The sequence below is a fragment of the Lactuca saligna genome, chromosome 1 (assembly GCF_052625555.1).
Source record: "Lactuca saligna cultivar CGN05327 chromosome 1, ASM5262555v1, whole genome shotgun sequence".
NCBI classification, from domain to species: domain Eukaryota; kingdom Viridiplantae; phylum Streptophyta; class Magnoliopsida; order Asterales; family Asteraceae; genus Lactuca; species Lactuca saligna.
Window position 1 is genome coordinate 81,388,442 of NC_136417.1, and position 72,089 is coordinate 81,460,530.

General features: G+C 33.9%; 1 protein-coding gene and 1 pseudogene across 1 annotated transcript; both read right to left on the minus strand.

Moving 5' to 3' along the window:
• Positions 1–23,679: 23,679 nt before the first annotated feature.
• On the minus strand, positions 23,680–39,280 carry LOC145009063 (hypothetical protein At1g04090-like). Its single transcript, XM_078967726.1, has 4 exons — positions 39,173–39,280; positions 39,066–39,130; positions 26,009–26,175; positions 23,680–25,307 (listed from the first exon to the last, which is right to left on the minus strand). Exons 1-4 carry the CDS (start codon positions 39,278–39,280, stop codon positions 23,680–23,682), a joined length of 1,968 nt encoding a protein of 655 aa, XP_078823852.1.
• A 22,252-nt stretch (positions 39,281–61,532) lies between these two features.
• On the minus strand, positions 61,533–66,200 carry LOC145040492 (UDP-glycosyltransferase 85C2-like; annotated as a pseudogene).
• Between the last annotated feature and the right edge of the window lie 5,889 nt (positions 66,201–72,089).

The following is a 72,089-nucleotide window of genomic DNA, read 5'->3' on the forward strand; positions in this document are numbered from 1 at the left end:
TAATCATCTAATCATACAACTCCTACTAGTGGGCCGGCATTGTGGCCTTAGACCCACTACTACTGGAAGGTAACTCACCTCAAAAAGTAGCTGCTGAAAGTCTGCTTGCTAAGCGCCTGACTGCTGAATCGGTAATCCTCTGGCTATAAATCATAATCATAGATTAGCCACTCATAGATTCCCTTAGGTCAGATGACTGACCCACCCCTGGTCCAAGGTCAACTCCTTGGTCAAAGTCAACTTCCATTTGACTGGACTCACCGAGTCATGGCACCGACTCGTCGAGTTCTTCTCCCACTAACCCGATCCCTCTCTAAAAGTCCCTTTTCCGACTCACTGAGTCACCCTTAACTCACTACTTGGGACGATAGAACCGGATCGCGATCCGACTCGCCGAGTGCAAGAACAACTCGCCGAGTCCATACGAGCAGATCTCCTACTCGCTTCCAAATCCTCACCAGAGCATCCTTTATGAGGATTTGGGTTTCTAGGATTATTGCTACTCGTAGATTACTAATTTCGCGTGCAGATACGAAGGGTTTGACCTTTAACCCCTAAACCCCTCTTACTTGGTAACTGTTCATCTGACTCGCCGAGTTTGAAGAACAACTCGCCGAGTACCAGGAAATCTTCATAGGAATCATCGAGTTGTTCATCCAACTCGCCGAGTCTAAGGTCATCTTCAAAGAACTCGCCGAGTTCCACTTTGGGACTCGCCGAGTCCCTTGACCCATTTCCCATATAGATAAAATCTGAGACATACAACACTTCAAAACCATAGATCTACGTTCCTAGGGCATGCTTATCACGTAAAGTTGCAAACTTTACATGCATGCATGGCCCTACAAACTCCAAAAGAAAAATCCAAGCTCTTTATGAGGTCATACACCCAATGGGGACCTCAATCACTTCAGCCACAGAAACTTTAGGCTTCTAATACATCCACAAGGGATAGGTCTGAAGTCCTTTCGGATCATTAAGCACAAACACATGGAGTTTGGTGTTTAAGGGCTTGAAAACCACCAATTTGGGACAAAAATGGTATCTAATGACTTAGTGATCAAGGTAGGAACTTTTCTACCTAAATGGAAGCTTCTCACAGTGTAGATTTCGGATCTACTCCCCTCCTTGCACTCTTCAACTTCCTCCTTCTTCTAAGCTGCAAACTTCCTTCACCAAGAAAAATCACTCACAAGAACAATATGGGGGCTTGGGTCTCTCACTACAGCTCTCTGGAAGTGTTAGGGACAAGGTAGGCCGAGTTAGTGTGCTTAAATAGGGTGCCAACACTCGGGTTAGGGTTTTTGCCTAAACAGGGCCTACTTGCCGAGTCGGGGCACCGACTCGTCGAGTCCAAGGCTTAGACCTCGCGTCTCATCCCACTCCTACTCAGTGAGTCGGTCCTCCAACTCGCCGAGTCCAAGGAAAAAATGCATGAATTTTGAATTTTTAATTACAAGAAATACGTACCGGGAACCAGGTGCTACAAATCTCCCCCACTTATTTTACACTTTGTCCTCGAAGTCTGCTGCTCGATCCTGAAACAGCTCGGGGTAGTGCTACATCATCTCTTTCACCGGCTCCTAAGTCCACTCCGATCCTTTCCGGTGCTGCCATTGCACCTTTACAAGTTCCACCCTCTTGTTCCTCAGATCCTTCGACTTCCTATCAAGGATTGCCACAGGCTGCTCGATATAATTTAGGCTGTCATCAACCTGAATATCCTCCAAAGGCACCACTGCCGAGTCGTCCACCAAACACTTACGCAACTGAGAGACATGGAAAGTGTTGTGGATCTGGCTGATTTCGGTTGGCAGATCCAGCCTATACGCCACCTTGGCCACCTGGGCTACAACCCTGAATGGCTCGATGTACCTTGGGCCCAACTTGCCTCGTTTTCTGAATCGAATGTCGCCTTTCCATTGCGACACCTTCAGAAGAACCATATCCCCGACTTGGAATTCCAAGTCTGAACGACGCTTGTCGGCATAACTTTTCTGCCAACTCTGTGGAGTCTGAAGCCTACTCCGAACTTGATGAATCCTCTTGGTCATCTTGAGCACCACTTCGGTGCTCCCCATGACCCTCTGGCCAACCTCAACCCAACATACCGGGGTCCGATACCTCCTTCCGTACAACATTTCGAAGGGAGGTCGATCAATACTCGCGTGGTAGCTGTTGTTATACGAGAACTCAGCTAGAGGAAGATAGGTATCCCAGCTACCACCGAAGTCTAGCACGTATGCTCGCAACATATCCTCTAGATTCTGGATGGTTCGCTCACTCTAACCATCTGTCTGCGGGTGAAAAGCGGTGCTAAATGCAAACGAGTGCCCAACTCGTCATGAAATTTCTTCCAAAACCTGGAAGTAAAATGCACATCCTTATCTGAAATCACGGATACTAACACCCCGTACCACGCCACTATCTCCCTGATATAGATGTCAGCCAACTTTTCGGCCGATATGCTCTCCTAAATTGGAATAAAATTGGCGCTCTTGGTCAATCGATCCACGATGACCTATATCGAATCCACTCCTCGCGCGGTCCTGGGAAGCTTTGTGATAAAATCCATCGTAATATCTTCCCATTTCCATAATGGGATGTCTAATGGCTGCATCTTGTCGTGCGGTATCTGATGCTCGGCCTTGACCTTCCTGCAGGTCAAACACCGCTCAACGTACCAAGCCACATCCCACTTCATGCAGGGCCACAAATAGTCTAGATGAAGATCCCTATACATCTTCGTCACCCCGGATGAATAGAGAATCGGGATTTGTGTGCCTCCTCCATCAGAACCTGGCGTACCCCTCCATGATAAGGGACCCACACCCTACGGTGAAGAGTCTATAACCCTCGACTATCATAGTCGAAGGAGGAAACCTATCCTACAATCCGCTCACTCTTCCGATGTTCCTCCTTCATAGCCTCCTGCTGAGCCTCCCGAATCCGCTCCAACAGCGGAGTCACTACGGTCATTCGTAGGAAGATATCTCGGATCGGTGCTGCCTTATGGCTAAGCGCGTTGGCCACCACATTGGCCTTCCCTGGGTGATAAAGGATCTTGCAATCATAATCCTTTACCAAATCCAACCACCGACGCTGCCTCGTGTTTAGATTCGGCTGATCCCTGAGGTACCTCAAACTCTTATGGTCCGTGTAAATGGTACAGCGAACCCCATAGAGGTAATGGCGCCAAATCTTGAGGGCGAACACAACAGCCCCCAGCTCCAAGTCACGCATCGGGTAATTTGCCTCGTGAGGCTTCAGCTGCCTCGACGCTTAGGCGATGACATGCCTTCTCTGCATCAATACCGTGCCGAAACCTGAGATGGACGCATCGCAGTACACAAAAAAAATCCTCTATGCCCTCTGGCAGGGCTAAGATTGGCGCCTTGGACAATCTCTGTCTCAGTGTCTTGAATGCTGCCTGCTGCTCAAGCCCCCAACGAAAGACCACGACCTTCCTTGTTAGCCTGGTCAATGGTACGACTATCTTGGAGAAATCCTGGATGAATCTCCGATAATAGCCTGCTAAACCCAGGAAACTTCGAATCTCAGATGGAGACTTCGGAACCTCCCATCTCATCACGGACTCTACCTTGGCCGGGTCTACTGAAATCCCATCTTGGTTGACAAGGTGCCCAAGAAACTGCACCTCGCGCAACTAGAACTCACACTTGGAGAACTTAGCATATAAGCTCTCTCTCCTCAGGGTCTCCAACACCTCTTGGAGATGCCCCACATGCTCCTCCGGCATCTTGGAATAAACCAAGATGTCATCAATGAAAACTATCACAGACTGATCCAGCATCGGTCTGCACACGCGGTTCATGAGGTCCATGAACGCGGCAGGAGCATTGGTGAGCCCAAACGGCATCACCATGAACTCATAATGGCCATAGCGCATCCGAAACGCGGTCTTCTGCACATCCCCCCTATGACCCTCATCTGATGATAACCTGAATGCAAATCGATCTTGGAGAACCAAGATGCTCCCTGCAACTGGTCAAAGAGATCATCAATCCTCGGGAGTGGGTAACGGTTCTTCACTGTTACCTTGTTCAGCTCCTGATAGTCTATACACATCCGATGCGACACGTCCTTCTTTTTCACAAACAGAATCGGGGCTCCCCAGGGTGAACTGCTCGACCTGATAAATCCCTTGTCTAGCAGCTCCTCAGCTGCGTAGACAACTCCTGCATCTCGGGAGGAGCCAACCGATAGGGTGCCTTGGCTATTAGAACCGCACCAGGGACTAGGTCGATCGTGAACTCCACCTGGCGCTCCGGAGGTATCCTAGGCAACTCCTCGGGGAATACATCCGCGAACTCTCGTACTACGGGCACCTCGCCCACCGTCGCTCTACCCGCCTCCCGGGTATCCATAACATATGCGACATAACCTCCGCAACCCTGCTGGAGGTAACGCCTAGCTCTCACTGCTAAACGTAGGGCTGGTCCCCGCTGTGGCTTCTCGCCCTGAACAACCAGCTCTCCCCCACTTGGGGTCCTAATCCGCACCAACTGCTGCGCGCAGTCGATCACTGCTCCATTAGGGCTTAAGCAATACATACTGATAATAACCTTGTTCCCCCGCATAGGTATGGGAACCAGATCCACTAGATAACACTCCTCAAACAATCTCAATACACAATCCCGGAAAACCTCTGATGCTCGCACCGAACGATCGTCGGCAATCTCCACCTCTAAAGGGAAATCCAACCTGCCTGAAGACTCAGGAAACTTCTTGCTAAGCACAAGAGAAACAAATGATCGGGTAGCACCTGAATTGAACAACACCTGAACTGGGATACCGCTCACATGGAACGATCCTAAGCAGAGCACATACATATAACATATCAAGATTATAATAGCATAACATAAAAGCATAGGTAAAGAATCATACCAGTCACCACATCGGGTGTGGTGCGTGCCTCCTCGGTAGTCAACTGGAATGCCCGAATCCTCACCACTGGAGCCTCTGCCTTGCCCTGCCGGCCATCAGTGATCCGTAGGGTCACTGGAGCTGGCGCCTTCACTGGCACTAAAGCTGCTGTCAACTGGGGGCAATTGGCCTTATTGTGGCCCATCTGGTTGCAGTGGAAGCACAACAACTTAGACATCGAGAAGACAGGTGCAGGGGCGGTACAATCCTTGCTAAAATGCCCTAACTTGCCACACTTATAGCAGCCTGATGATCCCAACTTGCACGCTTCCTCGTGCGTCTTGCCGCATTTCCTGCAGCGGCCTCGCCCCTGTTGGCCTTTTGGTCCGGCATCTGATCCCTTGGGCTTCTTCCCCGAAGCCACTATAACCTGTCCCTCCTCTGCCTTCCTCTTCCGGATATGCTCCAGATCAATCTCCCTTTCCCTAGCCCCGACAATCATGGAATCTAGGGTAGGGCAAGCTGAGAAACTAACATGCTCTCGGATGTTCGCTCGTAGCATGTCATGATAGCGGGTCCTCCTCATATCCTCATCACCTGCATACTGGTGTACTAACAACGCCCTCTCCCGGAACTTGGCGGTGATATCCGCCACGGTCTCCGTCGTCTGCCTCATATCTAAAAACTCCCTGGCCAGGTGCTGAAGCTCGACAACCGGTGTAAACTCTGCCCTGAACCTGGTCACAAAATCCGACCAGGTCATAGCCTCGATAGAAGAGGCTCCCAACGAGTCACCAACAGACCCCCACCAGTCTCTAGCTCTGTCTCTCAAACACCCTGCTACGTATCTCACTTTCAACCGCTCGGGGTAAAAGCTAGTCAACTGTGCAGACTCAATATTTGCAATCCACCGCCTGACAGCTATGGGATCCTTTGCCCCGTGAAAATCCGGTGCACCACTGCCCCTGAAGTCCTTAAAGGACAGCACGCGATATCTCGACTGGCCAGATGCCATGTCGCTCCTGAATGCCCTGAGGCGGTCCTCCATCAACTCAACTATCCCTTCCTTGATCGACCCAAAGATATTGGGAGTCGACTCAAGGATGACCCTGGTGATCTCTGACGCGATGAACTCGCATAGCCTCTCATCCCGTAGCTCAAAACCTGATCCTGAACCTGATCCCTCTCCTGAACTGCCAACTGCTAGCCTCGATTGTAGTACCACCATTCTGCAATATATAAACAACAACTGTTAGCGATACTGATACCTCTTGAGGAACCACATCCACTACAAGTTCCCCGGTCTTATCTCGGCCTTCCTTGGTTCGGGTACGGATCCTCTGCTTCCAGTAGTACGGGCCCATACTACCTTCCACATCTATCCATACCTTCTTCAAGGACTGCCTTGACTCCACCAGATCCCTTTTTACCACTGCTGATCACTGCTATCTTTATCCTAGGCTTATCTTAGGAAAATCTCTGACTCCACTTAAACCAATCCTCAGGTGCCGAAGGCCTCTTGTAATGCCAATTAGCCATCACCTGAATACCATCACATGTGACAAGGATTGGATAATCCTTTGAGTAAAAGACTCGTCCCTACCACGGTTGGACTCAAACGAGAGCCGCGCAGCCGGGCCAAATCCAACACTCTGAGATTATCCAACCCTGATCCCATGTGATGTGACGTATTCACCTAATGGCTAACTCCCATCACTTGGAGTCCCACAAAGCACAAAGCAATTAGCATTCGGATACAGGAACTATTCAAGAAAATCTATTCTCATAACGAGAAACTGCACTAGCCTTCAATGCTGAACTCATACTATCAGGCATAACCTAAACAGTCTATCTTACTACTGTCTACTCGATTTCTAGCATGCAATTCACATAAGGCTGGAACACAAAAGCAGGTACGTAAGACATCCTCCTAGATACTTAGTCCTATTCTAGCATGTTGTTCTACTGAAACTGATAAACATAGTATAACATTGTATGGGTACTTTGGGGAATACTTACTTGAGCTCAGCCGGTCGCACACAAACTCTTTACTAAATATTTTATAATACTTTTTCTTTTTCGAAATCTTTTAATCCCTCAAACCAGGGCTCTGATACCACCTTGTAACAACCCAATTTTCATGCCCAAAAATTTCATTTAAAAATAAGTGGTTTGTAAAATCTTTATAGTAAAACGTCAACCGATCATATCACCACATAAAACATATTTCGTGTTCGAAACCATAACATAAAAAGAACCATAATTTCAGAGTACAAATCCTAGAATATCTCGTAGTGCGGAAAACAAAGAGCGTGTGTGTGATATGCCGCTACTATGCCAGCTCCTTCCCCTTCGCTGAAGAGGCACCTGAAACCACAACTGAAAACCGTAAGCACGAAGCTTTGTGAGTTCCCCCACCGTACCACATACCAAATAACCACATAACATACATATATTGTCAGGCATATCTGGGTGCCCGACCTACCCCTTCGGTCCTCTCGACCGGATACTGACTAGCATATCTGGGTGCTGGTCTCCCCTTCGGTCATCTCGACTGGATACTGACTAGCATACCTGGGTGCTGGTCTCCCCTTCGGTCCTCTCGACCGGATACTGGGGACTATTTCACCCTCTACCACTACAACATAACATGTATCACATAATCTATCTAGCATGGCTAGGCATATCTGCCCCTTCGGTCCTATCGACCGGTATTCTGGGACTATCTCCCCTACTGTCACTAGCACATAGCATCATATCATAATAGCACATAAACGTATCACAGGTATTAGAAGCCCTAGATGAATATCACAGAGACAATCATCTAATCATACAACTCCTACTAGTGGGCCGACATTGTGGCCTTAGACCCACTACTACTGGAAGGTAACTCACCTCGAAAAGTAGCTGCTGAAAGTCTGCTTGCTAAGCGCCTGACTGCTGAATCGGTAATCCTCTGGCTATAAATCATAAACATAGATTAGCCACTCATAGATACCCTTAGGTCAGATGACTGACCCACCCCTGGTCCAAGGTCAACTCCTTGGTCAAAGTCAACTTCCATTTGACTGGACTCGCCGAGTCATGGCACCGACTCACCGAGTTCTTCTCCCACTAACCCGGTCCCACTCTACAAGTCCCTTTTCCCACTCAGTGAGTCACCCTAAACTCACTACTTGGGACGATAGAACCGGATCGCGATCCGACTCACCGAGTCCAAGAACAACTCGCCGAGTCCATACGAGCAGATCTCCTACTCGCTTCCAAATCCTCACCAGAGCATCCTTTATGAGGATTTGGGTTTCTGGGATTATTGCTACTCGTAGATTACTAATTCCGCGTGAAGATACGAAGGGTTTAACCTTCAACACCTAAACCCCTTTTACTCAGTAATTGTTCAGATGACTCACCGAGTTTGAAGAACAACTCGCCGAGTACCAGGAAATCTTCATATGACGCGCCGAGTTGTTCATCCAACTCGCCGAGTCTAAGACCATCTTCAAAGAACTCGCCGAGTTCCACTTTGGGACTCGCCGAGTCCCTTGACCCATTTCCCATATAGACCAAATTTGAGACATGCAACGCTTCAAAACAATAGATCTATGTTCCCAGGGCATGCTTATCACGTAAAGTTGCAAACTTTACGTGCATGCATGACCCTACAAACTCCAAAAGGCAAATCTAAGCTCTTTATGAGGTCATACACCTAAGGGGGACCTCAATCACTTCAACCATAGAAACTTTAGGCTTCTAATACGTCCACAAGGTCTAGGTTTGAAGTCCTTTCAGATCATTAAGCACAAACACATGGAGTTTGGTGTTTTAGGGCTTGAAAACCACCAATTTGGGACAAAATGGTATCTAATGACCTAGTGATAAGGTAGGAACTTTTCTACTTGAATGGAAGTTTCTCACAGTGTAGATGAAACATCCCAAAAACGACCCAAAAATTTTTGTTTAATAATTACTAAAAACACCATGTTAATATCATAAAGTAAAACTCGTACGTCAATATCTCAAAACAATAGCAAAGTATTACGAGAAAACTATATCGAGACTGTATCAAATCACATCTATGAAAAGCTAAAAACAACTCCCAGGAAAACTGAAGCTGTGGTGTGTGCGATGCCATCAACCCGAGCTCTTCCCTTTACATGCGGAAGTACCTGAAACCAAAACTAAAACTGTAAGCACAAAGCTTAGTGAGCTCCCCCAAACTACCACATACCATACAATAACATATAAACACATACTGGGTCTTGCCCACTGCATCACACCGAAGTTCGGAAACTGCATCGGACCGAAGTCCGGAACTAACCAGGGCCTTGCCCTCTGCATCGGACCGAAGTCCGGAACTGGCTGGGACCTTGTCCCCTGCATTGGACCGAAGTCCGGAACTAACTGCATCGGACCGAAATCCGGAAACTGACTGAGAATAACATAGCATAGCATTAACATATCAACTAGCATGAACACATAAACTGCATACTGCATCGGGCCGTAGCCCGGAACACATAATACATAAACCCTGTCTTAGCCACGAAGGCACCAGACATCCTAACTACTGCATCAGACTGAAGTCCAGAAACTATTGCTAGTTAAACGGGTCGGTATTGTGGCCTTAGACCCGTTCCTACTGGAAGGAAACTCACCTCGTGATGCTGACTGCTGAAATCCTGAATGAGAAATCCCTGACGGCTGCTCTGGTTGCTTCTCAGCTATAATGGGAAATAAATACTAAATCAAAATAGGGATTTCCTCTATGGATAAAATGACCATTTTACCCCTACTATGGTGTGGGACACAACATGGCCCAAAACCTCAATTCCTTCTAAGTCCATCTATGGCCCCACTATAGGCCCACTAATGGCCCAATTTGCTATATTGGGCCTAGAATCCTTTTAATGGGCCTTACTCAAGCCCAATACCAATTCCTTGGTCCTTAGCATCTGAATTCTGATGGGCCATAAAGGCCCAAGGACCCTAAGCCTGAAACCCAGCCCACACCGAGGCCCAACACTCGAAGTCCAAACTGGTAGCGTATGCGGGGCGTACACCAAGGTACGCTAAGCGTACTGGCTGGTGGCTTGTACGCGGCGCGTACTTCCTTGTACGCCCAACGTATAACCTTGTTAAGCTATCATCTCATCAAGTGCTTAATAATCCGATCTAAAAGCTGCAAATCCAGATCCTAAGCTTATTCAATGACTTAAGCCATAAAGTTGCTTACTTGATGGCTTACAAGTCTCATAAAGGCTCAAACTCTCACAAATAACATTCTACTTCCATAAAACCAACTAGATCTCATGCATGGTTCCAAATAAGCCTCAAAGATCGAAACTTTACTCCTATAGGGACACTTGAGCTTCAAGGATAGCAATCCTAAGCTCCAAAAACGAAGTTGTAAGATAAAGGTCCCTCCTTTAGACCTAAAAAGGTCCAAACTTCTAAAACTGTTAGATCTAAACTCACAAGAGGAAAGTTGAAAGCTTTATACCTCTTTTGAATGCCAAATGAAGGAATGATCCCAGATCTATGAGCTCAAGGTACTCAAGTTCTCCTTCTTCCACTTCCCTTATTCTTTTTCTTCACAAAAATAAGCTCAAAGATCAAACATACACAAGCAAGGAGCAAAGGGGAAGAACTAGGGTTTCACTGGGGTGAATGACAAGTGAGGAGGCCAAATGGGAGGCTATAATGGGGTTTAAATACGTCTCAAACCCTAAAATTAGGGTTTTTCCTCTGGCCGTGTACGCTGGGCATACACTATGGTACGCTGCGCGTACGCCTCCCTTCCTCGCGTTTCATTTAACCCTTACGCCCAGCGTACAGCGGGTTACGCCCCGCGTACGGCTTATGGGTAGGCTATAAATTGGCCCAACAAAAAGGTCCACTCTCATAACTAAATCTATTATATCCCAAAATAAAACTTGAGAATTAAATAAACTTATACCTCGGAAAAACGATCGTTACAAATCTCCCCCACTTGAATCAGACTTCGTCCTCGAAGTCCGTTGCTACTGAATCGGAAAATAACTCCGGGTAATGCTCCTGCATCTCCTCCTCTGATTCCCACATCCACTCTGAACCCTTCCGGTGCTGCCACTGCACCTTCACTAGCTGAATTACCTTGTTCCTCAAGGTCTTTGTCTTCCGGTCCAGAATTGGGACCGGCCTCTCAATATAATTCAGCCTGCTATCAACTTGAATGTCTTCTAAGGGAACAACTACTGACTCATCCACCAAACACTTCCTAAAATAGGACACGTGGAAAGTGTTGTGGATCTGGCTAAGGTCTTCAGGAAGATCCAACCGATAAGCAACCCGACCCACCCGGGCCAAAACCCTAAAAGGACCAATGAACCTAGGGCCCAGCTTGCCCCTCTTCCAAAACCTGATGACACCCTTCCAAGGTGATACCTTCAGGAGGACCATGTCGCCTTCCTGAAACTCCAAGTCTGATCGCCTCCTGTCGGCATAACTCTTCTACCGACTCTACACAGTCTGCAGCCTACTGCACACCTGCTGGATCAATTCTGTCGTCTTGATCACCACTTCGGTGCTCCCAATGACACGCTGACCAACCTCGACCCAACAAATCTGGGTCCTACACTTCCTCCCATATAGCATCTCGAAGGGAGGTCGGTCAATACTCGCATGGTAACTGTTGTTATACGAAAATTCAGCTAACGGAAGATACGTATCCCAACTGCCACCGAAATCTAGGACACATGCCCGAAGCATGTCCTCCAGGGTCTGAATCTTCCTCTCTCTCTCTGTCCGTCCGTCTGGGGGTGGAAAGCGGTGTTGAAATAGAGACGAGTACCCATCTAGTCATGAAACCGCTACCAAAATCTGAGGTAAAACGGACATCTCGGTCTGACACCACTGAAACAGGCACCCCATACCGTGCCACCACCTCTCGTACATAAATATCAGCTAGCTTCTTCGATGATATGATTTCCTGGATCGGTATAAAATGAGCACTCTTCGTCAACCGATCCACTATAACCCAAATCGTATCCACTCCTCGAGCGGTCCTGGGAAGCTTAGTGATGAAATCCATGGTGATATCCTCCCATTTCCACACAGGAATGTCTAACGGCTGCATTTTTCCATGAGGTCTCTGGTGCTCCGCCTTAACCTTCCTGCAGGTCAGGTATCTTTCCACATACCATACCACATCCCATTTCATGCAGGGCCACCAATAATCGGGTCTAAGATCTCTGTACATCTTTGTTGCCCCTGGATGGATGGAGAATCGAGACTTATGAGCCTCTTCCATCAGCACTTGCCGTACTCCGCCCCAGTACGATACCCAGACCCTCCCATGAAGGGTCAACAATCCTCGACTATCATAGTCAAAGGAAGCTACTCGGCCTACGATCCTCTCACACTTCTGCCTCTCCTCCTTGAGGCCCACGGCCTGCGCCTCTTTAATTTGCTCCGGTAATGGGTTAATCACTGACATCCTCAAACAAATGTCTCTAATCGGGGGTGCTGCTGCCTTGCGGATCAGGGCGTTGGCCACTACGTTGGCCTTCCCTGGGTGATAAAGGATCTCACAGTCGTAATCCTTCAGCACATATAACCATCCTCTACCTCATGTTCAGGTTCGGCTGGTCCATGAGGTACCTCAAGCTCTTGTGATCCGTGTAAATGGTGCAACGGACCCCATAGAGGTAATGTCTCCAAATCTTGAGGGCAAACACCACTGCCCCCAACTCTAAATCATGCGTAGGATAGTTAGCCTCGTGAGGCTTCAACTGTCTCGAGGCGTAAGCTATCACACGGCCCCGCTGCATCAACACTGCTCCCATACATGCGATCAAAGCATCACAGTAGACTACAAAATCCTCTACTCCCTCTGGCAGGGTAAGAATCGGTGCCTCGCACAATTTCCGCCTGAGGGTCTCGAGTGCTGCCTACTGCTCAAGCCCCCAGCGAAACACCACTGACTTCTTGGTCAGTCGGGTGAGCGGTAATGCTATCTTGGAGAAATCCTGGATGAATCTCCTGTAGTATCCTGCCAAACCTAGGAAGATCCGGATCTCGGATGGAGATCTCGGGACCTCTCACTGCATCACGGCCTCTATCTTGGCCGGATCTACCAAAATACCCTTCTAGTTGACGAGATGACCAAGGAATTGCACCTCGCGCAACCAGAACTCGCACTTGGCGAACTTTGAAAAAAGTCTCTCCCTCCTCAAAATCTCTATCACCTCTCTCAGATGCTCCTCATGCTGCTCCTAAGTCTTGGAATACACCAAGATATCATCTGTGAATACTATTACAGACAGATCTAGCATCGGCCTGCACACGCGGTTCATGAGATCCATGAACGCTGCTGGAGCGTTGGTGAGCCCAAACGGTATCACCACAAACTCATAATGACCATACCGGGTCCTGAAAGCAGTCTTCAGCACATCCTTGCCTCTGACTCTCATCTGATGATACCTAGAGCGTAAATCGATCTTGGAAAACCAAGACGCTCCCTGCAGCTGATCAAACAAATCATCTATCCACGGAAATACGACCCAAAAATTTTTGTTTAATAATTACTAAAAACACCATGTTAATATCATAAAGTAAAACTCATACGTCAATATCTCAAAACAATAGCAAAGTATTACGAGAAAACTGTATCAAGACTGTATCAAATCACATCTATGAAAAGCTAAAAACAACTCCCAGGACAACTGAAACTGTGGTGTGTGCGATGCCATTAACCCGAGCTCTTCCCTTTACTTGCGGAAGTACCTGAAACCAAAACTAAAACTGTAAGCACAAAGCTTAGTGAGCTCCCCCAAACTACCACATACCATACAATAACATATAAACACATACTGGGTCTTGCCCACTGCATCAGACCGAAGTCCGGAAACTGCATCGGACCGAAGTCCAGAACTGGATGGGACCGTGTCCCCTGCATCGGACTGAAGTCCGGAACTAACTGCATCGGACCGAAATCCGGAAACTGACTGACAATAACATAGCATAGCATAAACATATCAACTAGCATGAACACATAAACTGCATACTACATCGGGCCGTAGCCCGGAACACATAATACATAAACCCTGTCTGAGCCACGAAGGCACCATACATCCTAACTACTGCATCGGATCGAAGTCTGGAAACTACTGCTAGTTAAACGGGTCAGCATTGTGGCCTTAGACCCGTTCCTACTGGAAGGAAACTCACCTCGTGACGCTGACCGCTGAAATCTTGAATGAGAAATCCCGGACGGCTGCTCCGGCTGCTTCCCAGCTATAATGGGAAATAAACACTAAATCAGAATAGGGATTTCCTCTATGGGTAAAATGACCATTTTACCCCTACTATGGTGTGGGGCACAACATGGCCTAAAACTTCAATTCCTGCTAAGTCCATCTATGGCCCTACAATAGGCCCACTAATGGCCCAATTTGCTATATTGGGCCTAGAATCCTTTTATTGGGCCTTACTGAAGCCCAATACCAATTCCTTGGTCCTTAGCATCTGAATTCTGATGGGCCATAAAGGCCTAAGGACCCTAAGCCTGAAACCCAGCCCACACTGAGGCCCAACACTCGAAGTCCAGACTGGTAGCGTACGCGGGGCGTACACCAAGGTACGCTAAGCGTACTGGCTGGTGGCCTGTACGCGGCGCGTACTTCCTTGTACGCCCAGCGTACAACCTTGTTAAGCCATCATCTCATTAAGTGCTTAATAATCTGATCTTGAAGCTACAAATTCAGATCCTAAGCTTATTCAATGACTTAAGCCATAAAGTTGCTTACTTGATGGCTTACAAGTCTCATAAAGGCTCAAACTCTCACAAATAACATTCTACTTCCATAAAACCAACTAGATCTCATGTATGGTTCCAAATAAGCCTCAAAGATCGAAACATTACTGCTATGGGGACACTGAGCTTCAAGGATAGCAATCCTAAGCTCCAAAAATGAAGTTGTAAGATAAAGGTCCCTCCTTTGGACCTAAAAAGGTCCAAACTTCCAAAACTCCTAGATCTAAACTCACAAGAGGAAAGTTGAAAGCTGTATACCTCTTTTGAATGCCAAATGAAGGAATGATCCCAGATCTATGAGCAGAAGGTACTCAAGTTCTCCTTCTTCCACTTCTCTGCTTCTTCTTCTTCACAAAAATAAGCTCAAAGATCAAACACACACAATCAAGGAGCAAAGGGGACGAACTAGGGTTTCTCTGGGGTGAATGACAAGTGAGGAGGCCAAATGGAAGGCTATAATGGGGTTTAAATACGTCTCAAACCCTAAAATTAAGGTTTTTCCTCTGGCCGCATACGTTGGGCGTACACTATGGTACGCTGCGCGTACGCCTCCCTTCCTTGCGTTTCATTTAACCCTTACGCCCAGCGTACAACGGGTTACGCCGCACGTACGGCTTATGGGCAGGCTATAACTTGGCCCAACAAAAAGGCCCACTCTCATAACTAAATCTATTATAGCCCAAAATAAAACTTGAGAATTAAATAAACTTATACCTCGGAAAAACGATCGTTACAGTAGATTTCGGATCTACTCCCCTCCTTGCACTCTTCAACCTCTTCCTTCTTCTTCTAAGCTCCAAAATTCCTTCACCAAGCAAAATGACTCACAAGAAAAATATGGGGGGCTTGGGTCTCTCACTACAGCTCTCTGGAAGTGTTAGGGACAAGGGAGGCTGATGTAATAATCGTTCATGGGTTGCTATAATAATCACTTCATATTCTTCAACACATTCATACACATACAACACAATAAACACACACATAATGATGTAAAACCCATAAATTGATGAAGAAAAACTCACACCCCTTCAAATCTCGATCCAAATGGAAATTTAGATTGAAAGAAAAGCTTTTAGATATGGGTTTCTGAAAAATGGTAGGGGGAAAGAAATAGGAGATGGTGGGATGCTTCATCTTGGGGTAGGCTTCCCTTTTAAAATTCTTGTTCTTCAATTTTTTCCACAGACTCTAGTCTGACCCACACCTTTTTCCAGAAATATCACCCTTTTCGCATACTATCAAAATTGAACACACACATACAATTGAGTTTGATTTTCTTACTTCATCCAGATTTTAATAATCATTTCACAACTGGTTCTTTTTTGAAATCTCATATTAATGAGAATCAGAACAAATTGAGAAAAAGGACGACCAAGAGAAAGAGAGAGGGGGGGGGGGGAGAGAGAGAGAGAGAGAGAGAGAGAGAGATGGGGGTAGGGGATAATTTTTTTTTAAATAAATAGTATTAGAATGATTATAAAAAATACAAAAAAGAAAATAAAAGGACAAAACCATGTTTTCAAGTTTTTTTGGACCAAAATCATAAGAATTTCTTTACTTTGGACATTCGATACAAGTTGGAAACTTTTTGAACCCTATTCAAAGTTTTTTGAATACCATATGAATCAATTTTGCAGTTTTGTCTATATAACTCTTAATTGGTTTTATTTTTACTTTTTCTATTTATTTTAATTATGATTTTATTATATATTATTAAAATAAATTATATATATATAATAATAATATTTTTAAAAATAAGGCAAAAATTAAATAATAATTTATATTAGATATAATACAAACACCATACAACCATATTATTATAATAATTAGTTAAATATTTTTGTTTGGTTTACTAAGCATTTTATCATAAGCTAATATATTTTTTAAATTAATTAGAGTTGTAACCTAAACACATGTCACAGTGACAAGTAACATAGCGGTCATAGACCGCGATTTGAAATAACGTTTCTCTCGATGCATTAATTTGAACAGTATTGAGATATGTATTCATTTGAATGTTTTTGTTGTGCAACATCGTACTTGAATAAGGTGAATGTTTATTTACCGCCACTATTACATCGTGAAAACTGCTGTTTTAATTTGCAGTCTATGATGGTTAATTTATTTGTGTCATTGATAATAGCTTGGATTACAATACAATCAACTTAATAAATCAAATGAAAATCTTTAATCGATTACCATAATGTTATGTTTGTACACTTTTGGTATCATATCTATATGAGTTTTTTATTTTATTTTTGTTTAAATTTTTTTAATATATATATATATATATATATATATATATATATATATATATATATATATATATATATATATATATATATATATATATATATATAGGAGGGTTCAATTGAAAAAAAAAAGGATTAAGAATAGAGGAATCATTCTCAGCCACTTATTTATTTTTGCCGCAAAAGCCTCCGTCGTACCAGCAGAAATGAGAAGGAAATAGTCATGTGTTTTCAAACAAAACATGTTTCCTTAAACTATGCTAATCATTACCTTAATATATACAAAAACATAATTTTTTCGATTTTTTAATTTTTAAGAAGCTATTTTTATCGAAAAATGATTTTAAATATACTAAAATTCATGATTTTTTATTCTCAACAAATAGACATCCATATTGATATAGCTTTAAGATAAAAGAATTTTTTTTTTTTTTTTTTTTTTTTTTTTTTTTTTTTTTTTTAATATTTTCAGCTATCGTTATTCATAAGTGAATAAAAATGAATCAGATTTTACTACAGTACATTCGTTATTCAGTTATGAATAAAAACTATGATTATTATTATTATTATTATTATTATTATTATTATTATTATTATTATTATCATTATCATTATTATTATTATTATTATTATTATTTTACAGTTTAAGTATCATTCATATATGAATATAACATATAATAAACCTAGTATATTCATATTTAAATATTAGACGATGCATTCACTTATGAATACTACATAGTATATTTATGAATGTTAGATGGTATATTCACTTATGAATATTAGATAATATTTTCATATCTGAATATTACATAGTATTACATGGTATATCAAATGTGAATATTACATAGTATATTCATTTGTGAATATTAGATGATATATTCACTTATGAATATTACACAGTATATTCACATATGAATATTACACAGTATATTCACATATGAATATTACGAGGTATTTTCACAAATATATATAATTTTTATATGTTATTCACATATGAATAACATACAGACTTGCATATTTGGTTTTTTGTTTTAATAATCATATACTGAGAAAACATATTCATATATAAATATAACGTGCTAATTTAGTTCATGCATTTCATCAAACAGTTGGAGTGCATACAATTAAACTTTTTTTTAAAAGATGTTAGAAACATGATATTTTGACTATTTAAATCTACAAAAGAGTAGATTGATAGAGAATTATATGAAATTTTTCAAAAAAACAACGGTTTGATATTTTTCTAACCTCAATTTTCAAGTTTTATTTGATAATCGATGTTGAATGAATGATATGAAGTGGATTTTTGTTGATTATCGATGATGTTTATCTAATAACGCTGGGAGTATAATTAATCGTAGATATTGAAGATCTGATCGTATTCAAGCACAATTGAATGTTGAATTAAAAGAATCAAAAACGAATTTTTGTTGTTAACTGTTGAATCGTGTTGATTATTGCCGAAGATCAATGATTGATTAGCACTGGATGATGTTGATTATGGTTTAATTGAAGAAATCTGGATGATTGTTGAAAGTTGGAGAAGAAATTTCGATGATGAACGATGAATGTGTTTGAACTACAAATACGTATTTGAGATTGAAGGTTGTTCTCATATTTACAAGTTTGTCACCGTGTCTTTTTATGATTGAATAAAATGAGTGGCTGAGAATGATTCCCCCATTCTCAACCTTTTTTAATTTCTCAATTGAACCCACTTCTATATATATATATATATATATATATATATATATATATATATATATATATATATATATATATATATATATATATATATATATCTTATCTTATCTTAACTATATTATTAAACATATTGCCCATTTCTTGAAATCTAAGAGGTACAAACCCTACTACCTCATGTACAACTTATTTTCCAATACACCTACGTTAATCATTTAGGGAATTAATTCGGGAATCAAACAATATTTTTTTATTCCTGACTCAAACTTACTCACTGAAACCCTAATTCAGTCGTCTTCATCGAGAAACCCTAAGCCGTTCGCTATGCTGCTTCTCCTTCTTCCCAAACTACCTTCGTACCAGCAACATCTCTTCTAACTCTTTCCTTACTCTCTTCCGTCTCTGGTATCCCTATGTTACCATAACCCTTCATTACACAGGAAACCCTAACCTTAAGTTACATCCACCATCGCCCCCTCTCTTGCCCCTCTTCTATGTTCTGTTACGACGACAAACCCTAACAGTCTCCACAACCCTAACTCTCACCACCAACATCCATTAGTGTGTGTATTACGAAGAATGGAGTTGGTGTTTGATGAAAACAACGATGAAAGCCCTCACCTTTCTTCCTGGACCCCAATTTGTGTGTTCATCATTCCGTTAACTGAATTACTTGAGTCATTCATCAAAGTTAAACAAGTTTCTAGATGTTTTTGTCATTATGAAACCCCAATTATGGCTTCATAACAAAGTTTTCAATCCTATCTTGACCAGTTGACCTCATCTCCATATGTGATTCTTAGTTCTTTATCATCTTTCATCATCAAAATGATTTGGATATTTTTTGTTTTAATTTCAATTTCAGGTATACCGGTGGCTTAGACCTCAAAATAGATGGCTTTCAAAAAGCAGAAAGGCCAAGCGAAGGAAGATCGACGATATGAGAACAAGGGCTTTTGGTAATTGGTTCTAAATTTCTGATGTTATAATTAGCACACGATTTAACATTTTATTTTTTATATTTCGAAATATTCGGTTTTTATTAATAAAAAAATTCAACATTTCTTTTGCATATTAACTCACTTGCTGCCATAACATAGCTTGAGATTAGAAGTTTATGTTTGTTTTCGAGATTGATCTTGGTGTTATTTTAAAATTAGAAGTCTTACATATATATTGCTTTTAAAATCTTTATTGATCATTTGTAATACAAAAAGGTTTATGTATCCATAGTTGAATCGGAACCATATGTATGTTTTCACATATCAGCATTTCTGTTTTGGAATTTGGTTGGTCACCAGATGGTAAGTATGCTTTTACAGAGAGCACATTTACAGTCAAGATTTTTAACAAATCTTTCTAGGTTGGTGCACTCCCTATAACTAATGATTTTAATCAATGACGAAATTGCCCTTCTTCTTACCTTCCTATTCATTTTTTTTAAAATTCTTTTCTATGGTCTTATTAATCAGGAAAAGAAGAGTATCATGCCGACATTTTCAGCTGAGCGGATATAAGGAGGATCTTTGTTGGCAATGTGCTTAGATGATTTTATATGTTTTTATGATTGGTCTGAGTACAGATTAATTCAACGGATTGACATTAATGTCAAAGTAATAGTTGTTACCCTTATCTTTATTTTTATATATTGTTCACATATCACCTTTTCTATCACCACTTCTGCTTAAGTATAAGAAATAATATTGTTTTTGTTTCTTTTTTCTTCATTTTTAGAACCTATAATGGGCTGATAGTGGTGATTTAGTGGCAATTTCCATTGATTCATCATTCTACGTACTAAAACACAATGTAAGATCCTTAATCTTTATCATTTTTCTCCATTTACATTTGTGCAAAGGGCATTATACAGGAAAAAAATTATATCAATTTAGTCACTTGACTAATTTCCATAGTGATTTAAAAGTGAAATACTTTAGAAAAATACCATTTTGGCGGTTACCTGGGTTTATCTCAAGGCAAAATACAAAAAAACACAATCTATTTTTACAATATCAATTTAGCCACTGAACTATTATTATAATAAGCATAAAAAAGTAGTTCAGTGTCCACTAGCTAAATCTTTCAGATGTTGAAAATATGTTTTGCTTTTCTGTATTTTAACATTTTTCAAAACCGATTAATAGGAGAAAACAGTTTCTTAAAACATTAAAAAAAAAAGAGTATAAAGGGTTTAATTAAGTGTCTAATTCGATTAACGGGAGAAACGGTTTCTTGAATCCTATATTTTCGTTATGCTTCAGGTATATAGGTAGATATGATATTAGGGGTTTCATTTTTTTTCTTTCTTTTTCCATGTATCTTCTCTTCGTAGAGGTTTCACTTTTTTTAATTTTGTAATTAGGGCTTGCAGACACCAGCAAAGTGCTTACGCTATCTCAATTTTTCCTTATCTACATGAAGTTTTCTTGTTGGAAAAGACGGTAACAAACTAAATTAATCCTTCGTCTTTATTCTTTTTTGAGTTTTAAACCAAGTTGTGTTTCATTTAAATGATAGTAGTTTGGTTTACCAAATGGTCTTTTTTATGATCAAGGCTAAGGTTGCTGGGTTAGAATTTGAGCCGAATCATGTATTTTGGGTTCAACATCCTCTCTCTCTCTCTCTCTCTCTCTCTCTCTCTCATTTGAACCTTTTTACAGAACTCAAGGCTTTATATTTTGAGTTCTTTTTTAGATGCATGGGTGAAGGGGAGTCAAAGTAAGAATGAATTTACCATCTTGATTAGCTTTTGGTAAGCATCCCAACTATGTTTCAGATATATATTTAATTTGTTTGAGTTAGCTTCTAGAAGTTTATGTGACATGTGTCCTCCAGCTGCCTTTTTGGGAATGTAGAGTATTGGGAGTAAATTTCTGATATTTCAATCAAATAAGCTTATGAAAATTCTCACAACATTTTTATATTTGTAAATTTGGGGAAGAAAAATAGTATTTATGATATCATATATGTATTAATTTGACTATTTTATAAATGTATAACCTTTCCTTCTGTTGTAAATTGTAATGTTGCTTTTTGTTGTTAGAGACTAGAGAGGCCAAACGAAAAACTTTGAAGGTAAACTGCTTTGTTTTCATGTTTTTGGAGAAGTTTTTATTAAAGATTTACATTTACAAGTGCTTATATTTTATCAAATTAAATATGTTAGAAAGAAGACTAATACTCATGGTAAAGTTTAATGTGCAATGACAACACCCAAAGCTATTACGCAAAACTTTGTTGATCCAAATAGTAGGATTAGGTACCGGAGGCTTGGAGATCCATGTGTATCAAATTGGATTGGGTATTGTGTTGTCGCCACTCATTTCTATCCATTGATATTATCTTTGTTTGGTTGCAGGTTTCATGAAGGTCCCCAATTGAAATTATCTTCAACAACACAAGTTCTTGTATGTGTACATTGATTTCAAGATTAAACAATTCTTTTTTTGATGTAGTAAAATTACGATTCTTTTATGGTAATAATTGACATAAGATAATCAATTGTTTTATACTAAATTCGAAAAATACAATTCCATAGAGATCAAATTTGTACTATTCTATTATCCTTTTAGTTAAAATTTTTAATATTTGCAAACTTGTACAATTTTTTGAAAATTTATATCGAAGTTAAAGGATAAAAGAAATTACAAATTTTGTTCATATATAATTTGTTTTAACTTTTTAAGTGCAAAATGACCATTATTACAAAATTGAAAGTTAGGATGTTCACTTAAACAACTTGCAGACCAAAATCATTAATAATTAATAACCAAAAAAACCGAGATATAATATAAGTTACTAAAAAGATTAGGATGCTATTCAAAAGAGAAGCAAATTATGTTTTACAATAACTATTTGCATATTTCTTCTTCCAGGAAAAAAAATTCATCTAAACTTTAAATCCAAAACACGAAACAAATATGAAACATTAAACACTATATTGTAAAAGAAACCATTCCACGAAACATTACATATTCTTTGTAATATGACATATTTCTGAAACAAAATTATTTGTCTAAAAACAATTAATATTAAAAAAAAACTATCTAACGCCCACAAAAAAGAAACTATCTTCAAAAATGAAATATTAGCCGTAGATAAAGTATTCACTGCCCCAGATTCCATGCGTGCCGCATAAAGCTCAGAGACAAACTATTCAAAATGTAGGTATTTATCTTTCATAGTCGATTTTCTCTCATGACCAACTATATTTGACATTATTTAGAGAGATATCATATACCAATACAAAAGTATTAGTAAAGTTCAATGAATAATTCAATTTGCACCCGTTGCTTGGTGCGGGTAAACAGCTAATATATATATATATATATATATATATATATATATATATATATATATATATATATATATATATATATACTTTAGTTTAATAATATATAAATATAGTCAAAATTAAAATAAAAGTGAAAAATAAAACCAATCGAGGTTCCTTGTGAAACCAAAATCATGGAATTTAGTTTCCAAATTAAGTGGATAAAAATAAAAATTAAAAACAGAAACAAATCAAGATAAGGTGAAATCAAATTTGGAGATTTGGTTTTAATGACTGAATTTTAAAGGGCATAAAAGGAAAAAGAAAAAGATCTGGTTTTAATGACTATGAATTTTAAAAGGCATAAGAGGAAAAGGAAAATTTTAGTAACTGGATAAATAAAAAAACCAAGTGAGATATCAGCTCCCAAATTCAATATCCTTCAAAACCAATATAACTATTCCATTAAACTATTTATAGATACTTTAATACGAACTAATAAATAGATGGGAGTCTTGATATAAAGCTGATTTTTTTAAACCACAAATTTATTCTATTGTTAAATTACTCTTAAATCCACCTATATCCCTAGTAAAACTTGAACACTCGACTTCCATATAAGAACAACCCGGATATCATTAGACTAAAAGCCATTTGGTGATATAAAACTGAATGGTTGTAATTGGATCATATTAGATAACTAAATACTACTTTTCTTCTTAATACAATTATATGATTGACCTTTTAAATATTCATTATACATTATAACATTATAATCAAGTCCTCTCATCCCCCGTCCAACTTTCTTTCATCTTAGGGCCTTCAGGCCCTTCTTCTCCGAGTAACTCAGCAGGGAGCTTATGCAAAATCCTTAAGATAAGTCGCTTGAACTTTCCCGGAAAGTGATTTGCTATCTTTATCACCTCTTTTGTAAATGTATAACTAAACTTAGGACCCCATCTACCGGTATAATTCAACCATGGTTCCATATACGAAACATTATAATCAACACAAACAACTTGATAGCTGGATGCAATATCTATCAAGTTGTTGCTTTTCCCAGTATCATCTCTAACACCAAACCCTAAAATCTTTTCCGCCCTCACGACAGGCAACTTGCTTGAATCCATCTTAAGCACCTCCTCTAACAATTTCATGTCATCAGCATCAATCTCAACATTCGAATGTAGATGATAACTTGGAGTATTGTAGTGTGAATGCCCATGCAAGGATGCATACACAATTGGCCGAGTTCCATTCATGAACTCAAATTCATGAGGTGTCACCCATACTCCAGCAGCATGGCGAGAGAGATAGATTGATTTTAGAATCCCATTGAAGTTATCAATCCTTAACGTTATATGCTCCCAATCACTAACATGTTCTCCAATCATCCCCAAGCTAATCGTGAAAGGTCCTAGCTGAAACCTCCCTCCACCATTAAAAGGGTAATACAACCATATGGCAAGATCAGTAAACGTTGCTCCTAACGCTGATTTTACATGCACATAAGCAGTCGCATCTGGCAAAAACCCTTTCTTCACCCTTTCTTTCTCAGCTTCATCAGATGGGAGGTCGAGATACAAACCATCCACTGAACTATTGCTTGGAAGATTTACACCATCGTCGATCACTGGCCATGTGATCATGCCAGTTCGATGTAGCTCAGCTCCATTTTGAAAGAACCATAAAACCGAAGACGGGAGGTATTCTTCATCCGGATGTAAATACACCATAGGAGCATAAGCTTCGATCATTCGCTTAATTTGTAAAGAATTCGGCATAGCTGAATAAGTATCATTCCTAACCATCTTCAAACATGCTAACGTTAACTCTTGCATGTCGGATCCATTAACACGTGCCAAAAACGTCCCTGTAGGAACACTTAGCGCTCCACCATTTGGCTTTGTGGTATATATGTTAATGTCAACCATCTTTAGTCGCCATAACAATTCGTCAACTGTGATCGCATCGGTGAAGTCCTTTCTAACACATCTGACCAAATCAAGTGAGGGTTTTTCGGGTGAAGTGGTGACGATGTGGCCAATGGCTTTGTAATCAAAAGGTGGAATAGGCATCCAAATGTAGCCATCGACATCTTTGTCGATATCTACACCTTTGCTTGTCCATATAAGAGTGTAGTCTATGGGACGCCTTAGGGAACCCCAATATAGGTTACCTGTGGTGTCTTTAGCAGTAAGAACTGAGGAAAAGATGGACTTTGAGTTGGGATTGCAATAATGGCCAAGCAAACTGAACCCTAATGGAATGGAAGCAGGTTCGAAAAATGATACACCGAAATCATCGGGTCCACCACTCTTTATTGTCCAGATTTTCTTGAAATATAATGCTTCGTGTACTTCTAATTCTCCAAGATCAATGACTCCTTTTCCGAAGTCTCCACCTAACACAAGAAAATGTTACATTTATTATAATGGAAAATTTTGGTAACTTAGTTTATGAAAAAGTGTCAAACTTTATTTTTTTAAGAGAAAAATCTTGATTATCGGGCTAAAAATTTAGGTCATCTCTTTTGTCCGGTATTGAATTTGAATATATACCAAGGAATCTGTCATTTTTGTTAAAAAAATATAGTGAGTTTTATGTAAGTTTATTCAAATTATTAGTAATTTTTTGAAAGATTATGGAGAGTGTGTTATTATATTCGAAAACTCATAATATGTAGACCAAAATTACGAAAAAGTCTTTAAAATTTTTTAATAGAAAGATATAGGTTACCGGGCAAAATATGTAAAACCGGACAAAAGGGCCGATTGGAATTTTTTTACCTGTCAGGGACTTTTCTGTTAAAATACAGAAAATTTGGGAGTGTTTCTCTAAACTAAGACAAACTAAAGACATTTTTCTAGAGATAACCCTATTATGGATTTAATTTTTTATTGGAAATATGTACAGCTGCGTCATATTAATCAATATTAGCTTTCTTAAAATCACATAAAGTTTCAATAATATAAACGTTGACTTCTGATGGTTTTAATACCAATCATAAAACAATAATTACAAATTTTGATATTTGTAAAATTCAAAATATATATAAACCTTGACTTTTGATGGTTTTAATACCAATCATAAAACAATTAATACCTGTAGGATACGCGGGTGGATATGAAAAATCAAATGATATGACCCCGGTATCTTTTTGTATGTTGTTGTTAGGATTGAGTGTTGTTGAGAAGTCACTCAATGCATGAGATGCATTAGAAACAATCTGAAATATTATCAGAATTGTTTTGGAAATCTGAAATAAGAACCTACAAGAAGATAAACGATTTTATTACGACTCTTGAAATATAGCAATATTGGTAAAGAACGCTATTCTCCTACTAAAATCACGAATGAACAAACTTAATCAGTTTACAAAAAAAAAAAAAAAATGATAGAGTATATTGACATTATTTCATAAAAACGATGTACTATTCATTTTTAAACTTTTGTAAGAGTTGACTTTTAATATTATAATAATGGAGTCATGAATTATGTAATGACAATTGACAAGTAGAACAAATTGTTCAAACTAGAACAATGAATGAAAAAAATCATGAAATTGATTTTTTTTTTTTTTCGTATGTTAAAAGGTAGAATTAAATGGAGATAATTCTCGCAAACATGCAAATGCAGAAATCGTAAATCCTGTTGAGTTTATATTTCGTTTCATGTCCAGCCATGGGGACCAACGATTGAAGATTTCATTCTTATATAATAGATATTGACAATGAGAATGAACAAACTGAGGGAATTCTACTGCGTACTGATGATAAGTAGTCTTCAACTACAACACAATAGAGGAAACATTGTTTCAAATAACGTACACAAATTAGATTTCAGTTGGGTTGTATACGTACCTCAAGCACAAGTATGATAAGCATTTCTCCATTAGTGCTGTGAGCGACCTGTAAATGAATAGAATATTGTTTGTGATGCTGGGTCGCAAGTGAATCGTTTGTAAGTTATAGCATTATAATTGGTGAAAATTATGGTAATTCAATACTAAATATAGATAACGTTATATCACGAGAATAATATACTAAAATAAAAATATTTTCTAGATAAATTTTAAATATCCGGTCAAACCTTAATAAAATTTAGCATTACACATTGCAGCAAAGAGTTTTTCCTCTCCTATGTGTGCGGAAAAGTATATGTCATTCTTGAAATGGTTGAGGATTAAAGTCCTACATATATTTAAGGATGAGCATAGGTAGGTACCTGCCTTAATTATCTGGAATCGGAATCGATAGTCCCTAAAATGTTTGAACCAGAACCGAAACCGGCGGGTAGCAGTTCTCCTAGCGGGTACCCAGTTCGTTAAATTTGTTGAAATTTATATTTAAAACTATATCTATGAGTTAGCATTCAAAGAATTGAAATCCATAGCTAAACATATATTTCTATGAGTTAAAATTTAATATTGGTTTAATTTCAAAGTGAAAATTATATACGGATATTTAAAAGTTAAACAAATTATTTAAATATCTAGAATTTTAAAAAATGTTATTCAAGATGATACTTATATATTGGTGTTGGTGGGTATCCAGCGGGTAGCGGCTTTGGTTACGAAAGTTGGTATCGAGTTCCGCTGCTCATCCCTGTATATATTGAAGAAAATATCTACCTACATACATGAGATTTTTTTTGTTTTCTTGTTTTTTTTTTGGAATCGGAGGAGCAACATAGAGTTAGAATTCCATTGTTTGTATCGAAATTTAGATCAACTAAACACCATTGTTACAACATTATTAACCATTTTGATAGGAGAATGTAACATCTTGTTAAACATTTTGCCGTTCCTTTGTCTTCCAAACATTCTATAAAAGACCATAAATTATGTTGTGAGCAATTTCCTTTTCATCATGATTTCATCCACTTGGGAGTAGGAGATAAAGGGGATACCACACCTTTTAAAGATTATTTATCATATTTTTAGCAAACAAACACTCCATGTAAAACATAAAACCTTGAGGAGAGGTAAGCTAACCCACTCGATTTGAATCCCAACGAAGTGGTAATCTTTAAATCCAATAATCTCAACAAGATATCAATGTAAAATCGCCTATCTTAAGCAAGGTTGTGGAACTCGTTACTCGGTACCTGTTCGGCCAACTACCGAGTAGCGAGTACTCAGATTTGGTAATTCATGTAAAAATATTTATAGGGAAATTATATATGTCAAAATCATAAGTTGATTGAAATATATAACAAAATTATATAAATATGAATACACAAAAACTGAAAAACACATAATAGTCTCACTTCGTGACTAATTACTGAATATATATATATATATATATATATATATATATATATATATATATGTAGTAATAATAGCATGTGTATGTATTAAATAATAAATGATTAAGTATATTATACATGTTAATCATCGAGTTGATCGAGTTTTCAACATTGCTTAGTTCAGTAAGAGGCCGATCTGAGAGTATTTGGGATTATGTAACTCGCCTCGGTAAGGGGTCAAGTAGTAAGTACCCGGAGGAGTAATCGTCCAATTCGGCAGATTTTACAACACTGATCTTAAGTAAAGCTAAAGCTCCGACCAAAAGAAAGTGACATCAATCACACAAGGTTGTGGAAAATGATTTTAAGGGTGCCTAGGCAAGTCGTTCATCCAACAAAAGCAAAGTATCATCATCCAACATGATTTCCATTTGCTACCAAGTTTTAAATTCAAAACCAAGATTCATGACATTCATCTTGACTTAATAAATAATATGCCAAATGGTGCTTGAAGCTCTAGATAACTAAACCATGGTTTTCGATCCAAGTTGTTGATCCCTCAACTGTTGGTGATTTTAGTGTTATCAACATATTTTGGTGTAATTATTATTAATAAATGTGTACTTAGCTGTTCTAAAAAAAATTAACAAAACTTAGTAAAATGTGATTTGTTTTGGTAAACATAAAAAATTCCATTAAATGACAGGGGGCACACTATTAGAAAAAAATTTCAATTTTTCATTAAATGTAAATTATATTTATATGTGGGTATTACATACATGACTACCAAACCAATGAAAATTATTGAAACCACTAATTACTGAGCTACTAAGTAGTTATCGTGGTCAAAAATATTATAGCGGTCACCAACTATTATTTGAAATCGCGGTTCTCACGGTAGTATAATTTTTATATTAAGTAGAATATATATATATATATATTGGTATTAATATGTAAATCATTTAATGTTCAACCTAATCGAATTAAATAGTTAATCAATAAATCTTACTTCACATATCATATTTAGTTAATGACACACACATATCACAATTAGTTAATCATATTTCACAGACCGATTACCAATATCACAATTAATCATAATTTAACACAATCAACAAGAAAACATAAGCAATACTTACCATTTTATCATACTTCAACACATTCACAATTAGCAAATAAAATGATTAAGTAATTTGATAGTTAATAATAATGTAGTATTTGAAGGCTTTAACACAATTAGCAAGATAACATATACATAGTTTCAATGGAAGTCATGATAATCACAAAATCACAATTTTATTTAATGGAATGGCTAAAAATTTTTGGTTTGAGCTATGAAAAAACAATTTTATTCAATAGTTCGATATATATATATATATATATATATATATATATATATATATATATATATATATATATATATATATATATATCGGTTTTATGTAAAATAGCCTAAAAATGGAATTTATTCAAATAACGGTTCTAGTGCTGCTATAACGGTGACAAATTGCGGTAAATCACGATGCTAATAACGTCATTGTTATTTTGAAATAGAGTTTCTTTACCTCCATTAACCGCTATAGCGCCACCATAGCACCATTATTGACTAGCTATGATCCTAAATAACTTTGAAAAAAAAAGGATATGATAACATAAAAATGTCGAACCAAATAAAAAGATAATATATTATGCACTAGAAAATGATATGTTAGAACTGATTATTTTGACAAGACACGTAAAGAAACATTAGGGTGGACAAAAGGAGGCTAAGTGGCCTTTCAGATTACCTTCGGTATCGGGGTATCGTCAATTTATACTCTAAAAAACCAATACAATAATCACTTACCTTCATAACTCACCAAATTTCACTCCAATCTTCTTTATTTCATTCCAACCTTTCATATTATATTCCAAATGGATTCTATTTGTGACAATAAAAAAAATTAACAATAGATAAAACCATTGAAGAAGCGAAAGCAGTTCGCAGGAATTCCCAAATGTCATATTATCCCCAATATGTTGAATACCCTACGCAATATGTGTATAGTCTATTTCAAATTTCTCAAGATCAGTCAGATTTTAATCCCTTCCTACAATCCATTCACTAAGCCGATTATGTGATACCCAAAACGTGGAATGAATAGATTCAAACGATGAATCTTAGAGGAGGATTTACGGTTGATTATAGAAAGACTAATAGAAAAAGATTGTAAGTCTTTTTGCAATCGTGTTACCATGTGTATGGAGGATTGTTGAATACCAAGCTTGCTAGGGATTACCACGTACGTGGACGATGCTTGTTCGAATAGTGATTTGCGATTACGAGTTGTAGAATTTCTTATTTTATTTTAATTATTAGACGAATACCCGTTCGTTGCGCAAAATACAATAAATATATATGAAATATTTACAAATATATGTTTTTTTTAAATATATTAATGACGTTATTATTGCTTGTATATAATAAATTTTATAATAAGTTGATATAAATATTTTTTTTGTTATGAACTGTATGATAATATAGATATCTTTTAAAATTTTGTAATCCCAATTGCCTCAATGACCTCTACCTACGGGTTAGTCATGAATCAAATTAAATATAATATATAGTTAAATAATATTATAGTTTTTATGATTATTTATTTTTAAAAAGTTTATTTGTTTAAGATTTTAATTTCTATCATTTTAATTATTTAAAACATCAAACATTGTTTTTGTTTTTAAAAATAACAATATATTTTTTGTATGTAATATTACTTTTAACTATTGTTGTTGTAAGTTATTTAAAATAATATATTTAAAAATGCTTACTTATTTTAATTTGGTTATAGAAATTTAATTTTTTTAAAATTTATTTGATGAATATTGTTTGTTTTTTTAATTGTAATTATTTAAAACAACAAACATTATTTTTGTTTTTAAAGATAACATTATAATTTTTTATATAATATTACTCTTAACTATTCTTATTGTAAGTTATTTTTAATTTATTTATTTAAAAACTCTTAATGATTGTAAAAAATTGTTTCATGGTTATTTTTGTTAATTTAGTATTATAATTTAGGTTTAACACTATAAATTATAACTTTTAACTATTTATAAAATAGTATCTCGATTTTTTTCAAGTTTAACTGAAATTTTGATGTAAATTAACCGTTTAACATTTTATTAAACTTAATAATTTAAATATTTTGAATAAAAATATAAATGATAAAAAATTTGTGACTTTAAATTGACAATTGTTCATATACGATAATATATCTAAATTAATAAGTTAACTATAATATGTTAAAAAGTTAAAGTCACGATTTTATAAATATTAGTAAAATATGATATTTTAATATTATAGTTTAGTTCATTTATCATTAGGATTTTTGTTTTGAATTAATTTAACATTAATAACCAATTTATAATAATTATCAGAAAGAAACTGAAAATTCATGAATGTTTCTAATGAATGTAGTGCAAGTAAAAATGCATATTTTTATAAGTATATCAGACGAATAAATGCACATTGCGTAAAATACAACCATATATTTGAAATATTTAATTTTTTTTTTAAAAGTATTAATAACATTGTTGTTAGTTCTTATATAATAAATCTTACAATAAGTTAGTATAAACACAATTTGTTTTGAATTATATGATAATGTAGACTTCTTTTAGAATTCTATAATCCAAATTGTTTCAATAAGTTGGTATAAACATAATTTGTTTTGAATTATATGATAATGTAGACATCTTTTAAAATTCTATAATCCAAATTGTTTCAAGGATCTCTACCTACAAGTTATTCAAGAATACAATTAAGCATAATATACTATTTAATGATATATATATTTGTTGTTATGATTAATTAGTTTTAAAATGTTTATTTGCTTAAGATTTTAATTTCTATCATTGTAATTATTTAAAATATCAATTATTGTTTTTTTTAAAGGAAAAAAATATAATTTTTATATATAATTTTACTTTTAACTATTGTTATTGTAAATTATTTAAAACAACGTATTTGGAAACTCTCAATTATTTTAATTTTATTTAAAAAATTTAACGTTTTTAAAATTTATTTGATTAATATTATTAATTTATTTAATTTCAATTATTTAAATCAATAAACATTGTTTTCGTATTTAAAAATAACATTATAATTTTTCATATAATATTACTTTTAACTATTTCTACTTTAAGTTATTTTTAAGCTACTTATTTGAAAAATCTTAATAATTATAAAAAATATTGTTTTTTTTTCTTAATTTAGGATTACAATTTACGTTTAACACTATTATTTATAACTTTAAACAATTTATAAAACAATCTCTTGATTTTTTTTAAGTTTAACTGAAATTTTAATTTAAATTAACCGTTTAGGATTTTATTAAAATTAATAATTTAACTATTTTACATAAAATCATAGATTATACGAAAGTTGTAACTTTAAAATGATAATTGGTTGCATACGATAACATATTTAAACTAATAAGTTAACTATAATATGTTAAAAACTTAAAGTGATAATTTTATAAATAGAAGTAAAATATGATATATTAATATTATAGTTTAGTTAACTTTTTATTAGAATTTAGTTTTTATATTAATTTAACATTATTAACCAATTTATTATAATTATTAGATAGAAATTAAAAAGTCATGAAGGTTTCTTATGCATGTCATGCAAGAAAAAATTTCCATTTGATAAGTATTTACTAGGCAAATATTTGCACGTTGCAAAGAATACAACAATATATTTTAAATCTTTACCAATATCTGTTTTCTAATATATCAATGACGTTGTTGCTAGCACTTATATAATAAATATTATAATAAATTCGTATAAACATTGTTTGTTTTGAATTATATGATAATATATAATTTTATAATCTCAGTTGTTTCAATGGTCATTACCTGTGGATTATTCATGTATAAAATTAATTATACTATATGGTTTAATGATATCTATAGTTATTGTTATGATTAATTATTTTAAAAAGTTCATTTGTTCAAGATTATAATTTCTATCATTATAATTATTTAAACCATCAAATATTGTTTTTGTTTTTAAAGGTAACGATATAATTTTTGTATATAATGCCACTTTTAAATATTTTGTTGTAAATTATTGAAAATAACGTATTTGGAAACTATTAATTATTTTAATTTAAATTTAGAAATTTAACTATTTTAAAATTTATTTGATGAATATTGTTAGTTTCTTTGATTGTAATTAGTTAAAACAGCAAACATTTTTTTGTGTTTAAAAATAACATTATAATTGTTTTATATAATATTACTTTTAACTATTCTTATTATAAGTTAGTTTTAAGCTATTTATTTGAAAATTGTAATTGGTTATAAAAAATAGTTTATTGCTTTGTTTTTTTGGTTAATTTACGATTACAATTTAGGTTTAACACTTTAATTTATAACTTTTAACAATTTATAAAACAATCTTTCGCTTTTTTTTTTCACGTTTAACTGAAATTTTTATTTAAGTTAACAATTTAACATTTTATTGAAATTAATAATTTAACTATTTTGGAGAAAACAATAAATTATAACAAAGTTGTGACTTTAAAATGATAATTGCTCATATATGACAATATATTTAAACTAATAAGTTAACTATAATATGTTAAAAATTTAAAGTGATAATTTTATAAATATAAGTAAAATATGATTTTTTTTTTTTTTAATATTGTAGTTCACTTAATTTTTTACTAGAATTTACTTTTTATATTAATTCAATATTCTTAACTAATTTATAATAATTATTAGAAATAAATTTAAAAGTCATGGAGGTTTTAAATGCATTTGGTGTAAGTAAAATATCTCATTTATAAGTATATATAAATACATATATAGATTGTTTTGGAATTTTAATTATTATTTTTATGATTTTTATTAACATTTATAGTAGTACATTTTTTAATGAGATGTTAATTTTTACTTTAGTTATACTTTTTTTTTTCTTTTTTACTTTAAACTTCTAAATAAATGAAAAATGTGTGGGTTGAAAATATTCCATGTGTTTAGTGTTAACGGTAGGTCTAACAATCGGGTTGAGTTTGAGGTTAACATGTTACGAGTTGAGGGATTGACGAGTAAAAAACATAAACTCAACCAAACCCATATGAATTAGCGGGTTGACGGATCACAACTTGGAATTTTTTCCAGTTTTTAATTGAAAATATAACCTAATGCCACACAGTACTCATATAATTTGGAATCACGTTCATATGTTTTTTTAATCAACTTTATCTTATCTATCAAATGTATATTTTATGTTTATGTCATAAAAATGTATATTTTGTCATATTCATAAAACATATGTTTTTATATGTAAGAGTTGATTTTATTCTTTTTTTGATTTCTGGTAAGTTTTTTATTTTCATAAAGAAATGGTTGAAATAAAGATAGTAGTTTTGATTGATTATTATTTTTTATATTTAACTTGTACTCATGAACTAAACCGTGATTATCCGTCTATATACAATTTGGGTTTTTTTAGCAATTCGGTTCGATTTCGATTAGTGCATACAAAGTAACTGCCTTACTGTCACGGTTTACTATTTTATTAATATTTGATTTGAACCCCCTCCCCTCGGAACACCCTACTCATAGTTTTGAAATTCATCACTTCCAGTTCCAATCATAGTTACCATTTACTTTATTCGGTTAGAGCATGTGCCTTGCACATAAGGGCTTTTTAGTCTTTTCCACCATCCCCTATTGTATGTATATATATATATATATATATATATATATATATATATATATATATATATATATATATATATATATGGGATGATTTATTTAAAATTAAAAAAAAAAGTAGAGATCTTGAGATTCAACCTCAGCCACATATTTATCATTTGCCGCTCTAACGCTTTAGTACACCGGCAATAACGGGGTACGACTAATCATAAATGATTATATGACAAAGATGTATAATCATATATGAATATACATGCTTATACGTATATGTCTAATAAAAAATGATTATACATATATGTCTATTCACAGATTGAGAATATGATTATGACAATTGGTGACAGAAGAGGTGGTATAAGTGACGAAGGTGGTAGCGGTGGGGTCGGTTGGTGTTAGAGGTGGTGGTTGTGGTGGTGGCGGTTACGATTGTGGTTGGTGAGGATGGTGGCGGAAGAGAAAGGAACGGACGAAGCTATATAATTATTTATGATTATAACAGGCTTTTCGCGACGGTAAATAATCTCATTTATTGTAACCCTAATGTATTTTACGAAAAGGCCTTTTACGATAGGAAATAATAAATCCTTCTCTTTCTCTCTCTCTCTCTCTCTCTCTTATTCTTTCTTTCTCTCCCTTTCTCTCTCTATCTTGTTTTTTGTGGATGTGACCGATCATCTAATCGTGTGAAAAATGTAACTTAATTTTGTCTTATTCTTTTGATTTTTCATTTATTACTCTGATGAGATCATTTATCATTGTTCAAAGTTTTGTTTTAACCTAACAATTGATATCAATGCTATGGTAGAAGAAGGGAATGTTAAGATCGATAAATTTAATGATACGATTTCAGGTTTTTGAAGGATCGAAATAACAAGATACGTCAAGTAATAAAGAATTAAGAACAAGGAATAATCAAAAACCAATTTAGATTAAGAACTCTTATAAAGCGAGAATGCATAAAGCGACATACTTTTACATGCAACGCTTGTGTAACTTATATATTAGGGTAAAGGCTATTCTAGAATGAGATATCTATAAATCAAGGATTCATACACAAAAGATATATACTATACATAAAAGATCCAATCACTAAGACAATAGATATAAGACTTACAACTTAAGAAAGTAAGACTTTGTGGTGAAAGCTCAGACAGCGGTTGATAACGTTGTGTAAACTTAATCATCATGAAACAAGGTGTTACTTATCATATTATAAGGTTTAACCTTACAATCTAATGATGTGAAAACCTAATCTAGTTAAAAGCCATGAAGATAGACTTTATCAGCTGCAACAATAATCTATTGCTTGGTCCACTGATAATCATAACAAGTAAGCTTTTCTCTTCTTTGATTTATCATATAAGAGATTATCCATCTAGTAAGAATGAGCTTCTGTCTTGTCTTTGCACTCAATCGTTAAGTGGAATAAATGTTAAGTAGGACCTTTGCAAATGTCAATAGATCGTTCAAAACACATTGTGTTGTGATTTTTGGCCTAATCATTGTGTTTTTTCAGACCGTCGGACCAGATTCGTTTTAAGCTGTTGGATCAAGTGGAGAGTTATTATAAATAAATAGGAGGCTAACCCTCCTATTTTTTGCACCTAAATATCCCTTAAACCCCCCTCTCTCTCTCTCTACACCAAAATCTCTCTCTCTCTCTCCCTTTCTCTCTCTCTCTCTCTCTCTCTCTCTCTCTCTCTCTCTCTCTCTCGGGTTTTGATCGCTGACTAACTACCTCCGGGTGCCAACCTCTGTCGACCGAAAAGCTAAGAATAACTCTGACAGCCAACTGTCACTTCCTTTTTTCCAATTTAACCTCCGACGGACCTCCATCCAACCACCTACTGTCGACCATCGGTTTTCTTCGAGCAAAAGAATGCCGACAATCAATGCCCGCCGTCGCCGGAGCTCTTTTCCGGTCAGTTTTTTGAGTAGTTTCCAATCGAGCTCCGATCAATTACTATTCATCGCCTCTTAAGGACGAAACTGCTAATTTTCCGAATTTTCATAATCTTTTCGGTTTTTCGATTACTAACCTCACGAGTGAGTGTCACGACCCTATTTAAAGTCTTTTATTATTTTCGAAGGGGGGGGGGGGTATCCATTTTATTTCTATTAGGATTGTAAAAATGTTATCTATATCAGGAATATTTTAAACAAATTATATAGTTGGTTTGTATTGTAAATAAATTGATCTCAATACATAATGCAATAGTCTTACTGTGGAAGCTTAAATTAAGGAGTATTTGTAGTATTATGTATTGCTATGGAAATATAACCAAATACTTGATATTAAACTTAGGGTTATTAGTTTACTTAAATTCATGTGAGCCTTCTATTCATCCACCTAACTATCACTATACTTAGAATGCACTTTGGCTTATAACTGTTAATTACAAGAGTGAGATAATTATGTGTAGATCTATACAGGTTGATACCCCCACCTATGGTTGCTAGCTACAACATTGACGGTCGAGTCACACAGGGTGATAATTGTCATTTTACTGTTTGACAACCCTGATGAAGCATAGGAGAGCCATATCTGAACTAGCTCGGTTATAACACTCATAGTGAATGGATTATGCATAGAAAACTTGTAATGCCTATAACATATAATGGAATATTAGAAACTTGAAATACCTATAAGGCATATCATTTTATCAAGAACATAGTTATAGAAGTAATGATAATAAAGACACACACACACACACTCACACACACATACACACACACAGATATATATATATATATATATATATATATATATATAACTATATATATATATATATATATATATATATATATATATCTAAATAATGGATTTCGGTCTCGACAAGTACTTACCGACTCCACTATGGCTATACTTTAGGTCGAAATTATGTTTTGATTTAACTATTACAAACTTGTGAACTCACCAACTTTTTAGTTGATACTCTTTCAAAACCTATGTGTTTTGCGGAGGTTAGACTATTGAAAGACATACTGCAAGGATAATCATAGGATTTCAATTGTCTTTTATATTCAAGTATTTCCCTTGTTGTCAATCTGTTAGGGCTTGTTTTGTACCTTTTATTTTATGGTACCCTAGACTAGGGGATATTGTAATCTACATTTTTCAATGAATAAAAGTATTTATTCTACTATTGTATTGTTGTATGTTCAATGTATGTTTATTATTATGATCCATGATATTGTCTCATCGCCCGATGTTTCCGACGTTGGTTGGCTGTGTGACACCGACGATTTAATCTTTTTTTTTTTAATAACAAAAATACTAACATTTCATTATATATGACATGGTATACAAGCCACAAAAAAAACTACACAAAAACAAAAACAAAACAAAACAAAACAAAAATTACGAAAACCATATGTTCAAAAAAAACCTACGGTGCACTAGTATATAATGCACTTTTTGGGTGTTAGACCAACCCCTACAACCTCTAAACAAATAAGAAGGAAAACAAAGAGTTGTTCCTTATTGTTGTTGTACACGAAAAAGAAAAGAAGAAGGAAAACATATGGAGACTTGTTGTTTGCTTTCAAAAGCTGCTCTCAAATAAATCCAAAAGTAAATAGAGGTATAAATAGCCTACAATATACAATGGAAATTAAAGAAAAACAAACTAAAACCTAGCTACCAGAATAGGACACTATAAGACCAGGTACACCATGTTTTTCTTGCTTTGAACCTAGTCAAATCTCTTTTATTCAAATACTAGATAAAACAAATAAAAACAAATCTTTTTGACTCATATCCATTATTCAAGTCAGCCCATCTATGTCAAGATTACCCAACACTCACCCCCTTAATGTTGACAATATTTTGATTCTTCAAAGCAGTGCTACAGGTTCATCATCAGCTTGAGTCAAATTAACTTCTTCTTCTTTTATTTCTTTCTTAGGACACTCGGATACATAATGTCCATATTCTTGACAATTATAGCATTTAATATGTCGATTTTCTCGATACATACCTTGCTCCCTTAGATCTTCATAGCTTTGGTACCGACCATCTCGACCTCTACCACGACCTCTTCCTTGACCCAGATCTCTTCTTTGTCTAGATTGATCTTGATTGAAGTTACCATGCTTGGTTCTCTCTTCTCATTCCTCTTTTGACACTAAAAGCTTGTTTTGATTTTGATCATTATCATCTTTATCAAGAACCTTGATTCTCTCTTAATATGTCTTCAACCTTCCCACAGCTTCCTCAAGTGACATGTCCTCTATCTCTGAGTATTGCTCAATTGATGCAATAATCTGCAAAAAATTCTTAGGAACTGAATTTAGTAGTTTTTTTACCACTATCTCATCCTCCCATAGAGACCCAAGATTCTTGAATTTAGATGCAATCTCACTAACTTTCCCCGAAAACTCATTAATCGTGTTACCCTCTTTCATCTTCAACATCTCTAGCTCAGTTCTAAGTGTTTAATGTCTTTCCTTTGGAACTCTTTCAGTTCCCAGATACCGCACATGAAGCGCTTCCCACACATCTTTTGCATCCTTATGCTTAGCCACTTGAAGCAATATATCTTCAGGTAGAGTTTGAAACACAAATGCACTTGCCATTAGATTTTTCTTTACCTTGACTGCTTTTCCCGTTTTTGGATCAACCGCTTCCTAGAAGCCATGTGCTTGTAAGATCGACTCCACCATAACCGACCAACTTGTATAATTTGTAGCTGTTAACTTGGGGCATTGCAGCGGACTCTTTGACTAGTCACGGGTACAACCTGACTTGATCCTCCCGGGTTTGTTGTTGGCATCTTCCCTAACTTGACCCTTTCTTCTTGTATGGAACCAACCCATACATATCACTCTCTTTCTTCTTGCACAAAACCAACCAATACTTGAGTTATTTATGATTTGTTTCTCTGCAAACCACAGGCACACTTACAAGTGCACTAAAACTTTGTTTTCTGATCTTCTCCCTCACTTTGACTAACTTCTTCACATAGATTAGCTTCACCATATAGGTTCCATGTCTTATTTGTTCACCCAGACCTTGAATTCAACACACAACACTTTCTTAGCACACAACACCTTCTTAGCACACAACTTTCTCTTCACACATATGAATCTTCAAAAGAAAAAACCAATCACACAAATTTCTTGTTTTGGAACTCGGTTCACACGGAGCTTCTACTTTCTCTGTACTCTATGGTTCACATAGAACCTCTTCCACATATCCCACGAGCCTAGGGCTCTGATACCAAATGTTGGACCAGCCCCTACAACCTCTAAACAAATAAGAAGGAAAACAAAGAGTTGTTCCATGTTGTTGTACACGAAAAAGAAAAAAGAAGGAAAACATATGGAGACTTATTGTTTGCTTTCAAAAGTTGGTCTCACATAAATCCATAAGTAAATGGGGCTATGAATAGCCTACAATACGCAACAAAAATTAAAGAAAAACAAACTAAAACGTAGCCACTAGAATAGGACACTATAAGATCAGGTAGATGACGTTTTTCTTGCTTTGAACCTAGTCAAATCTCTTTTATTCAAATACTAGATAAAACAAATAAAAACTAATCTTTTTGATTCATACCTATTATTCAAATCAGCCGATGTATATCAAGATTACCCAACATTGTGCACTAAAGGAACCTATGGTTTTGTTTTATTTTATTTTATCGTTTTCTTTTTAAAAAACATATCTACTAATTCTCATAAGGATGATCGGAACCAGCCAGAACAGGAACCGGCTTCGGAACCGAACTTGGTGGAAAATAGGAACCGAACTGGACCATCGATTCCGGTTCCTATCGGTTCTTGTCGTGTATTCAATGTTAGAACCAGTCATCGAGAAATAGCAACATATGGTTCTAGTTTTTACCGGTTCTATCGGTTTTGGTTCCTATCGGTTTCTGGTTCCAAAAATCCACAAGAATATCGTCTCGTTCTCGGCCCAATTGGTTCTATTTGGTTCTGGTTCCGGCCGGTTCCCCGGTCCAAATGCTCATCCCAAAACTCCCATATTAAACAAAAAAAAAGTTCAGGATTCAGAAACACACCTAGTTGTTCTTTGAATGCTCCACAGAGAGATAATTTCAAACTTCAAACACACACAAAATAAACAAAACTGAAAATTATCACTTTATATATTCTGGGCTGACAAGTCTTGAAAGAGCAGACAACCCACCGAATAGTAGCCCAATGCCTCCAAAGAGTAGTCAACTGACCATTGACCGTAGTCAATAGGGCATTAACCGTAGACGCCTTAATTATGTACATTTTTAAAGGCTATTTTAGGATAAATACTATTTTTTGGCTAAAAGCTAATAAGTAATTAAAGATTTTGGCTAGTTTTGTAATTACCTCTAAAAATAAATGTAAGTACAAGATTCATATTAATTAAAATTTTCGTTAATTAAAACTATCAATAACATTATATAATAAAAAGAAAAAATCTATCACTTAAAATTATTAAAAAAAGTCACAAACCTAACATAGTAATTATAAAAGGAAAATGACATAAATATCCTACGAACTTTCTAGGGTTTACCCTTTGAGTTCCTAAAGTTTTTGCCGGACTTTATTAGTCCCTAAATTAGGATATAACATGCTCTTTTAGTCTATGTTTAGTGACCTTTTAGACAAAAAAATAAATAAATACAAAACTCACATTATGTTTAGGGATTATTCGTACAAAAAAAAAAAAAAAAAAAAAAAAAACTCTTCTTTTCTTCTAAAGCCAAGTCACATTCAATTCATATTGATCCTCGAACTTATTTTTTTGGTTTTATAGGGGCATAATATGAGGGTTATTTTATTATTTTTTTTTTTTTATTTTATTTTTTTGTCTAAAAGGTTACTGAACCGGTTATTACAGGTTGACACAGACCAAAATAACATGTCATATTCTAGTTTAAGAATCCATAAAACCCGATAAAAACTTTAGGGATTCAATGAGTAAATCCTAAAAAGTTCGTAGGACATTTATGTTATTTTTATAAAAATACAAATATTTGATTGGGTAGATGAGATGAGTAAATATCTTCCACCAAATATACGTTTTCCGTTTACGATAATTGCTAAATCTTAACTTCGTTTGTATTGATTAATTTCTTATTTTTCATAAGACATTTAAATATCGGTTTCATCCTAACTACAAATCTTATGATATTTGTTTTCTAAAATAATATTATACAATATGATGTAAACATATTTTATGCTTCTTTTTTATTGGATGATTTTGCTTGTGTTTGGTTTTTCTACTTGTTTTTGTTTTTTATGACTTTTTATTGGATAATTTTGCTTGTGTTTGGTTTTTCTTACTTGTTTTTGTTTTTCAGGCTGTGTCGGTTCTTCTTTTTCCGTTTGATGACTTTATCTCGATTTTTCTTTATTACGTTTGATTACTTAATTTGTGTCGGTCTTGGTTCTTCTTTTTCCGATGTCCATTCCTTTTTCATTTGTTATGGTGTATCCTTCTCTTCTTCTTCTTCTTCTTCTTCTTCTTCTTCTTCTTCTTCTTCTTCAAGTTCTTTTTGCTTTCTTTCTAAATGTTTCTATGGTTCCGAGACCACCTATTAATCCAACATCGCAAAATAATCTCCATGACATCAAATCTTGTCCAAGTTTTTGGGAAAAAACAAATAGACACAAATTGAGGGAGCTCTCTGTCCCCTATCTTCCATGTCATATATGTATGTATGTTGCTAGGCAGCACACCAATCCAAACAGTTTTAAACGAAGACCTCCATATCTGTCATATGAATTCCAAACTAAAGTTTCCAGCGTATACAAGTAATCGTATGTAGCAAAATTTACAATGTAGTCTATGGAAGCTAATTTCATCTTCAAGTTGATAAACATTACATTCTAAAAACTTAGTACACAACAAAACTAAAAAGATGTAGCATTTGGGAAATACCATGTGCTACATCTAGAGTAGAAAGTTAATACAGAAAAAACAACTTTGTTGCTTAGAAAATCATCATAAGTTAGAAAAAGAAAAAAAAAACCAATGTTGCTCAAAAATCAAACCATTAACTTCCACCAACTTAAAACGAATATTAACCAATGTCAAAGCGATTGAACTCAAATTACTCGACTTGCATGTTTCTAAAATGCAATAAGAGAATAAATATTATAAAATAAATAGAGACAAACGAAATGTTATTCTTGAACGTAAGTAAGGCTGTTGCTTTTGTTTAACAACAAATGTTATAAATTGATAATATATATACTGTTTATAATTTATATAAAGTAACAACTAGGATTTTGAAACAAAAAAAATTAAGTGATACCTAAACGTAAGTTTGACATAAAAATTACAAATAAATAATTAGACATTAACTATGTATATGATTAAAAGTCTGTGTTAATCTACTTATCAGACATAAAAATTACAAATAAATAATTAGACATTAACTATGTATATGATTAAAAGTCTGTGTTAATCTACTTATCAAACACGCCATTTTTTTTAATGTGTTCCCTGACAAAATACCCAACTTTAACCCTGAACCCGTTAAGAAATCAACTAATTTTGATATATCAATTTTGAGGAGCATTTGTTAGTTGTCAGGAACACTGACTGCATTATATCGTTAATTCAATATTACATTAGAAAAAAGTTAATGGAAGAAAATAAAAGATTGCAAAAGTTACAGATTAAGGATGAGATATTGTTACCTTGGAGAAGGCTTACGAACGAACAACACGAGAATCAGTGAATACAAGCTCACAAGGAATTTCAGAGACAAAGAGAATATAAGGGTTTGGTGAAGATGAAGTCGGAAATAAGGAAGGAGCCGGCTTCGTCGCATTCTTTAAATACCTTAAAACCTTTCAGTATCAGCCCTCAACTTCTATACTTTACAACTTTAGTCCTTTTACTCCTCAGCAACTTTTACATTTTCGTTTAAGTCCTCCGTCTACAATCTATTTTCCAACAAAATCCCTTTTAACTTAAATATATCACCACTTAAGACCTTCACTCCAAAATTTTAAATCAAGAACAACAAACTAATTCTAACTTTAGGTTAAAGATGTATTGAAGTAATACTTTTAATGGTTAAGTCCACAAAAACCATTATAAACACATTTTTGTTTTTGGGACCATGGCGGCTCACCAATAGGTTATGATGACTTGTTGTTTGGCTAGTATGACAATTTATTCTTAATTTGCATTTTAGCCTCAATATTTAAGTATGAATTTGTGTGTTGGCACCATTATTTTTTTTATTCCTCATTTGTCGTTATGTTTTGGAATTTTTTTTCGTTTTATCCCTTGATTAATCACTAATAGGTATTTACGTAATAGATTAAAATGAAAAAGGAAGAGGCGTGGAAGGCAAGAGTCAAACTCGTGACTTTTTCTTGAGGGAAGGGCGTATTAGCCGATTAGCCAAGGGCTTTCTTTGGTACCAGTGAATTAAGGGCTCTCTTTCTTACCGGTGAGTCAATGGCTCTCTTTGTTATCACATAAAAACCTATTAAGTTGTATCAAGTCATAATAATTCGACCTATTGTTATAATAAGTATATTTATCAAAATACATATGTCTAATATAAATTTATTTGAAAGTACATATTGTAATAAGAAAATTTGAAGTAAATGTTGTACAATGTCATTTCTTGCATTTAACCTTTAAAACTTTATGTACTGCATCTCATGTCTTTAGTTTCTCGATAAATATATCAATAGAAATACTAAATTATTTCTTAAATGAATTAAAAATAAATTAACAATTTAATTGGCTCAAAGATTATTATGATGCGTTCTTTATTAGACGTCTCGGATTCGAGATTTACATTATATATTTTTCATTCATTTTAAAGTACATCAGTGAATAAAATAAAGCAAAAACCGTTAATAAAAAAATAATCATCGACTTACTAGCTCACATACCCTTCCCTAAAGGAGATGTCGTGGTTTTACCTCTTGCTATCAATGTCTTTTTCATTTTTTTTATTTTAAACTATTACGTATTAAAATACTTATTCCTGACCTGCTAATGGATAAAATGAATTTTTTTTCTAAAAAACAATGGAAAATAGATAACAAAAAAATGTTGAGGTTAAATGCAAACTAAGAAAAAAAACTCATGTGAAGTACCAAATTTTCACCTAAAATTCTCATTTTTAAAACATAAATAAAACAACTGAAAACCCTATTTATTAAAAGATCATAGTCATACATTCATTTTAAATATCATGAAAACGTAATAGAGGGTTTTAGTAGAAGTTTTAAAACATAATTATTTCTTAGATGTGAATACAATCACATTGAAGTCTTCCCATGATCAGAGGAATTACATAAAAAACATTTAATCGATATTTGTAAGCACGAAACTTAGTGAGTTCTCCGAAATGATATGTATCAAAATACATATACAATGCATACAAACAATGCTTCACGATCTCTCGTCGTTTCCACCAATAACATGTGTATCTAGACTCGCAACTTGTTGTTCAGTCGTCAACACAAGTCTATAGGCTACAGTTGTTGTAGTTCCACCATTAACTCCTCGACATTCAAATGAATCAAATAAACAAACATCCAATCATACATAAGACTATACTAGTCTACATATACAACTCTATTCTAGTAGTTCTGATATCCTATCATACAATGTAACGCCCGTTCCGTTTAATGATTTCGAAATAGGATTGATATATTATAGCAATAAATTATATAATTAAAGATTAAATTTTATAAGTTTGGCAAAATAAGTAATTAAATAAATAAGGTGTGATAATGATAATAAAATTAATAAATCAATTTACTTAATTAATTAGGATTTATAAGTAGAGGCGGTCTTGTGCAATTTTCCAAGAATGGATAATTCATACTTAGAGTATAAGATGCCATTAGACTCAATCTGAGGGACCAAAGTTGCCAAGACTCAAAAGCTGGCGTCTTCTTCCCCAACAAAGGACGTAAATCACAGGTTGTCATTTTTCTCAAATTGGGACCTTCATTTCGGGATCCTTTCGAAAGCTAATCAATTCCAATCTTTTTATACACATATTTATACAACTAATGAATATTTTAGGGTTGGGGAGAGTAAGAGAGAGCCGCATGTGGGATGCAATACTGTGTGATGTGAACCTCGGTTCACTCCGATGATTTCCAATGTGTATGTTTGTTTGTCGGCTCCGGCAACAACAACCTAAGTTTAGGGATGAATCGATGTGAGGAGACAGATACACAAGCAGTAAAGGATGGAAAGGTTGATCGATGTTGGTTGATGAAGCTTGGTAACTGGAAAACGAGCCCGACAAGTCCTAGAGATCGACTAAAGAAGAACAGTCATCAGGGCGAGGCAGTGTGTAGAGTCGGCGCTCCAAGTTTCACGAATGGACTAGGTAATTTCTCAATGTCAGCCTTCCTTTCTTTGGGCTTTAACTAAAACAAGATAAATGGACAAGAAGTTCTTAAGAATTGCTTCAATGGCCTGATTCCAAGATGATTGTAGGTACATGGCTTCTCAGTTCTGGATCAGCAAATAAGAATTGCAATAAGGCATGCGCATTTTTTGAGTTTAGATTTATGAAGTGCATATTTCTCCATTCAAGATTAAATAATCCATGTTTAAGTCGTGACTTGGTTGTAGGATTATAATTATAATTAAACCTAAAAGTTACAATGTGTCGATCTCGGTTGGGTTCGGGTTCAATCCATTTAGTAATTGGGTTGAAAATTTCAACTCAACCCAACATGTTTATTTAAATAGGTTGATATTTATAGCTCAACCTAACATTTTAGATAAATGGGTTGTCACCAAGTTAACTTATTTATGTAGTTCCCGATTCAACCTATTAAATAAATGAGTTAAAGTTGGATTAATCTATTTAAAATCAAATAAATAAATAAATTAACTAAATAATATACCAATTCATAGTCATTCTTTACAACGTTCTTGTTTTTTCTAATAGGGCTTCTTCTCCTTCACATTTGAAGATCATTATAACATGCATGTTTGCTTTCTTCTACGTTGCCACTCATCTTAAACATATAAAGTAATGACGAAAAAGGGTGGTGAAGCACCATCTAGTGGCCGAGGCAATAGGGGGGACTAACATGTGTGCTGCCCCCTAAACTTCTCTTATTTTCCTTATATTAGTTGTATTATATATTATGACTTTATTAGTAATAAACCCAATTTAACTGTTTTAAGCCCAGAAGAAATTCACTCATAAGCCCACCAACCCCCTCTATAACCTAATTTTGTACAGACTATAATTTACCTACACAGTATATAACATAATTATATACCTATGACAATTACAAATCGTCGAAAAAGAGGGCAAGAGGCTACTACAATTGAATTTATCGGCAGTGTCATATACCGACTTTAATTTCAAGAAAAGGTAATATCCAGTTCTTCTTAGTTAATATATATTTAAGGTTTTTAAAATTTGTGGTTAATATTTTTGTTGAACAATATAATTTACATTTAATGATAATATTTAGACTGACTTTTTAATTCTTATAATCATAAGGTAAACCATCAACAAGAAAAGAATCATTGATCATTTTTCTCAAACAAAAAAAATGTTCATGACCTACAACCGCATCTTGTTAATGATAATATTACTATAGATGTTCATAATACATGCTCGTAACCTCAAAAAAAAGTAATATGAAAATGCCAATTAATGTTTAATCTAAAAAATGATATTTCAAATTTATAAGAGGTAAATTTAGATTCTTTGATTGGTGATCCTCTTACCACCTTTATAAATCAAAATATACTTTTACCATAATAAGATTAACAGATAGAAAAATATGAATTGTGGTAAAAAAACTTAATATATATAAATCTATAAACCCCCATTATCCAGAAATCCTAGCTCCGCCTCTGGAACCATCGATCACTATCGATTTGGTAAAGACAATCATGTGTTGATGTATTCAAACACAATCGAATGGAGATCATAACGATTGGACAACAATTCAAAGGACACCTACAACTATATGTTGCAATAATTAGACAAAACGTGAAGTTGTAATCTCCAAACCTTTAAATATGGATGTTATCACGAGCATTTAGCAAGTAGAAATTATGAATCATGTACGCACGCATAGCTGAACTTTACACTAGGAACGATCATAACATTATTACTTGCAAGGAAAATGGTTTCTCGCAAATAAGTATCGACCCTTGTTAGGTGGGGACGTCGGCTCTTTTATATATATTCATCGCAAAAAATAAACTACACTCGTGAAAGTTTAGTAGATTGCACTTCATGTAAATGGATTGAGTCGCAGATTTATTTTTGTAGGATTGTTGGCTATTTTTTTAAAGTCGAAAAATTATGATCATGTAGTGATAAAAAAAAAAACTTTCAATATGGTCATTTGAGTTAATAACTCTTTAATCATTTATATTAGACGTTTCATTTATAACTAAATAACACTAACACAATCCAAAGAACCTTAGAAAAAGGAATACGAAAAATGCTAAACTCTTTAATTGTCATCATAAGTTAATGGGGAAAGAGATGAATGGTGCCTTAAACATTCTCTAAATCCGATGTCACCCATTCTAGAATCTTGTCGTCGTAGTTGTTTAATAACCCATGGTGGATCATGTAACATCCTGAATTTCGGGTACAAGTATTTAACCCTTCTCTTTTGTCAAGTTGTCAAGATTAGCCCTTGAGTGGAAATTGTAGCAAATAAGTACGCTGGGCGTACTGGAGAGTACGCTGCGCGTACTCATGCGCTTAATTTGGACGCGGACTCGCCTAGGTACGTTCGGCGTACCCAGGGTTACGCTAGGCGTAGTGGGCCCAGATGGAAACCCTAATTTTTGGCTTGTGCACTATAAAAGGAATGCTAAGACCTTATCCTCAGCCACCATATCAGAGAGTGAAACCTTAAGAGAGCATTTCCTTCGTCCTAAAGCTTGTGTGTGTGTTTTTTGAGCTAAGAGTGCCTTTGTGTGTTAGTGAAGAAGAAGGAGAGGAGCTTATGGAGGCTAGGGTTTGAAGTTCAAGTTTGGATCTGAGTTCTTCAGAGGGAGGAGCTTCATTTAGAGGTAAAAAGCTCATAACTTTCCTCTTTATTTTGGTTTGGTGTTGCATGGACCATTTCTAGGGTTAAAGTCCCAAAGGGGGAGACTTTATGAGCCTAAGGGACTCCATGGACCTAGATCTGTCCCATTTCAGTGATATATGTGTTGTAGATCCATAAAAATCCCAACTTGGTTGTTGTTATAGGGTCATGCTTGAGTTATGAGCTTTTCTATGGTTGAAAATGGAATGTTATGGGTGTTGGTGACTTTTACAACTATGCAAAGGCTTAAAGTCGCCAACTTTATGGATTAAGAGGCTTAAGGATGGTCAGATCTGAAAGTTGGACGTGTGTCTTAACTGTTTAAGACCCCAAAAGCTAAGGAGTTTGAAACTGGGAGTTACGTGTGGCGTAATCCCAGTACGCACGACGTAGGGGGTCGCGTTCCCCATTTCTGTGAGGTCGCCGGGTACGCCCATCGTACAGGTTTGGTACGCGTAGCGTAACCCAGATAGTTGACTTTTTTTGACTTTTAGGGTTTGGTCAATGTTAGGGTCTTTGAGCCATGAGAGGGGTAAAATGGTCTTTTACCCTTCTGAGAGTGCTAAGAGAGGGAATAGTCTATCCTTGAGAGTTGTATTGATTAGAATGCTTATTCCATGTGATTAAGCGGAGGCTAGACCAGATTTTACCGAGTTCGAGATTATCGAGTTACCCGAGGTGAGTCTTCTCACTATACTTTACCTAGAGTGGTAATTAGAGTTATATAACAGAGTATCTTGTATGTTATTTATGTGATTGTGATACACTGCATTATTTCTATGTGATTCATGTTATGTATGTTCCAAAGTTTACAGAGTTATAACCGGAAGGTTCACACAGTTAGGACCAGAGGGTCCTTAGAGTTAGGACCGAAGGGTCCACAGATTTATATCCTCGAGTGGCTATTATGGGTTATATGTGGTTTTTTGGGGAACTCACTAAACATTTATGTTTACAGTGTTGTGTTATGTGTTTCAGGTACCAGTGATGATCGCGGGAAGGCGCCGACATGATCAGTACACACATGAGGAGTTTTTATATATATTATGATATTGGGTTGTGTTTCAATGGATTGATGTGTGATACAATGACACTTTATAATATTTATGAATGAAAGTATGTTTTTGAAAATGTGAAAAATTGTTTGAAAATTTTGGGCGTTACAGATCACATGGTCTAAGCCAAAGGGCTTCATCTGTAATCCTATGGTTAAAATGCGGTTGTCTTGGATTGATCTTGGATTTACTTAAATCTCTCCATTTATATGGATTTGTGAAGAACATTTGCCACAAACGAAGGAGATTTCTACATTTTTCTACAATCGATTCACCTTTACACACTACAAGAAATCATGGCTTTAGCGGCGACATAATTACTGGTGACATTTGCTTTTAGTGGCGACATAACCATTTGTCGCCGCTAAAAGCTAGTGTGGCCGCTAAAGGCATTTCACCCTAATCCTCATTATCCCCTTCTGATAGACCTCAACCGTTCTATCGAGTATCTAATCCAACGGTTAGGGCCTCTTATCTGCACAAAAACAATATCGATGACATTGTGTCGCCGCTAAAGGTCGAAAATGTTGCCGCTAATTGTGGTATAAAAAAGACGTGATACCCATCCCTCTATATAGTTGCCACTATTAATATTTCTCGCTAGTAAAGCCTTTATTGTCACCACTAAAGGCGTGCGCAGATAAAAAGTAAAAAAATGACGCATTCTTCACTTTTCCTTCCTGTGTTTGATGAAAGACGCATTCTGGTTCGTTCTTGCCCCATTTTTTGCGATTTATCCTCTATTCCGACAAGAAATCGCCCCAACATTGTGAGATTAAGGATCAAAGGTGTTTAGGGCTTCTATTAAACTGGTTTAACTCAGAAAACAACAAATTAATAGCTCCATCTCGGGTAAAAAGGTAACTTCAAGTTCTTATATCTTTATGTCTTTCTCTTTTAACATCTATTTCTAACTCCATTTGATGCTTAATTGCAAATTATTTTTCAATTTCAGTGTTTTTGGTCGTTTTGTCTTTGGGTTTACTGTACCGGGCGGGTGAGAGTTTTTTCTGGTGAGGACCAATTTTTCCGACGTCATTGAGTAATTTCCGCTACTACAGGTTCTATTTACTTCTATTTATTGTGAAATTTGAGTTTAATTGCAAGCTATATGTAGTTATATAAATTATGTGAAAATTGACATATATTTGATATATGTATGTGAATTTATGTAAATTTGGTGTATATATATCAATGTATACGTGTTTGGTGTATATGTGGAATATGAATGTGAAATATGTGTATTTGGTATAAATTGGTTGTTATTATTATTATTATTATTATTATTATTATTATTATATGTGTGTATATATATATATATATATATATATATATATATATATATATTTGTGTGTGTGTATGTGTGTATTTGGTATAAGTAAGATGTTATTATGTATGTATGTGAATTATGTGTGTTTGGTGTATATGTGATATATGAATGTGAAATTTGTGTATTTGGTATAAATATGATGTTATTATCTACGTATGTGAAAGTATATGTGTATTTGGTATAAGTCTGATGTTATTATGTATGTATGTGTATTTCGTATATATGTGGTATATGTATGTGAAAGTATGTGTATTTGATGATCTTATGTATTATGTGAAAGTATGTGGTTTTGGTATAAGTAGGATGCCATAATTGGGAAAAAAAACAAAAATAAAATGTTATAAATTTGTTTAAAATACAATGTTATATATATATATATATATATATATATATATATATATATATATATATATATATATATATATATATAGGTTCAGGAATTAAAACTTATTATTGTGTTATTGTATGCATAAATATGAGCCAATGAAAATTAAGCAAAAGATTAAATAATTAAATAAATAAATAAGGGTAATTTAGTAATATGATTAATAACTTCCAAGTATAATCTCTATAATCATGGTATTGACTTTTAACTTAATTTCTCCAGGTTTATATCTAATTGACTTTTTCTAACCCTAAAGTTATCCCCTTCATAAAACTAAAAACTTCTTTGTGCATCTTCTCAAGTGTATGCTTCTCATATGCAATTTGTTGCCTCTCTAAAAAGCTAAGGATGGGCACCCCTCCTACGCTTATGCTTGACCATAACGCTAACGACGAGTCTCCATGTTCTCTGTTAAATCGAGTTATCGGATCTGGTACTAATCTCAATTCATCCTGATTCACGTTCCTCATTCCCGATTCATATCTCAATGCTTAAGATGTGCAGGTGAGTTATTTTCATAGCATAATTCCTATTTTACTTTTGGATTCTATTCAATCACTGATCTGGTATATTAGCTCGATAGGAACATAATAGAGAGCGAGGGGTAGTCGTCGATGGCGGCAACGTTGACCACCAGAGAGGGAAACGCCGGTCTTTCTGATTTTTCCCTCTTGATTCTTGTTCTATTTGACATTGATCCGGTGTGAATTGAAATCTTTAATCGAAATTTCAAGCATCAGTTACCTTAAAAAAATCTAGATGCAATGTAGCGAGGCAGGTATGTGCAATTCGAAAACAAATTGTAGTGTGTAATAACTCAAATGGGATGACAACCCTTATGATCATCTCATGAGTTTTTTAAATGTGCGTAGTAACTTAAACGATGCATTACCACACCTAGCCACTTATATAAGCCCATATGAATCTAAAGTATTATCTTTTCAAAAATTGTAGAGCAGAAAAGCCAAGTATCCCTTAGTCTATTGTATGGCAAGATCAAAAGAAAGACAATATTGTCTATATAAACACAAATACAAAAAATATATCAAATTTACATTACACATACAAAAGGAAGGGTAAAAAGGGAAAATGAAGGCTAAAAAGGGAAAAGAGTAATTACCAATGAGCAAGAGGGGTAAAAAAATGGTATCATTTCATATCAATTTTACTTCTTATATGATAAAATCAATTTGTTTCTGTAGGTGATTCAATGGATGGTATTGGTGAGATTCCAATTCTATTGGAATGGAATCACGAATTCTAATTCTGTTGGAATGAAATCATGAATTCTAATTCTGTCGGAATGGAGTATGGATATTTTCTCACTAATTTATGCATGTTCTACAATTCTTAGTTATTGGCTTTGGTGCAATTCAAAAGTCCACATATTTTTTCCAAAGGAATTTAGTTTTTTATTTTTCATTTGCTAATGCATTATTGGAATCTAAACTATAATTTGGTTTTGTTTTCACAGAAGTTGATGCTTGAAGAATGGACCACGAAGTTGAAAGTGATTTTAAGTAACCTTATTCTTTTAGAATGTATTAGTACCGTTGTTAGATTTTGATGTTTTCTTTCCCATTTTGAAAGGTTTTTAGTTTTATTCTTTAACAATAAATGTAATTTTTAACAATTGTTACCCTTATTCTATAAGAAATAATGTATTTTTTGTTTTTATTCTTCTAATGATTGTTCAAGAATTTGTTATTCTACAAGAAGTTTTTAAAGTCATGATCAAGAAATAGGTTCAAGAATATTTTTGATTATTTATGTTTAGAGAATATTTTAATTTTTGAATATACTCATAAGTCATAAACATATTTTATCAGAATGTCCGAATTAAAATAATTAGAATTCGTAAAATCGGATTTGTAAAATTAATAGAATCTATAATCCCTTAAAAAATGTAATTTTCCTTTATTAAATCTATATTAATTGACTAAAATACCCTTGTAATTAATTTTCATGATATTTTTCAATTATATTTAATTCAATAATATATATTAATCACTTTCTTAAATAAGTAAATTTGATTGGCCCACATTTATGCATACAATAACACAATAGTTACTTTAAATAGAATAACCTAAGCCTATATATATATATATATATATATATATATATATATATATATATGAAATAGTATCTATATATAAAAAAATTTATTCCATGGGTCATTAATTTTGTAAACTAGTATATATATATATATAAATACTAGTTTACAAAATTAATGACCCATGGAATAAATTTTTTTATATATAGATACTATTTCATATATATATATATATATATATATATATATATATATATATATATATATATATATATATATATACTAGTTTACAAAATTAATGACCCATGGAATAATTTTTTTATATATAGATACTATTTTATATATATATATATATATATATATATATATATATTAGTTTATAACCCATACAATAAATTATAAATAAAGAAATTTTTTTATATTAATGTTTATATATATATATATATATATATATATATATATATATATATATATATATATATATATATATATATATATATATATATATATATATATATATATACTAGTTTACAAAATTAATTAAACTTTAATAGTAAAAAAACTTAAAATTATTAATTACTTATTTTAAATAAATTATTAATTAATAGATTTTTTTAGTTATATACAATTATAATCATTGATTTAAATAAATATGTAAAATTATATCACTTTATAATTTATATTAATTTTAATTTAATTTTTATTCTAATATTATTAATTTAATGTAATTAGAGTGAGAAATTTAAAATTTGAAATTTAAAATTAAAATGGATAATAAATAAGTTGATAAATGACATGCATTAATTAGGAGACACAATAGGAAGATACATATCAAATATATATATATATATATATATATATATATATATATATACACACACACACACATACATTGGAAAAAAGTTAATCGCTAAACTTATATCAAATTATTAATTTTAATTTATTTAATATAAATGTTTTTTTATAAAATGTGAATTTTTTTTGGATCTTTGACCTTTTTATTTAATACTTACAACCTTTGCCTATATAAATTACAAGTACATGTAATTAAAATTAATTAAAAAAGCACGTAAATAAATTTTTTTTAACATTAATATTAATTTTTTTAAATTTCTAATATCTACTTTTTTGAGTCAACATGTGTATTTTTCATACAAAAGTTTGAAATTGTTATATTTGTAAATAAAAGAACAACACAACAACATAAAAAATGTTATAAATAAAAAAGAACAACACAACATCGTAATATAATTATTTATAGTACACTCGTATAATTGAAAATAACAAAAAAATATTATAAATAAAAAACATAAAAACGTACAATGTTAATAATTTTTTTTTATGGATATACAAAATTATTAATTTTGCTTTATTTAATTTTTATTCAATAAAAATTAATCGCTAAACAGATTATGTGAAGCAAGCAAACTTTTTTTCAAGTACAATGTTATAATTGTAAAATGCATAAACAAAAAATTTTAATTTTAATTTTTAATTTTTTAAAATTGTAATTAAAATTAATTAAAAAAACGCATAAATAAAAAATTTTAAGTTTATTTTTTTAATTTTTAATTTTTTTAAATTGTAATATCTACTTTTGTGAGTCACATATACTTGTTTAAAGTATAATGTTATAATTATATAAAAAACATGGTGGATTTTAAAAACAACAATGCTAATTCTATAGACCAAAGTCTAAACCTTAAATTATGTTTTCAGCAACATCATATCTATTGATAAAAGTTGGACTAGTAATCCACATCGAAACTATCCGGAGTTCCTAGCAGGACTCAAAGCTTTTATCGAGAAGTCCAAGTCAAAGCTTTTATCTGGGTACCTAAGCTTATATACCCTTAATGGTATATTCACTTTTCCCATATATATATATATATATATATATATATATATATATAATGAGAGTACTCACTTGAACAGTTACTTGAACAACTCTCAATGATCAAAATGGCAAGTAAGGGTGCCAAATCTATAATACTATAACTGACCAATAACTAAGGAAATCTAGTAACTAATATCAAGATCTTTTACTAATCCCATTGATACTGAAATGACTATCAAATAAGAATTTTCCAATAAAGACGGACAGGAGGCATGACCATTTCAGCATAAAACCTTTCTGAAATACAACAAGCCAAATGTGTCTATCATAGACACCACTCATGTAAGTATATCAATCAATATGGTAACTAGGATTAATGATTAATTTCATACACGAGTTCATAATAACGATAATGTGTATGCTCTATATGAAGTTATACTTAAGTAAAAGTGTAACTTAACCGATTGATGAATAACTCGGAAAATGGTGAGCATAACTATGACGCTTGATCCTTCTCTTAAGGATTCTTTGGAAACTTCCAATGCTTCACAAACGATATTACATAACAATAAATCTAATCACGAGGGATCGAGATCTCAATATGGATATAGAGATTTGGAGATAAAATGGTGGAAGAAATGAGGGAGGGCAAGCCCTCTATTTATAAGATGGAAACTTAAAAAGAGCATCATGCCCACTCAAGAAATACATCGCACCCCTGGAAAAGTTAGACTCCTGTGCTGGATTGCATGCAATCTTCCTGTGGAGGTGTAGGTGCATTTGAAGCATCATGTGATGACTCCTTAAAGGCACACCGCTAAATTTATAAATCCACTAAATCTTATAAAAATCGCAACTTTCAAATACGAGCTCCGCTTTTGACCTCACATATTCATATTAAAGTCTACTACAACTTGCATTTAGATAATTTGGCTAAAAATTAATATATTTTGACTTTGAATTTTATAAACAAAGATTGATATCTTGTTAACATGAAAAGTGAAAATGGGTGTTATAGATTAGTGCTATAAAAAATATTTATAGTTCTTAAATAATATATTATTTGAATTCTAATAATATAGCCAAAGATCTCCTACATGCTATTACAACTGTGGTTAATTTATGCATAGGGGAAGATTTCCATTGAGTTTGGCAGAATTTGTTTGCCTTTGCTTTTCTTACGCCTCTCTTAAAACCTGACAATGGAATATGACCTACTGTATTAGGTACTATATGTAGACGGTTGGTTTCCAAGTTGGTTATGCAAGGTGTTGGTAAGTAAATCACCAAGTATCTCAATGATTTTTATATGTTTTAGAGGGAAACATGCTTATATGGACCTTACAGGGGTATCCCCTATTGTGGGCCTAAGGGTTGGGGTTTTCAAGGTGAGATACGCTCCTTTAAAAGCTACTATATGTAAAGTCATGAAACACGAGAAATCGTGCTTGAAAATCAACACATGCTCATACCATTTTGTGTTTGATACGTTTAGTTTCCTCGCACCGTATGCAGTGGAGCTTCTTAATAGAGTACAACGTATCAGGCATAACAATGTTATATCCCTAGATTTATAGACATAGTCTTTAAAAGAATTAGTTTTATCATACAAAAAGGTTTAGCTGTGCAGCTTGTTGCTCGTTTGCCTTCTCATTCATTGTATTGTGATAAATAATTTTTATCATTACGATAAAAATCAATGCTAAAAAATGTATGAAAGACAAATCTTGTAAATTCTCTTCAGGCTTTATATACTGTAATACTTTTGATTTTCTTATTTTCGAGTTGTTTGCAAATATGGTGGTCGGATGTAATTTGCATTCATGTAGAAATATTTATGAAGTGTACTTATACTCTGTTAACTATGATTTTACAATTTTTACATTTGATTTTGGTTTACCTTCAATGGGTTCAAGAACTAATGGGAAATGGAATATATGAAGTGTTGCAGTATGCTTCTTTATTCGTGTTTTATGTAACTACATTTTTTTTTTGTTTTTTAAAAATTTTGAACCCTTTTTGAATTTTGTAAGAAATTGGCTTACCAAACATGTAAAGTTGATAATGATCATATTTAACATGTGCACAAGTGCTTTGTATTGGTCAAATGTTAGACCACGTAATTCGTATTAAACTTGTTAATTAGGAAGTTGTTGTGTTTGTGTAGTGGCTATATAAACATCTCTTGCAATCGTGTATTCTTTATCCATCGGTATACAATACCAATCTGTCTCTATATGGTATCTAGAGCTTTCTAGGCATAGCTTCCAACTCCAATCCTCTTAATTTACAGATACCTTCTATCAACATTAAATTGGGTCATACCAAAGTTGATAATGATCATATTTAACATGTGCACAAGTGCTTTGTATTGGTCAAATGTTAGACCACGTAATTCGTATTAAACTTGTTAATTAGGAAGTTGTTGTGTTTGTGTAGTGGCTATATAAACATCTCTTGCAATCGTGTATTCTTTATCCATCGATATACAATACCAATCTGTCTCTATATGGTATCTAGAGTTTTCTAGGCATAGCTTCCAACTCCAATCCTCTTAATTTACAGATACCTTCTATCAACATTAAATTGGATCATACCAATTTCTCCTTATGGCACAGTTAGATTATCTCTCCCTTGAAAACTTTTGATCTTGAAAGTTTTATCTTTCCCCAAACCCACCCCTGCAACTATCACCTTTCCTCCTGTGATGCTAAAGATGTCGACCTAACTGTTCAACCTAATCCTGATTTCATTGTCTAGAAGAAAAAGGATCACCTAACATGATCATCTTCATCAGTGTACACGTATTCCTCCGATCTCACATGCTACTCCACCTCCCATGGCTCTCAATATCAGTCGTCCATAGTCCTGACTCCTGATCAATGGCGAAGCTAGAAAGTTTTATATGGGGTGTACAAAAAGTATCAATAAATATTATCTATATTTATCATATTTGGGGCATTGAAAAAGATAATACTCCCTCCGTCTCAGTATTATTGTCACAGATAAAAAAAACACAGATTAAGGAAGCATTAATTACCACTAACTTTATACAATAAAATGATAATTTTGTCCTTACTTTGCATTTAATGTTCTAATAAATGTTTAGTTGGTTAAGTAATAATGATAGGTATTTTGGTAAAAATATTATTTATTTTTAGAAGTGGACTATTATTTTGGGACAAACCAAAAAGGAAAGATGGACTATAATATTAGGACGGAGGAAGTATAATCTTTTAGTTGGGGGTACAATAACATAGAACATGTTGACAAATAATTTTTTTTTATATAGATAAAACAATTTTTTGGGGGTGTTGTAGTATCCTCAACGCCCCATCTGGCTCCGCCACTACTCCTGATACATCGCATTTTTTGCCTTCTCTCCTTATTCAAGCTGCCTACATCATCAAATAAACTTCCAAATGTCTATGAATCATGTCAAATGGGCAAAAGCCACCGTTTATCTTTTTCTCACTCTCACACACCTTCCACTGTGCTTTTTGAGTTGATATATTAAAAAGTTTGGGGACCTTCCTCTATTTTTCAATTAATGACCATCGATATTTTGTGTTGTTTTATGACCATTACACTAAATATGTTTGGATACACTTTCTATCTCACAAATCTCAAATTTTCAATACATTCTTACAATTTTGCCAAGTTATTCGTACAAATTTAATTGTGAAATTAAAAGTGTTCGAACAGATTGGGGTGAGAAATAAAAAAAATGTTTCATCTTATCTTAAAATCACGGTATAATTCATCGAGTTTCTTTTTCTCACACTCCCAAGCAAAATGGGGTGGATGAACGTTGCAATTGTATCATTGTTGAAAAGGGTCTAGCCATTCTATCCCAATCATCTCTCCTACATATGTTCTAGGAGCATGCATTTGAGACCTCAATAAGATGTGAAGTGAAGGGTATTGGTGAAGTAAAGTTAGTTTGTTGTGAAATATATTAGTACAACAGAGTAGTTAATAAATAGGGGAATAAATAATGGTATTATTTTGTTATTGAACTTCAATAAATGTGATGATATATTATAACTTTTTCTCATTGAGGTCTTACGTATACCAAAATTTTCATGAGGGACAATTAAGTTCAATTTTTTTTTGTATCATTACGAATGTTTCAAGATTATGATAGGCTAAGTCATGTTTTAGACTATTTTGGAATCATATCATGGTTGTTACTCTCCAAGTGGTGTATATATCCATCATTTCCTTCTGAGGGAGTTTAAAAGATCTAATTGTCATATATATACATAAATATATTGATTATTTCTTTATGTTTATTAGGAATCGAACCCAAACATCCAAAAAATGTTGGGTGATCCAGTTTTTATACCAAAAGTATACAATATTCCTTTTTTGGTAAACAAATGTAGACACTGTTTTAACAGAAGCTTTGATTATGAAGTACTCCAATCCCCTTCATTTGCATATTCCATCAGATGGGTTTGAAGTTGCTTCTAATCTCCAGATTTTGGCTCTAAGTGGTAATGCATGTTGTTTAGCTGACTACCCTTGATGTTCTTCATTAATCCAGTTACAGAAACTATATATGAGGTGAGTTTTATTAAACAATTTTCTTTTTAATCCGAATGAATTTTATTATTATTTTAACTTTTAATTTTTTGATGATGAGGACGCAAATTTCAAAGATGGTGGCTTTAATTTTTTTACATATGATTCTTGTTTCTTGTTGGAATCAAGAACTTGAAAGATGTTTTATGTATTGCATTTAGCCCATTATGTATAGTATGTTGTAATTTTTTGTAAAAAGATTGGTTAAATTCAAGTGATGTAAAGCCTTTGTCCCCTGACCATTTAAAAAATACTAGCAACAAAAGAATTAAATGCAAGATATAGAAACGTACTTCCATTTAGTTGTGTATTTTAACATTTTTATTTCATTTGTACATTTTACAACTTCCTGAATCTATTTATTCTCATATTAAGCCATCGTGCTTTAAAGAATCGACCAAAATTTCAATGACTTTGATGGTATTTTGTTGCTGTTTTAGGTAATATTGTTTATACCTAGTAATTTGCCTAATTTCACTTGATTGATCCTTATACTTCGTTTCTGTTTTAGGCGTTGTTTAATGAAGTATTTTGCTCTATATTCTATGTCTCCGAGTCACTTTGGTTTCCACTGAGGTTTTGGATTGAAGTAGATTATAAGTTTTTTTTGCCAAACTGGGGTCTTCCCTCTCAAATCTACTTTGCTGTGGTTACTTTTTTTTATTTTGGCGATAATATGTAATCCTAATAGTTCTTTGCATTTGTCATTTTTATATTTTTTTTAACAGTTTTCTGTATTTTTTATTTACTAGAGTAAGAAATAGAAACTTACTTTTCTTATAATAAGTTCATTTTTGTTAAACTTATTACCGTTAGTGTTGCCCTTGGTGTTGGTATCTGTAATTCATTTAATGTGTTATGCAATGTTTTAAAAACCGGATAGTCAAACCGGTTCTATATTTTTATATGTTTTTAATTATCCTGTATATATTGATTACAAAACTTGTCATCATTTTAGTATTACAAACGTAAATAGAATGCAACATATAAAAAAAATCATTATAGAAGTTGAAATCAAACAAAGAAGTCCAAAACAAACACAAAAATAAAAGAATATCTGGTTCAACCCAGTTCATTATTGAATTGGTTTTTTTTACCAAAACCGATCCGGTCAGGAAATCCTTATAAAACTGGTCCAAGTCGAACCGTCTTCACCTTCGGTTCTCGGTTCGAACTGGTTTTTAAAACACTGGTGTTATGTATATTTGTAAGAATGTATGATTTTTTTTTTGTCATGGATTGGTGTTCTCATTTACCTATTTTACATCCTTTATTTATATTTGAAGTTATTAGAGTATGTTTTAGAATGTATGTGTCTTCATCAATTTGATTTTTATAATTTTTTGAAAATCAAATTTAAACAAAGAAAACAAAAACTACATAATATTAGAGAAAATGACATGAAACTTTCCCACATGATAATCGTGCATATAATACATATAAGTTGTTCGAATGGGAAAAACTAAGATGTTACATCTCATCTCATAAATTAACCCTAACTACGAATCCTTTAAATGTGGGAAGTTTTGTTTATCCGGTATAGACATCACATTGATATATAAATAATATAGAGCTTGAGTCTAATATTAGTACATCATAAAATAGAATTCCATTTTTCTTTTCTGTTTTTATGAGAAAATAAATCCGAGAACAACCAAAAAATTGACCTTTAGCACTTTCATGAAACGAAAAAGAACATGTGAAATACTAAGCTAGTTTCAACATATGAATGTGATTGACAAGTTTCTCAACATTCAAGGAAGATGAGCCATTAGGAGCTGTTGCAATTTCAATCTTTTTCTTCCACACCATAGCCTTGCTCCTCATTTGCTTACCCTTCTCTCCCCCCATCAACTCCTGTATGAGCTTTTCGACTTCATCCCTTTTTACATTATCTCCGATTTCCATGCCAACTTTCCATTCCATGCAAATTTGCCTACAATTAGTTGGTTGATCCCATATATAAGGCCAACAAATCATCGGGACACCAGCTGATAAGCTCTCAATGGTGGAACCCCATCCACAATGAGTCAAGAACCCACCAACCGAAGGGTGGTTCAACACTTCTTCCTGGGGACACCAACTTGTGATAAACCCTTTCTTATCAATCATCTCTTTGAGTTCTGGAGGAAAGACAAGAGATTCTCCAACAACCAAATTTGGTCTGATGATCCAGAGAAAATAATAGTTGCTATTAGCAAGTCCCCAGCCAAACTCTAGCAATTTTTGTGAAGACATCACTATTAAGCTACCGAAATTAACATAAACCACAGAATTTGGTTCCTTTGATTGCAACCAGTTAAGGCACTCGGTATCTTCCTTCCACAGACTATAACTCTTTAATTCTTGCTGATTTTGTATGTGATTTAGAAGCAACTGCAATGGTCCGATTGTGTAGATGTGAGGAAACATGGGTTTGAGAGCTTTGATGATGGTGGACTCTAACTCTTCAAATGTGTGGAGAATTATAGTTGAGACCTTCATCGTTGTTTTAATACTCTCAATGTTAAACTTATAGTCTACTTCGTTTGGGTCTATAGTTCGAACATAACCTGGAAGATCCTTTAAACGGAATGCTTCCAAACCTGGAACCCAATCTATGATGGTGTCAAGATACCCATTGGTGAGGCAACTTTCATCTGAAACATTAGAAAGAATTGGTTACGATGATGAACAAATAAGTAAGCTTTTTCCAAAAGATTAATCCATATTCAGTTAATTTGTTATGTGGAGTACAACAATATTCAAGATTGAAGAAAAATTTAATCTATTTTTTAGCCCACTAATATGGCAAGTTCCCTAAAATTTTGCATGTATGTATATATATTAAAGTCAAACTTTTTTCAGAAAAACTATTTGAAAAACCAATGTATATATTGGGATCTACAGTTTTCCAGAAACTCTTTCAAGTACCCGACATGATGAGTTTGACACGTGTTATCTATAAATATACAGATCTTATAAAGTTAACATAACAAAATCCTATATATAATACATATTTTTGAGTAAAATAACTTGTTATAATTAATAAATAAAGAGTTTTGTTATAACTTATAAGAACATCTCGCATTTTACAAAATTACTCATAATATGTATATTAAGGTGACAAACACGTCCACATATTGATAAATTGGTCATACAATTAATGGTATCCACACAACTGATTTTTACCTAATATTTTGGTAAGGAATATGATTCTTCCTTCCACTTAAAAGATTGATTAATCCATATAAGATACAATATTCTTGTAGCTATCATACAAATCAATAAAACATATATTTTATATCGATAAATGAATTTCTTCAAATTACGTTTTCTTTCACTTCCATTAATTGGTTCAATTCCTGTAAGGGTGATAAATTAGTAATGACTTTTGGTAAATGGGTTGCAACTTGTAAACAATGAAAAACTATGTTTTCTAAATATCTACATAACTCGATTCAGTCTGAAAACTTAGCCCTTGCGATTAAAATGTGGCATTCTATTTTTGCTTTTCTAAAAATTTACGAATGAATGGTTGTATGTTTTGGTCTAGTGTGGTCGTTGGGAAGTTACAAAAATTGCTAAAGACTTTGAAAGAGATAATCCATAAAGATTGTAATGCGGCCTTCATGACCCTAGCTAGTCTCTAATACTCTTTATGTTGATGAATATCGTCTAATTAGTTTGGTCGGGAAAATGTACAAAAATATTAATTAGGGATGACAAAAAAGCCTGATCTCAATGGGGAAACCCAAAATCCGATCATTTCGGATCGGGTAATGAGTTGTTATCAGGTTCGAGGCAAGGAGTTAGTTATCCTCACCCCGATCCGATACGCTCCGTCCCAATTATATATAATATGTTCGAATCGTTTTGATGTTAATTGCACGTATTCAAATATAAAATACTTACTCTGAACAATCTTTTTAGTTATTAACAATCTTGTGTGAATCATCATTTTTTTTATGTTTTAACGTATTACACTAAAACTAAAATCAAATAATTTTTAATATAACGTCCTATTTATTTTATTAAATTGATTCATCATATTTTAATTTAAAAGAAAGGCTAGAACATATATTTTTTATAAGGCATCGGGGTATCCTATAACAGAATAAATATTTCGTCATGAATTGTTGTAAACTCGATAAGATACCCGAATCCTGATGGGTCGTTCCGATAAGATACCCGAAAGATATCGGGCCGGATTGGGAAACGATGCCCTGCCCCGTTGCCATTCCTAAAAAAAATATAGCTAAAGTTCTGGCTAATAACACAAAAATGTGATTCATGCTTTTGTGAATGATTATGAAATTCTAGATAACCCCCTTATTATAAACAAAGTTATACCTTGGAGTAAAAAGAAAATGACAAAGATGTTTATTTTCATGGCTAATATGGACAAAGCTTACAATTCTTTAAATTAGAACGACTTGGACAATGTTCTAGATGCAAGACGGTTAATAAAAGACTAGAGATGTTGGGTAAGAGCGTGTTTGGTAGGACCGGTCCAGACAGTGGGTAACCTGGGCAACCGCTCAGGGCCACGACTCCAGAAGCTCAAAATTTATGGCTATGTAGTATATATATATATATATATATATATATATATATATATATATATATATATATATATATATATATATATATATATATATATATATATTATCTAAATGATTTTTAAGATCTAAAGTTAGTTGAAACTTAATTTATCTCAAAATATAAACAATTTAGTTTGCTTTTTATTTCTAATTGAAAACCTCTATATTGAATGAGTAATAATATTTTTTTGAATCTTTATATATTTGTATTGATGGGTATTTTCTCTTTTTGCCCGAGGTTTATATATGTTTGGACCGGCCCTGATGTTTGGATTCAGGTTCAAAATCTATTCTTGTTGATGGAGCTCCAAGAAAGAAATTTCCCCATAATAGAGTATTCTTCAAACAGATCCCGCTACATCTACCACCCTTTTTATTATAGCCATCGTTGTCTCTCCATGTGTCATTGGAACTTGGAAGAAGCTAAGAACGGACTATAAGATGAGACTACTAAAATTGGAAGGGAGGCATGCGAAGTGTCCTATCTTTACTATACGTGTATGAAATGTAACAAATATGGAGAAAAGTTAATCACTTTACAATGACATGCATGATTTGTGTTGTTCTCCATCTCCAATTTCTTGTTGCACTATTTCACCATTTACAAAACCTTACCGATGTTCTAAAATAAATGTAATTATCGAATATCTAAAATTGAAATATTAATACTTTTTTCTCATTAAAATATACTATTCCAACAATCTTCGCGGAACCTTTAAAACCAGTCTCAATATCTTATCCAATTTACTTCAAATAGATTTCGACATTTGTAAAAAAAAAAAAATACAACGCAAGGTTTGAATATTTATATTTTACTACCAAATAAGGGAGTAACGAAACTAACCTTTAAGTAAGTGGGACAATGTTTTTTTCAATAAGATTTGGAGCTTGGCAATATCCCATGAAAGCACTAGCAGCGAAGGTCCAAAAATGAATGATAGGTAATTTAAGCGTCTCAGCAGCATCAACAGTGAAAGGCATCATACCATCACTAATAATACAAGTAACTGGAATCTCTAGTCTAGCCACAAGATCAAGAAAGTAACCCAAGAATTTAGTTAGAATAGATTTAGGGAGTTCATAAATGTTCCCTCGTGAAGCATCGGGGATACCATCTGGAATGGTCTCGAAATGGAACCCTGGTTCATCATCGAGTGAGTTTGGCCCTCCGGAGTTGAGGAACTGCTGGTGGTTAAACTCAGTGTTTACAAAGGTTATTTGTAAGCCCTTGTGGTGCAGTAACTTTGCTAGTTTCAGCATACACTTGATGTGACTTTGTGCTGGACATGGTATGAACAGCACATGCGGCTTGTTTTCACAGTTTAGTAGCTCTGATTCCATGTGTTCGTGTGTATGTGTGTGAAGGTTTTATGACATGTATGTTGGATTGATAGATAAGGCTTGTTGTGTTATTAGCTGCAAAATACACACATACACTCTCTCTCTCTCTCTCTCTCTCTCTCTCTCTCTCTCTCTCTCTCTCTCTCTCTCTCTCTCTCTCTCTCTCTCTCTCTCTCTCTCTCTCTCTCTCTCTCTCTCTCTCTCTCTCTCTCTCTCTCTCTCTCTCTCTCTCTCTCTCTCTCTCTCTCTCTCTATATATATATATATATATATATATATATATATATATATATATATATATATATATATATATATATATATATATATATATATATATATAGTTAGATTATTGTGTTTAAGTAAATATTATGTGGCCGGATAGACCAATGAGAATGCATGAAAAACAAATTTATACTAATTAATTTAAATTTTCATAATTAAATTGTAATTAATTAATGAATCAATTTCTAAAAATAATGCTATAAGGGTATTTAAGCCCTTTGTGAGAGAATAATGAAAGAAAAAAAAAAATCATATTTGTAGGGATTTTGTAATAATACACGATTATAATCTATTTTATTATATCGGTATGACATTTTGTTAAAATGAAATTCTATTAGAATGACATTCTATTAGAACTATATTTATGCATTCTTAAACATCCTTTAAGAATGCATAAATAAGAAGAAAACATAAATAACTACATTGCGAAAGAATACTCAAAATTGATTCTTGAACTAATAATATATTAAATAATTACATTGTATGATTGTGAGACAAAATAACACTCTTGAATGATAATATTATGAAAAAATAGCAAATGTAATTCTTAAAAAAACATGATTTATTTTCAAGATTTTGTTTCATATATACATTATAGTGTTCTTAAACTTCAATCCCTAACATGATTTACTTTCAAGATTTTTTAAATTTCACTATTATTTTTTCTCTTATATCACATCTTTCTACCAACACCTTCCAAACTATATATATTATAGTTGAAAATGAAAACTAGGTAAGTGGAAGATAATGATGAAATTTATAAGAATCTTGGAGATAAATCAAGTTAGGAGTTGAATTTGAAGAACTTCGGACCATTACAATGCATTATATGATACAAAACGGCGTAGTATATTGAATTTCGGTACCTAAGGTTATATACATTTAATGGTATATTCAATATATATATATATATATATATATATATATATATATATATATATATATATATATATATATATATATATATATAGTTAGGTTATTGTGTTCTAAGTAAATATTGTGTGGACGAATAAACTAATGAGAATGCATGAAAAACGAATTTAGACTAATTAATTAAAATTTTCATAATTAAATTGTAATTAATTAATAAATCAATTTCTAAAAATGATGCTATAAGGGTATTCAAGCCTTTTGTGAGAGAATTATTAAAGAAAAAAAACATATTTGTAGGGATATTGTAATAATAATCGATTATAATCTATTTTATTATGTCGGTGTCACATTCTATTAGAATGAAATTCTATTAGAATGACATTCTATTAGAACCACATTTATGACATCCTTTAAGAAGGCGTAAATAAGAAGAAAACATAAATAACTACATTATAAAAGAATATTCAAAATCGATTCTTGAACTAATAATATATTATAAAAGAATATTCAAAATCGATTCTTGAACTAATAATATATCAAATGATTACATTCTATGATTGTGATACAAAAAAGCATTCTTTAATAATAATATTATACCAAAGGATCAATGGTCTAGCGGTATGGAGTGACCATCTCATATGAGAGGTCAGGGGTTCAAATATCGGTGGAGACATAAGTGGTTATTTAGGAGTAGATTAGTTAGTTTGCCGCTTAAAAAAAAGAATAATAATATTATGAAAGAATAACAAATGTAACTCATAAAAACACAACATTCTTAAACTGTGAGTGTGATCTATCTTTTTATTCATTAAGTCATTCCTATCAGGTCTTCAAGCCATTCTTCAAACCATTTATTCGTGTCCTTATTCATTTTATGAGAATAACTGCCAATAAATCTTATTCTGTCAGAATAAGTCACATTTCGAGAGAAATAACTATTACAAAAAGAAAAAAAGAATAAGAGGAAAAAAAAGATTCTAAGAGAATCATTAAATCTAAAATGCAATTACCATTTAATTTTGATAGAATATATATGATATTTTAAATTTTTGCAGAATATATACAACATTTAAAATTAACAATGTGGGTTGTAATTCTGATGGAATAATTAGAGCAATAAAATATGATCATAGTATTTAACGACAATTCTAGACCACATGAGTTGCAGAAATACTTTTTTACTAGAATAAGCTATATATGATAAGTAGTAAAATACAAAACCAATGACGTGTATTATTGCAGTTATTTTAATAAGATTTGCATGATGCGAACAAAGGGAAGCCGGAGGAACCCTACTTAATCTATTAAAAACGTTTTCTTCATTCCTTCTTTGTATATCTGCACACCAATGAACAAAACATGTAGACAACTTTTTTCCTTTTGATAATGCAACTCCATTAATCATGATTTCTCATTTGGTATACAAAGTATAAAAAACTGCGACCTCAATAATTAAGCAAAATCATATTTATTTAAAAAAATTGTGATTACCAAAACTACAAACCATGGCAGCTTCTAATAGAATTGCTGAGATGGCCGAAATTGAGTTTACATTGTTAATTTTACAGATATATAAAGAAGGAGAGGAAAGACATTTACCTTAAATATATGTACGTTGCTATATCATGCTTTTAATGTAAGTACACGTATGGATCATATACATTACCCAAACATGGCCATCTAGATCATAGTGATACCCTAATTTACATTACTAAAAAAAATACAAGAAAAGTTAGGAATTTTTTTTTTTTTTTTTTTTTTTTTTTTTTTTTTTTTTAATGAGAATACAAGTAGTTTTGTAAAGATTGTCAACAATTAAGTTGGTGTGTTCATAAGCATGTTTGTAATTGAAATATGTCATTTGTTCCATTGAAATGTAAGTATGTTCCCCCAGAAAATCCTATATTTTCTGTTGTAAACATATTGTAGTCTTAATACCCTAAGATCGAAATATGTAATTGTTATCATAATCTGAAATAATATAATGTAGTTTTAATTCACACAAAACCATAAAATGTATGTTTTCTTTGTACTGGAATAGTATTTTGTATTTGTACTTGTATGAGAAATCTGTAAATGTAAGTGCTTAGATTCGCCAGTTGTACTGTAAAATATTGTATTGTAGTTTTATTATTTTAATGAAACTAAGTGAAGTTGTTTACTTATTTATACACCAATCGTATTGTTCAATACCAAATTTTGAGTTATCATAACCATGCTTGATAACCTAAGATGGCCTGAATACAACATTCTTCAGGCATCGTAATCGGTACGACATTTATCACCCCAGGCCTGCCGACCTAACTGTAGCTAACAGTTTAGGTGTGGGGTTGTCAATCTCGTATAGATCTATACATAGGTGTCACGCTCTCCCTCCAGGAGACTCTGATTATAATTTCAAGGCTTGGTTGATACTTAGATAAGTATTTGAAGTATGTCTCACAAAGTTATATTGACGGTTACGTGTAGAATAATGAATAGCCATTTTGTATTGATAAAATCATATGTATGACTCATAAACTATACCTATTATAGCTTATATATTCGTTTTTGTATGGAATCCCAAACTAGTAAAGTAGTATGTTTATTTTAGTAAAAATGACAATTGAAAACTATTTGAATAGTTTTGTTATCAACACAAGATTTCCTTGTGTTTTACTTGTATCCCCCTTAAAATATGAAAAGATAGTGAAAGCGTAGGTGTATGAACTCACTTGATAAAATGGTGATTTGGATAGCACTTGGCTTCTTGAAATCGTGAGTTTCTGCTAAACACCGGTTCTGCATGGGCAGAGTTTAAAACTGAAAAGACTCTTTTCTCGGGGACTTCGGGTTCTCCGGGGATTTCTTCTAGTGTTAGGGAGGTTCCCTAAGCTTTGGGAGGGTTTAGAGTGGCTTGAGAGGGTGTATAGGGTGAAAGAGAGAGTGAATTTTCTAACATAATCTGAAAGGCCTCACACACTATTCATAGTAAAACTCTAACCCTCAGTATGTTGGGCGTTCCTATGAGGAACACTGTGTGTTCTGATACGCAGGTCGTACCCTCGTATGCGGGGCGGAGGAGTGGGGCTCGTGTAATTTTTCGAGATTCAAAATGTGTCATCCATGCGAGGCGGGTTGGTGGCTGACTCCGGACCAGGTGGCTGCGAATGCGGGGCGTTCCATCGTACGTGGGGCCTACCCCTTCGGACCAGCCTCGAAATTTGGGCCTCAAATTTCAAAAATTCATAACTTTCGCATAGAAGCTCCATTTTTTATGTTATTTATATCCACGCGAATGTGAGACTGTACTCTACAACTATCGTTTAGACTCCGTCAGCAGATTTTGAATTTACGTTTAAAGTTATACTTTTAACAGGCCGGGAAGTAAACCTAGGAGATCTCTAGAAATACATCGGGAAAGTTGTGCACTTCTGGAATATCATTGATGTTCTTTCCTCTTTTTTCTCATCCATAACATGAGCGAGAAAGGCATGATTTTTCTTATGCATGCTTTTTTATGCCTTGATGCATGAAGGCAAATATTTGCACCAGGTTTATCGCCGTATATGATTAGTGTTTCATTGGAGGGTAGGTGAAGATGAACGACCTTCTCGTGGAACATAATTTCGGAATGGTGGGGGCTTAACCAATCCTTACCTATGATCACATCAAAACTTCTAATGTTTACTAGCATCAAGTTGATTTGAAATGAGTGACTATTTAGCGTTAAAGTGCACCCTACGAAAATATCTTTGGTTGTTTCAGTTTTCCCATTAGCAATCTCCATCATGAAGGCTTCGCTTAGCTTTTGGGGTTGCTGATTTAGTAGGTGTTTGAATTTAGGACTCATGAAACTCCACTTAGCCCCACTATCGAATATAATGCATGCGTAAGTGTTGTTAAGGGGAAACGTACCAGTAACAATCATCGGGTCTTGCACCGCCTCCTCCTATCCTAAAGATAGGACTCTGACTGATCCTCATGCACCCTAAGTGTTGGTTTTTGGACAACTGCATTTAAAATGACCAGTCTCTCCACATCCATAGCAGGTCTGATTGGCCCCATCATTATTGTTGTTGGGTTGTTGATTTTGCTGAGGCTGAGACCTGCAGTATCGGGCAATGTGCCCTTTGTAGTTATAGTTGGCACACTACATGTCTCAGCAAGTGCCGTTGTGGTGATAGTTACATTTACTACACTTGGGTAAAGTACCGGCGTATGGCTTTGTAAAAGTTGGTGTGGTTGAGTTTGGAGTGGCTGGGGTTGGTGTGGCCTGATTGGTAGCAGCATGAACTGCCACTGTTTGTGGTTTCTTGGAAGATCCTGATGTCTTTCCTCCTTTCCTTTTATTTCACGAATTCTTCTTGTTGTCTCCTTCCTTCTTGGCTTCTGTTTCCATAGTCTTGGTGCCTTTCTTGTTTCCATGATCGTACAGTTTTTGAGCTAGACGTATTGCACTGTCGTACGTTTCAGGTTTGGCAGCAATCACATTTCCTTTAATTGGGATAGTTAACCCCCAAATGAAACATTCCATTTTCTTGTCTTCCGAGGTTATCATTCCCAGGCACAAAAGTGCCAACTCACTGAACCTAGAGATATAGGCTTTTATATTCGATTTTTGTACGGTAAGATTCCATAACTCTTGTTCTAGCTTTTGTATTTCCTCATGTGAACAATATTCAACCAACATCATTTCCTTGAGTTCCTCCCATGGCATAACATTAGCAAATGGGAGTGTTAAGGCCTTAACATGACCATTCCACCATGATAGGGATTGATCGATAAACGTATAGGCTGCGAACTTCACTTTAATTTCTTCCAGGTATTCACATATTTCAAATACGGACTCTGTCTTCTCAATCCAACATTTTAGAATTATAACCCCTCCAGTT

Coding starts and splice junctions, on each gene's coding strand:
- LOC145009063 (XM_078967726.1), bottom strand. CDS start 39,280: ATGTTGAAGATGAAAGAGGGTAACACGATTAATGAGTTTTCGGGGAAA. Junction 39,131..39,172: donor TATGGGAGGATGAGATAGTG/GTAAAAAAACTA, acceptor AATTTTTTGCAG/ATTATTGCATCAATTGAGCA. Junction 25,308..26,008: donor TCCACCCGCGTATCCTACAG/GTATTAATTGTT, acceptor TTCTTGTGTTAG/GTGGAGACTTCGGAAAAGGA.